The sequence below is a fragment of the Nipponia nippon genome, unplaced genomic scaffold (genome assembly GCF_047370975.1).
Source record: "Nipponia nippon isolate SJK-2023a ecotype South Korea unplaced genomic scaffold, ASM4737097v1 scaffold_34, whole genome shotgun sequence".
In the NCBI taxonomy this organism is placed as follows: domain Eukaryota; kingdom Metazoa; phylum Chordata; class Aves; order Pelecaniformes; family Threskiornithidae; genus Nipponia; species Nipponia nippon.
In genome coordinates, this window is record NW_028262352.1 from 2,143,952 (window position 1) to 2,216,040 (window position 72,089).

Here is a 72,089-nt window from a genome sequence, read left to right on the forward strand (position 1 = left end):
TTTGTTGTTGCCTGAGACCCTGTTCTTTGTCCCTGAAAACACAGGGAATTACCACATCTGTAGCATTAGAAAAATCTTGATAGTTTATGCTTTTATTAGCCTAGTTTAGTTTCATATCTGCAACCTTTTCAGTTCTCTGAAAGTGTATTCCATATTTCAGGTCCAAATGTTGCAATTTTTTATGAAAAATAGTTTGGAAAAACATGTTGAATTATGTTTCAGTCTGACTACAGGGTCAGTTTGGTAAGAAGAGAGGCTGAATGCTGCCCTCATTAAAAAGAAATACACCAAAAATACAAAATACAGTAGCATATTCTGAAAAATACAAATATTTTTATTCAGTATTTAAAATTTTGAAAACACTCATCCTCTGGAAACCTCCATTAATATTGACAGGTTCCCATATACTCTCCCTTTCCAGATTTAACTAAACTAACTAACTTCTCAAAATGAGAGCAACAAATATACAGGACACAAGGGACATGAAGAGATAAAGGTCATTCTGCAGCCATTATCACCTGCAGCTTGCTGTCTCCTGCAGCCATCATCTGCATTCTTGCATAGTAACTGTCTGGCAGTTTCTTCAGAATCCACTAACTTTTGGAAATGGTATAGACCCTACTTCCAACCTGGAAGGTATAAATATGTCAGCTTACCCAAAAAGGTTTTGAAGTGGATCCAACAGCAGCTGGACTGCTGAGGCTTTTGTGCTTCTCGGTGTGATACAGGGGACACCCACATCATGATAGAGGAAGAAGAATGAGTGCTCCCGCCATTGGCTAGTGTGTTGGATTTCCGCAGCAAGGCTTTTGGTAGTGGGGGAGCTGCAGGGGTGGCTTCTGTAAGAAGACACCAGAAGCTGCCTCCGTGTTGGACAGAGCCAGTTCCAGCCGGCTCCAAGACAGACTTGCTGCTGCCCAAAGCTAAGCCAATCAGCGATGTTGTTAGCGCCTCTGAGATAACATATTTAAGAAAGGGTAAAAGCAGCTGGAAGAGAGAAATGAGAAAATGAGAGAAACAAGAGAAAATGTGAGATAAAATGTTATGAACTGACTGCAACCTCCATTCCCCACCTCCCTGTGCTGCTCAGGGGGAGGAGGTAGAGAAGTCAGGAGTGAAGTTGAGCCTGGGAAGAAGGGTAGGGGGAAGGTGTTTTCAGATTTGTTCTTATTTCTCATTATCCTACTCTGTTTAATTGGCAATAAATTAAATTTCCCCAAGTTGAGTCTGTTTTGCCCGTGACTGTGATTGCTGAGTGATCTCCTTGTCCTTATCTCGATCCAGGAGCCTTTCTTTGTATTCTCTCCCCCTGTCCTGTTGAGGAGGGAGAGTGACAGAGCAGCTTGGTGGGCACCTGGTGGCTAGCCAAGGTCAACTCACCACAGCTAGGTGATTATTTTGCTCATAGGCGTGTGAGTTACAAGTTGGGAATTGGAGAACTTGAGTTAGAGAATTCATGAATTAATGAAGTAATGAATTAGTTAATTCATGTGTTAGACTAGCCTGTACGAAGGGAATTGAGCCCTTTTTTTGACATTTCAGGATTTTTTTTTAATGAGCTCATAAAACAAAGTTTCATTTACAGAGCACATTGTGCTGTAAATTTGAGAGCCAAACAAACCGTGACACACGCTACACCTGGAAGGAAAAGGCCACATTTATGTTATAATGTACATTATAATTTACATTATAATGTATTTACGTTAACAAGGATTCCATGAAGACCAAAGGGTAATGAGACCCCATAAGCTTTTGATTTCTAACCCCTATTCATTCACTTCCCTGTAAACTTGACCTTTCCCACTGTTTTAACCAAGCTTAAGAGAATACAAGGTAATCTATTCAAAACGAGTGTTTGGTAAATTAAATTGGATTGACTTCTTCAATTTTGAGATATCTATTGAGAAAATTCCAAGTCTGAAATTAGCACTACCTAAATAATTGTTCTAATAGTTAAATAAATAATAGTATTTTGCATGTGGTTGTATAGGAACTTTTGTCTTTTTGAGGAATGCTGGTTGAGCCAATTGAAAAGAATTTTTCAGTATTTGCTTGTTTTGTAACTGGATGAATAGTGGTGTTTCCCTCACTTTGCTTCCAATCAAATGATTCAGTTATGTACCTGCCAAACTAAGTAATTGAGGCATTTTGTTGGACTCAGCAAGGGAGTTAGCTGCCTCAGGTTAATTATATGCTTAAATTCTTTACTGGCTTGCAGGCTATAGCCGAAAGCACTCCACAGCTGTTAAATGTTTAACTGTTAGGCTGACTTACTCCTGCAATTCCTTCTCCCCACAGTAGGCAATTTTCTTACAACAACATTTATGTCCCATGTAATGACCTTTATGAATGTTGCTCATATGCAGCTGTGTGGCCAACTATATTTCTAATAGGAATATGCTTATGACAGTTGTTCATCCACTAAAAATAGATATGAGTTACTCTAGATTATGACCATCTTGGTGCAAATTCCATAGCATTGTTGGCATTATTGTCAAAACCATGTACTGGGATTAGAGGAAGTAAAATTTAATGCAGACTCTAAGTCCCACTTTATTTTAGCTATAATTTTCCTGTTGGTGTCATGCTTCTATAATGTTAACTAGCATAAAATGGTTATGAATTTCAGTATATTCCTTGGGGGAGTTGGCCCCTGTAAATTTCAGTGGGTATGAAGTAGCAGACAGGACTTTTACTGTAGTAAAGTGATAGCAGCTGTTTATGACTGAACTAGTCATACAGTTCTTAGAAGTCTTCTTGCTATTTAGGTGAAGAGACTGCATTTTACAGCAGTGGTATTGCTTGGTGATTATTAACTCAACATCAACACAAAGCTGTACCCCAATTTTCAGTTTCTGTTGTGCTGTTTTATTATGATTGGGGAAAGGTATGCTAATAAGGACTATAACCTAATACAATGAATATAATTATACTAGTTTTCTTGCTCTTGAATAGTTCTATTTATTTATCAGGGCTGGTGGACTGGGTCTCAGTTTTGTTGGTGCCAATGTTGTTATACTGTTTGATCTAACATGGAATCCAGCAAATGATCTTCAAGCAGTTGACAGGTATACTCTCAAAATACAGAACTTGGTCCACATTGTGTTCTTTTGTTTTGACCCTATAATCTAATTGTCCAATTAAACTTTTCCTAAGGGAAGAAGATACTTTTTAACATAATCTGACTTGTCCACAAGACAGTAAATGTCCAGCTGTGGTGGTTTAACCTTGGCTGACTGCCATATTCCCACCCAGTCACTCTCTCACTCACCCTTTCTCAACGGGGGGGGGGGGGGGGGGGGAGAGAGAAAATAAGATGAAAAAGCTCGAGGAGTGAGATAAAGACAGGGAGATCACTTACCAGTTACCATCATAGGCGAAACAGACTCGATGTGAGGAAAATTAATTTAATTTATTGCAAATTAAAAATAGAGTAGGATGGTGAGAAACAAAGATGAAAACTAAAACACCTCCTGCCTTCTTCCCAGACTCAACTTCACTCCTTCATTCCTGACTCTTCTACCTCCTCCCCCAAACATTCAGCAGCACAGGGAGGGTGGGTGTCATGGTTTAACCCTGATAGGCAGCTAAGCACCACACAGCCACTTGCTCACTCCCCCACCCAGTGCAGCTTCCTTCAGGACATATCCACCTGCTCCCCATGGTCTCCTCCAAAGGTTGCAGGCGAATCTCTGCTCTGGAGCACCACCTCCTTCTCTGACCTTGGTGTCTGCAGGATTGTTTCTCACACATTTTTTTTCTTCTCTCACTTCTCTCTCTCACATGCTGCTGCGCAGCGTTTTTACACTTTCTTAAATATGTTTTTACAGAGGCGCCACCCAGCTTCACTGATTGGCTCAGCTTTGGCCTGCAGTGGGTCCGTTATACAGTGGGCTCTATGCGACATGGGGGCAGCCCCTAATCTCTGCTCACAGAGGCCACCCCTGCAGCCCCCCCTGCTACCAAAATCTTACAATGTAAACCCAATGCATGGGGTTAAAAAAATGCCATCATTACTGCAAATTTTCATGATCTCTAAAACAAGCGTGTGCGTAGAGCCAGAGGGCATTTTTCCTTTTTGTCAGCACAAAGTATATTGTCACTGACCCTAGTTCAGAAGAGATGTTTTGAATTCCAGAATCCCTAAAGTAAAACATTTATGTCTTTTCCACCTCACCTTTGTGGAGACTAGTTGCTTTTCAGCATTCGCTTCCATGCCTGATATTATGCCATTGGAGTATTTTCAGGAGTCTTGATTTTTCTTTTGAGGCTTTTTGACCATAGCATGTTGTTTCCCTAGTAGTTCAGAACAGGCTTTTGAATATCTAAAGTAAAGAAGATGATTGGTATCTTTTAAAATTCAGTAGTTTTATATATTTTAATGAGCAAAAGTAAACTTGGTTTTATTGTCCAGTTGTTGTGGGTTTACCTTGGTAGGCAGCTAAGCACCACAGAGTTGCTCGCTCACTTCCCCCCCACCCCCAGTGGGATGGGGAAAGAGAAAAGGAAGAGTAAAAGCAAGAAAACTTGTGGGTCAAGATAAAAATAATTTAATAAGAGAAGAAGTGGAATAAGAGAGAAAGATAACAAAACAAGTGATGCAAAGGCAATCGCTTACCATCTCCCACAGGGAGACTGATGCCCAGCCAGTTCTCAAGCAAAAGATGGCTAACCTACCTAAACCCCCCTCCTCTCCCTGAGCATGACATTATATGGCATGAGCTCTCTCTTTGGTTAGTTCAGGTCATCTACCTGTTTGTGTCCCCTCTCAACCTCTTGTACACAAAATCTATGACACCAGATATGGTGTCCAAATACTTGATCTCACAATCTTATTCTTATTTGGCATTTACTTAAATCTGTATGAGGGTAATGACAATCTCTCTATTACTGCATTTCCCACTCATTCATCCTCCAACCCCCTTCAACATGTGACAAACCTGGCCACAAAAGGGTGGCTGTCACTGCAGACCCAATACCATATTTTTCATGTTTATGGTTGATCATTCAAATTATTAGGTTAACTCATCAGTTTCATAAAGCTTTCTTTAAAATAGGGTATAATTTTCCCATTGAGTTAACCTACTCTCTAAATAAAATAGGTATCTCCTCAGTATAAGCTGATGAATGTATATCCTATAAGCCCTGCAAAGACAGTGCTGTATTGAAAAACATAATCTTTATTAGTAAAAATAGAGACAGCTCTTCGGGGCAATAAAAAAAAAAATCACTTCCAACAAAACAGAAGTACTCTAAATCATTTATGCATTAAAAATATTCTGCTTTACCAAATTTTCTCAGTATTCCATTCCCTTTTCTTTTATCCTTAATTTTGTATTTTTCTTCCCAGCCCTGTCCAGCTGAAAAAGCTTTCATATCTCTTGGTATCACAAGGCCTGTCTCCCATCTCTCATGAAAACACATATTCCATTCTTTTTTTTTTCTTTTTCTCCCCCCCTCAACCTCCCTCCATCTGCACCTGGTCTTGCATGAGATATGTTCCTATTTGCATTATATTTTAGTTAGACCATGGGTTATTTGGGGAAATCTGTGCCTTCTTAACTTTATAAAACACTGTGCAAGTTAACATCATAAAAACAGGTAATGAACAGGCAGTAGACTATTTAAATTGCTAACTCTGAAACTCGTAGATTATTTTCAGGAAACTCAAAGGGGCTGAACAGATTATAGAAATATGATCTCACAAAGGTTTTATAAAGATGGTCCCTTTCAACAATACACATTTCTGCTAGACTTATTTCAGTAGAACAGGTCCGTATAAACACATCTTAAAAATCAGGAAGATCCTTAAAATGCAATTGCATAGTTGGATGGGTATACTGGTTTTGGCTGGGATGGAATCAATTTTCTTCATAGCAGCTTGTATGGTGTTGTGCTTTAGATTTGTGACCAAAACAATGCTGATAACGTTATGGATTCTCCCAAAAGATTGGACTAGTTGCAAAACCAAATTGCTTTCACAAGTAATCATGCATTATTAAATCAATACTACTAGTGCTATCTTTAATTTCTCCATGTTCAAGTTCACACTACTATAATCAGTATTCTCTAAATGCTTTCTCATTCAACATAACAATTCCTGATGACCATCAATTTTTCCTGGAAATCTTCAACCTCAGTTCCCCTGTGGGCTCCAAAGTCCACTGTTTCTGCTCAGGAAGTGGTGCCTTCTTCACTCTCGTATACTGAATCCAAGAATCCACTCCTTCTACCTTTACTGCGGTGTAAGTAAGTTCTTAACAACACAGTATATGGTCCTTTCCACTTTTCCTTTAATGGTTCGTCCTTCCCAGTCCTTATGTAGACTAAGTCTCCCGGTTGAAAGGAATGAACAGGGGTATCTAATGGTAGCGGTGTCCTCTGGTTCAAGTATCTATGTAAAGAAGATAAAACCTGCGACAGAGGGATTACTCTTTGATTGTCTCTTGTCCTTTAATATGCATCTGATCCCCCCTTATCGTAATGGTATTAGCAGGATATGGTTTTCCATACAGTATCTCAAAGGGACTTACTTTTTCTTTAAGTCTTGGAGTTATCCTGATCCTCAATAGGGCTAGAGGCAGGACCTCTACCCATTTAAGATGGGCTTCCTGACATAATTTTGAAATTTGTCTTTTGAGAGTCTGATTCATTCGTTCTACTTTCCCACTGGACTGAGGCCTCCATGGAGTGTGGAGATCCCATTTTATCTTTAGAAATTTAGATACTCCCTGTACTACTTCCACTATGAAATGAGGTCAATTATCCGAAGATATTCCTTCTGGAATACCGAATCTCGGAATAATTTCTTTTAGCATTACCTTAACCACCTCTCTACCTTTATTGGTGCGGCAGGGGAAAGCTTCAGGCCAACCAGAGAAAGTATCTACTAAAACTAGCAGATATTTATATTGATTACACCTAGGTAACTCTGAGAAATCTATTTGCCAATACTCTCCAGGCACTATTCCTTATTTTACATTTCCTCCTGGTGTCTTCTTTTCAATTTTTGGATTATTGGTACAGCATACTGGGCATTTCTTTACCACTATATCTGCAAGGCTCTGCATTTTTGGTCCTATGACATATTTCTTTGCAACGAGAACCAATGCATCAGAGCTCATGTGTGTTTCCTGGTGTAATTTCTTCAATACAAATTCCATTGTTCGCTCAGGAATTAAGAGTTGCTTTAAAGGCGTCATCCACCATCCTTGTTCGATTTTGGTACAGTCTAGTTGTTCAGCTAGTTGATCTTCTCTTTCTGTATATCGTGGAGGGGTCAGGCTTAGGAAATGTTCTGGAACTAGAGCTCCTTCTATTTTTAGGTTTTTTAGGGCCACCTCTTTGGCGGCTGCATCTGCCCTCCGATTTCCTCTGGTTACTTCATTGTTTCCCTTCTGGTGTGCTTTACAATGGATTATTGCAACTTTTCATGGCTGTAAAACAACTTGTAACAATTTCATAATTTCAGCACCATATTTAACAGGAGTTCCTTGTGAATTTAGGAGGCCCCTTTCTCTCCAAATTGCCCCATGTGCATGGACTACTCCAAAGGCATATTTTGAGTCAGTGTATATATTAACTTTCTTTCCAGTACTTATTTCTAAAGCTCAAATCAGAGCAATCAGTTCAGCTTTCTGGGCTGAATTATTATGAGATAGAGATTCAGCTTCCAAAATACAGTCTCTGGTTACTACTGCATATCCAGCTTTCCTGCAGACATATAACTGCTCCCTTCTGTATATAATTCTTAATCAAATCTGAAAGATCTTGCAAATCCGGTCTGCTAGAATAAACTTGCTCAATTGTTGTCAAGCAGTCATGCTGTAATTCATCTTGTTCTGAAATTGGCAGTAAAGTCACAGGATTTAAGGTAGTAGCTATTGAAAAGGTGACATTGTCCTGCTCCAGCAAGGCAGCCTGGTATTTACCCAGTCTGCTAGGAGAAATCCAATGGGGTCCTTTATTCTCTAGGAGAGAGATCACAGCATGGGGTACAAATACAGTTATACGTTGTCCCAAAGTCACTTTCCTGGCCTCTTCAATCAAAATCACTGCTGCAGCAACAGCTCTCAGGCAAGCAGGCCATCCTTTACTGACCTCATCCAACTGTTTAGAAAAATACCCCACAGGTCTCTTCCAACTTCCCAACATTTGGGTTAGGACTCCTAGGGCTCCTTGCTGCCTCTCATGTACATATAGCTGAAAGGGTTTCTCCAAATTAGGAAGACCTAATGCAGGAGCCTCCATTAGTCTTTTCTTGATTTCATCAAACCCTTTTCGGCATTTGGCAGTCCACTCCAGCAGCCCTTCTGGCCCTTTAATAGCAGCATATAATGGTTTAGCAATCAGTCCAAAATTAGTGTTCCACAGCTGGCACCATCCGGCCATACCCAGGAATCCTCTTAATTGTTTCTTTGAAGTGGGTACCGCAATTCTGCAAATTGCTTCTTTTCGTTCTGCACTTAACTCCCTCTGTCCCTGCATGATGTCAAATCCCAGGTATCGAACTCTGTCTTTTACTATTTGTGCCTTTTTCTTGGAAACACGATATCCTGCAAGTCCTAAGAAATTCAATAAACTAATTGTAGCTTCAAGGCACTCGCTGTAATCATTTGAGCCAATTAATAAATCATCAACATACTGTAACAAAGTTATATGTTCATTATCACCTTGCCATTGTTCCAGTTGTTTTGCCAATACGTTACCAAATAACGTGGGACTATTCTTGAATCCTTGTGGCAATACAGTCCAACATAACTGGGTTTTCCTTCCAGTAGTCGGGTTTTCCCATTTGAAAGCAAAAATGAGCTGACTCTGTTCATCCACCAGGATGCAAAAGAAAGCATCTTTCAAGTCTAGAAATGTAAAATACATGTTATTCTCAGGAACAGAAGCAGGCAGCGTCAATGAGCTAAGTTAATCTTTACCAATATCAGGAGCACCTCTTCCCCCTCCTTCTCACTGATCTTGGTGTCTGCAGGGTTGTTTCTCACACTTTTTTTCCTCACTCCTCACTGCCGGGCAGTGTTTTGCTCTTTCTTAAATATGTTTTCATAGATGAGCCACCTCCTTTTCTTGAGACATGAGCAAATGCCAAACGTAGGAATATAAAGGCCCATACTGTTAGGTTATGTGATAAAGCTCCTCTGCACACCCACAAAGGAGCTCAGAGAGACAACAGCAGGAGGGGGAGCCCAAATAACATCCTGCCTGGCTAGTCCCAGGCCCATCACAGGGGCCATCGGCCCATCACAGGGGCCATCAGCCCATCAAAAGCCCATCTCCACAAGCCCATAGGAGCACAGGGGCACACAATGGCAGGCAGGAACCTGAATCAAGGACTTTCAAAGAACAATCACCTTGTCCAGGCCCCTCTTGGGGCTGTCTCAGCAGAGCCATCATCCCCATTGTCCAGGTGTGAAACCCATCTCAGCGAGTCATTGGGAGCAGCTCTCCAGATCACCTTTCAGACTAAGTGGATTGTTGCCTAGGGGTGGGACATATTACGGGATGCAGGGGAAAAGCAGTTTGGGATCACACAGAACTTATGGGATGTTTAGGGGAGGAAACAAAGGCAGGATAAAGGAGGGGTTTAGATGATTTTGGGAGAAACAAGTGTGGGAAAATAAAAGGGACGCTTCCATATAAATAGTTCGCTGGGCAGTACGCTTGTCTGGCTATACCCTGTGCCTGATCAGCGCAGTCTGTCCTATCTTCTAACGCTTTCCTGAGTGAGGGCTCTCTATTATGTGTGCATGTGTGTGTATGGGGGTGTGAGTGCAGCAAATGAGGTCAAACCTGGAATACTGTGTACAGTTCTGTTCCTTGTTATACAAAAAAGATGTGGACAGGCTGGAGGGGGTCCAGAGAAGGGCCACCAAGATGATCAAGGGTCTGGGAAGCCTGCCATATGAGGATAGGCTGAGAGAACTGGGCTTGTTCAGCCTTGAGAAAAGGAGGCTTAGAGGTGCTCTCATCACCATGTACCAGTACTTAAAGGGGAGCTACAAAGAAGATGGAGACTCCCTTTTTACAAGGAGCCACATGGCGAGGACAAGGGGTAACTAACAGGTACAAGTTACTCCCAGGGAGATTCCAATTGGACACAAGAGGTAAATTTTTCACAATGATGAGAACATTCAATCATTGGAATAATCTCCCCAGGGAAGTGGTTGACTCCGCTACACTGAACACATTTAAGACTCAGCTGGACAGGGTGCTGGGCCATCTCGTCTAGACTGTGCTCTTGCCTAGAAAGGTTGGACCAGATGATCCTTGAGGTCCCTTCCAACCTGGTATTCTATGATTCTATGATTCTATGAATAATTATCTGCAGTTTTCAAAAAAATATTCACTAGCAGCTTCAACTTCAGTTATACTATGCCCCCATGGGGAATTAAAAAACAACAACAAATCTTTACACTGTACACTAGTGTCATGGGTTAACCCCAGTAGGCAGCTAAGCACCACACAGCCACTCGCTCACTTACCCCCAGTGGGATAGGGATGAGAATTGGAAGGGTAAAAGTGTGAAAAATCATTGGTTGAGATAAAGACAGTTTAACAGGTAAAACAAAAGCTTCATGCACAAGCAAACAAGATAAGGAGTTCATTCTCTACTTTCCATCAGCAGGCAGGTGTTTAGCTATCTCCAGGAAAGTAACGGTTACTTGGGAAGACAAAACGCCATCATTCCAAATGTCCCCCCCTCCTTCTTCTCCCAGCTTTTATTGCTGTGCGTGACATCATATGGTATGGAATATCCCTTGGGTCAGCTGTCCCAGCTATGTCCCCTCCCAATTCCTTGAGCACCCCCAGCCTACTCGCTGTCGGGGCAGTGTGAGAAACAGAGAAGGCCTTGACACTGTATAAGCACTGCTCAGCAATAACTAAAACACTGGTGTGTTATCAACACTGTTTTCAGCACAAATCCAAAACATAGCCCCATACAACCTACTATGAAGAAATATAAATTTATCACAGCCAAAACCAGCACATTCTGCACCCCTTATTCCATACCATTTATGTCATGCTCAGGTTCCACACTATCCAATACATCCTCAATAACCACCCCTTCTCTTTCTGTCCTTTGATATATATGCAGATATAATTCCCTTAGTCTATGGGCCATCCCCTCTAAAATGTCCATGAAAAGACCATTGAGTTCATTTGGTCTATGACTTTGGGCTCCATCTGTGATGGTGGTCACCCAGGACAGGAGAGGTGGTGTGTTGCGTGGAGTTATTGGGCACCAAAGCCAGATCAGGTTGGGTCACTGCTGCACTTGCATTGCTTCTTGTGAGGCTCGTCCTCTATTGGTTCATTTGGTTCCTGCTATAGTAATTCCTATAACATGCAACTCAAATAATAAGATACAAAAATTTAAAGGTATATCCATTTCAATCTCCACCCTTGGTTCCTTTGGACCAGGTTATAGGGTTTAACATTTCAATGAACTCTTCCCCTTGCACCTAGCCTGGCTAGCAGAAAGGAGTTCCTGCTATAATACCTTTGACATATGGCATCCACAGCAGAGGCAACATGCAGCATCATATAACACTTGTATCATACAGAAATGTCATCATACAACTCAAATCACAGGTTATTTTCACCCAAAATTACATCTCCTTGAGGCACACATCGGACTTCCCCATCCTTCCACATTACCCACCAAGTACACACAGGTCCTTGAGCAAAAGCAATCCTATGAATGGGTTTGCATTTTCCTGAGGAAGGAATAACCCAGACTGTCTTTCCCAGTCAGTTCCTTATGTGTACTACGAGGACCTTACCTCCTTCCACAGTAAGTAGGGATTTCAGTTGGGTAGGGCCAGGTTGATTGACAGATCCTCTAGTGTTAACTAGCCAAGTGGCTTCAGCTAAATTTGTATCCCAGTGCTTGAATATCCCAGCAACCATTGCTCTCAGTGTAGTTTTTAACAGTCCATTGTATCATTCGGTTTTCCCGAAGGCTGGTGCATGATAGGGGATGTGATATACCCAGTCAATGCTATGTTCTGTGGCCCAGGTGTAGAATGGAATGGAATGGAATGGAATGGAATGGAATGGAATGGAATGGAATGGAAAAAAAGAAAAGAAAAGAAAAGAAAAGAAAAGAAAAGAAAAGAAAAGAAAAGAAAAGAAAAGAAAAGAAAAGAAAAGAAAAGAAAAGAAAAGAAAAGAAAAGAAAAGAAAAGAAAAGAAAAGAAAAGCTAAGCTCCAGTTGGAAGGGACCTACAACAATCATCTACTCCAACGGCCTGACCTCTTCAGGGCTAAACAAAGTTAAAGCATATTATTAAGGGCATTGTCCAAATGCCTCTTAAACACTGACAGGCATGGAGCATCGACCACCTCTCTAGGAAGCCTGTTCCAGTGTTTGACTACCCTCTCGGTAAAGAAATGTTTCCTAATGTCCAGTCTGATCGAGAGGGGTCCTGCCATTACATCCTCTAGCTCCTTCATTACTCTGGGATGAATCCCATCAGGCCCCATGGACTTATGAACATTCAGCTGATACAACCAGTGCCTTACAATTTCAGCGTCCGCAAATGGAAAGTCACTGTTCCTGCAGTTGTGGCCCTCCAACCTAGAGGACCAAGCAGCCCAAGGTCTATGAGTATTATTAAAGACTGAGGCAAAAAAAGCATTGAATGCCTCCGCTTTTTCTTCATCCCTATTTGTCAGGTGACCATCTTCAACAAGTATCAGTCCAATGTTTTCCTTAGACGGCCTCTTGCTATTAGCATACTTTAAAAAGTCTTCTTTGTTGTTGTAGTGAATTGCTAGTGCAAAACAACAAGATGTCTCAAACGGCCTTGGTGCTAAAACCACAATGCAGAGTGACGGTTGCTAGGACCCAGGACCGGACAGTACCCTGGAGTAGGGGTGAGGGAGGGAGTCCTGCGGAGACAGGATGGCCTTGCCTCGGCCCCATCCACAACGGTCTGTGAAGCATCTTATTCCCCCCCACATATACTGCCTGGGGGAGGGTCCTGGTATCACTTCCCTTGGTTTGACTGGTTGCCCCTCTTAACTCAACTGGTATCTCTACCATTCCTGGAACCGGGATGAGAGAAGATTCCAGAATTCCAGAGACTGAAATCTATAAATAGGGACTCTCACTCTCTCTTGCTCTCTTTCCCCACCAAATACCCTCGTCGGCAGGTCCAATGCTGGATCCAGGACTGGTGATTCCCCTCTTCTTTCCTCTCTCTCTCTCTCTCTCCCCTCCTCTCTCCCTTTCACTTCTCCCAAGGTTATTAAGTTCTTAAAGTTGTTAAATTGTAGTTAAGTACTGCACGGCCTACCTTGATTTCCCATAAAGCCACATAGCTTAGCCACATAGCAGGGGTAGATACAATCATGAGAGGGCTGGCGGGTATCAAATATTTGTACTCAATATTTGTTTCTATAGAAGCTTTCCATTAAAGCTGGTGTTTGTGTATGGACCTTGAGTGTTGGCTCACCTTAATCCACACTGAGAGGATTTGCGAATCTTAGTCACTCCCCCCCCCCCCCCCCCATCCCCCAGGTGGGACGTTCTTTCCAGGGCCCTGAAATCTCTTTTGATTGACCTTGGACTTCTTGTTGCAACGTCACTAGTACCCACATGAAACAGCTGGAGTGGGTAATAGTTCAAAGGCTATACTAAGCTCATCAGTCATCTGGTGACATCCCTAATTTGGGCCCCAGGGAGGCAGCAAACTTCCCTGAAAAGAGTGTCCGGTCTGCAGATGAGTGCCTCCGTTCCGCTCAGGAGGGAGTCACCTATGACCATAACTCGCCATTGTTTCTTCTCAGCGCTGGTCTTAATGCTGCTTGTGATGTGAGGGGTTGGTTGATCTGACCTTGGTGAAAGGAATTGCACAGATTCCTCCTCTTCTATCTCATCATGTCCTTTGTCTACCATACCCAGAGCCTCGTACCTATTCTGTAAAGGTAACTGAGAGGGCAAGGAGGGGTTCCTCTTACAGCTCCATGCAATAACTAACTTCTACTCCTCTCTATCCCTCGTATCACTGCCTTCATCCTGGTGCAAAACAGATACTGGACCTACCTCCATAGTGGCCATGCTGAGTTGGCTTGTGTACAAGAGATGGCAGAGGCCAGCTCCATTGGTCTATCTCCTTCTCAGACTCTCAGATGCTTCTCAGTCTGTCCACCTCGTCCTGAAGCTCGGCAGCCAGGCAGAGCAGTTCATGTACCTGGGCATACCTCCCACAGGTGTGCTTGCTACTGCCCTCCATCTCCAAGAGTAGCCCCAGGAACACCCTGCAGCTTGAAACCTGGGTGGTCTCATGCTCTGACGGGAGCTCTGTCTGTGTGGCTGCATTGGTTCTACCAGGTGCTAGAAGCTCAGGAGAAGCAGTGGACGTGACTTTTTGCTGGGTGATCACCATGCTGCCACACGCCTGCCTGCTGCCACACACTTGCCCACTGGGATATCCTGAAAAGGGAACACCCCCTGTTCAGCCACAGTCTCTCCCTGTCCTCATGTATCCCTCGTGTGTCCCTCGCTTTTGCTTGCTGCCGCCACTGCTGCTGCTCCTCCTTTAGAGTGCATGATATATCATACTCTGGATATATCAAACTGGCTGGTTGGCCGGGCCCAAAGAGTTGTGGTTAATGGAGTCAAATCCAGTAGGGTACACTGTGCACTGGTGTCCACCAAAGCTTTAAGTTCCTGTGTATCCTATGTGCCAGGCCATCGAATCCACACAGTCCAGTAAACTCAGTCATCCCTTTCCTCTGCCTGGCTGGAGGCAGGGCCCCTCTATTGCTAGCTGATGTAGTCACTATCTGCCCCCTGCAGCGTCAGACCAGAAGTCCCTTCGCCAAAATCAAGAGGAGAGGCATTCTCAGTACTTCTTCTATGTCTGAGGGATAGCTTGTTGCCTTCTACTGTCCCAACAGCATCTGGACTGAGGGCCTTCTTGGATGGGCCCTTCTTAGCAGCTGTCTTCTCCCTTAGTTCATGTACATGAGCTTCTAGCTTTGAGGTAGGCTCACCATCCCACTTCCTCATGTCCTTCCACTGGTTGTGCAGTAAGAATCAGAGGGTGCCATGCGTGCGCCTGGGGCTTCCGTTCCTGGTGAGGCTGGCATTGTGGGGCATCCCTGACAGCTGAGACACTGGCCTGCGGTGACAAGGAGGAAGACAGATTGTCTTCAAAACATCAGAGCCGGTGGGACAGTCTCTCCACTGTTAGTATCTTGAGGTCTGGCCAGTCCATCATTGTGAGGGTGTTGGAATACAGCACCGGTGCATTTCAGACCAATCTCTTCCACATGGCCCATGGGCACTAGACATCATCCGGATCTTTGGAGACCTGGTTGTCATCCAGACAGCTTCCATCACCGCTAATTCATTAAGATATTGGATTCCTTCTTCTGCGGTAGTCCACTTCCCTTGGCAACTTATGAGATCATGCTTGAGGGGATACCTTGCCTTTACACTCAACAGGAGCCACCTCCAGAGGCTGTGGATTGTCGCCTCTCTTCCAATGTCATTGTCAATTCCCTGGTCCCTAGGAAGGGATCCCAGCTGCTGGGCTTCCTTACGTTCTAATTCCTGACTGTTGGCTCCACTATCCCAGCATCAGAGCAACCAGGGAGCAATCCACTTGCCTGGATGGCGGCCGTAATCTTTCTGCATATCTCCAAGTTCGCTCAGAGTTAGGGACTGGGTAGTTTCCAGCTCTTGGGTGATTTCTCTCACTTCTTTCTCATGTTTCCTTGCTGAAGGACTAGCTTCCTGATCAGACCCTTCCTCCTCCTGCTCCCTTACTAAGCAACAGTATGGACCCATTGACCTCCACATTCAGTATTTCTTTTTCACTACTAGGGCATTTACTGTAGTTGGGAGTTCCGTCCCTATCTCAATCATGTCATCCTCAGAGGTGGTTTGGATCCTTGTCTCCACCATGCTCCTCTGATGGTGATGAAGAGCAGCTTGATATGCACAGGCCAAGCCCCAATACAGCACTAGGAGCTTCTGGGTCTCATTGGGGTAGTCAAGGCATCCTTCTGTCAGGTGGCAGGCCAAGTCATGCACGCATATATGCTGGAGGCTGCACAGCTGGAAAGCAGCTTGGCAGAAAAGGCCCTGGGGGTCCTGATGGACACCAAGTTGAACATGAGCCAGCAATGTGCCCTTGCCGCAAAGAAGGTGAATGGTATCCTGGGCTGCATCAGGCAAAGTATTGCCGGCAGGTCGAGGGAGGTGATCCTTCCCCTCTACTCAGCATTGATGAGGTCACACCTGGAGTACAGTGTCCTGTTCTGGGGTCCCCAGTATGAGAGACACGGACATATTGGAAAGAGTCCAGCAAAGGGCCACGAAGATGATTAAGGTACTGGAGCATCTCTCCTATGAGGAAAGGCTGAGGGAGCTGGGACTGTTTAGCCTGGAGAAAAGGCGGCTCAGGGGGGATCAATGTGTACAAATACCTGAAGGGAGGGTGCAAAAAAGACGGAGCCAGGCTCTTTTCAGAGGTGCCCAGTGACAGGACCAGAGGCAATGGGCACAAATGGAAACACAGAAGGTTCCCTCTGAACATAAGGGAACACTTTTTTCCTGTGACAGTGACTGAGCACTGGAACAGGTTGCCCAGGGAGGCTGTGGAGTCTCCCTCCTTGGAGATACTTAAAAGCCGTCTGGACACAGTCCTAGGCAACATGCTCTAGGTGGCCCCGCTTGAGCAGGGGGTTTGGACCAGATGACCTGCAGAGGTCCCTTCCAACCTCAGCCATTCTATGATTCCATGATTCTAACAACAGGAAATGTATTGAATTTTAAGCTTTGTTCAATTTTAAGCTAGAATAATGATTACATCAAGACAGATTGCACAGAATAATCTATCCAAGTAGTTCCAAATACAGAGGCTTCTAACTAATGACAGGCAGCTTGGAGAATGGGAACCAGGCCTCCATGACTAATGCACGGAATCATGTGCTAGGCAATAACCTTCTCGGAGTGTGGAAAGATCCTTTGTTTCCTATTATTTATAATTTTTCTATGAATTAAAACCTACTTTTTCCTTACGTATGAGATATCTTGTCAAAGCTTTAGTAAAGTTCTAGTAAATTATTTCAAATGGGTCAATTTCATCTGCTTGATTTGCCTTTTTTCTGTATTTATTAACTATTTAAGAACTCTCACAGCCATTATGAACTAACTACCCCTCATGGGTACCATGCAAGTCTGATCCTATCTTGTTACATTTGTTCAAATGTCGCACTATTTTCTCTTTAATTATTCTCTGCCTATAGTCCAATTGCTTTTTAATAGTAATAATAGAAATGTATCACTTTATCTGTAATTATAATTATAGTTTTTAGGAATTCAGTAGGTTGTTGAAGTGAAATTTCTGTTGATATAATATCCCACTGTATTTAGCATTGGCGCAGCCTCACATTGAGTATTGTGTGCAGTTCTGGGCCCCACAATTTAAAAAGGATGCTAAGGTCCTTGAATGCATCCAGAGGAGGGCAACAAAACCGGTGAAAGGGCTGGAAGGCAGCCCAACTTTTACCTTGCGGTAGTGCATTTATGGATCAATTTTTTTTTTTAAGATAATGCTGTCATTTGAAATCAAGATTTGCACTACATGTTGGCAGCTAACGCCTGATGGTCCCAGTACTTTCTTTCAGACAATCCCATTACAAAAAGCAGCAGTTATAATCAGCTTTGTAGTAACAAACAACTATTCCTGCATGATGAAGGGAAGAAACCGCAAGAAGACAGTTTTAAGATAATTCATAGTCAGAATGTACTGTTAAGGGGAAGAAAATTTTAACAGTTCTGAAAAAATATTTTTCCAGAATTCAGAGATAGATATCCTTAGAGAGAATGAGGGAAGGAAGGAAGGAACCATAATGCATACAACAGCAGGGAAGTTTTTAAACCTTTGAGGAGAAAAGAAACTGATGGTGGAAGTTATGATTTAGTAGATATCCTTGTTGTCACGTGCTTCTGTGCTTCATCTGTCGGAGAGCAAATAAGGGTCTCAAACTCCAGAAAGTTTACCTACTGCGTCCAACTCTGGAGTCCTCAGCACAGGAAGGACATGGACCTGTTGGAGCAGGTCCAGACGAGGGCCACAAAAATGATCAGAGGGATGAAACACCTCTCCTATGAGGAAAGGCTGAGAGAGCTGGGACTGTTCAGCCTGGAGAAGAGAAGGCTGCGGGGAGACCTTATTGCAGCCTCTCAATACTTAAAGGGGTCTACAAGAAAGATGAGGATGGATAGTCTTTTTAGCAAGGCCTGCTGCGACAGGACAAGGAGTAATAGTTTTGAACTAAAGGAGAGTAGATTTAGACTGAACACAAGGAAAAAATTTTTCATGATGAGGGTGGTGAAACACTGGAACGGGTTGCCCAGAGAGGTGGTAGATATGCCCCATCCTTGGAAACATTCAAGGACAGGGTAGATGGGGCTCTGAGCAACCTGATCTAGTTGAAGATGCCCCTGCCCATTGCAGGGGGGTTGGACTAGATGATTTTTAAAGGTCCCTTCCATCCCAAAGCATTCTATGATTCTATGATTCGATGATTCTACCTCAAAAGCCACATAACTCAGAAGGCTGTTTAAAGAAAAAAAAATTACTGTACTTCAGTTTAAATCTCTCAAGGACAAAAAGCTTCTCTAAATAAAAAAATAGAATTACCTTCAAAGCTATTTAATGAGCAGTTGTCTACCTAGGTTCTTATTCAGCCTCTATCCTGTTGTATTTGAAGGCTTCAGAAAGGGCAGTGTATGTTATCCTCAGACTATCCCTTTACATTATAGAAGTATGACTTCCATTTTACAGATGGAGAAACTGAGTGAGAGAGACCAGGACTAAAAGGTATTTAGTTACTTAGCTCATTGGAATCAATGTGAAATCAAAGAGAATTAAGTTCCTGACTATTTTTGAAGATGAGGGCCCAAGACACAGCTACTGAGAGATGAACCCTTGTTTCCCAGCTCTGACCCAGTTGTAATAATTGTTAGAGTGTTTTCCTTTCTACCTGTTAAAAGATTAGCATCAGAAGATAGAAGAAGGAAATAATGCATTGAAGTTGAGCTGTATAAACCATACTAAATGTGTCTCCTCTGGAATCTGAAAAGGTAGGTGTTTGAACAGATCTGTCTTTCCCAAGGCTCAGCCTCTCTGTAGAATGCAAAGATGTGTTTCATAGGTTTGCTTCTAATCATATGACTAGTTTTCCAGCTTCCTGATGCAATGACAGGTTTAGCTTTCAGGGAAAACAATCCATTGATACCCCTCCACCAATAATTAGAGTTATTACCAAAGCATAGAACTATAACGATCCAATCCCTGAGAAATGAGGAACCACAGGGTTGGTAATGTAACAGACCAGTCAGGCACAAAGATGGATTCCCTCTAACTCTTCTAACTCTTCTAACTCTTCTCACCTGCACCACTTCTCACCTGCACCACTAAATACAACTAGATAGTACGTGATATTTAAAAATCAAGTGAAAATTACTTCTTTTGAGAGGGAGACACTCTCCCAGTATGTTTGAGAGTCTCAGTCAATTACAGACAGGGAAAATAAAAAGATGTGTTCCAGTGAACACACCTCTAATGAAAAATACAGTGTAGAGTAGCCACAATGAAATATGTGCCTCTCCAAATAGAGCAAAATAACTTTCAGAAAAAGCATCAATGAATGGTTTTGTATGTATCTTTAATAGAATCTGAGCCACCATAGCTGATTCCTAGGTATAGTTCAAGGTCAGATTATATCTAATTGTTGTGGTTTAACCCCAGCTAAGCACCACACAGCCACTCGCTCCCCTTCCCCCTCCCGGTGGGATGGGGGAGAGAATTAGAAGGGCAAAAGTAAGAAAACTCGTGGGTTGAGATAAGAACAGTTTAATAATTGAAATAAAATAAAATAAAAAAAATACTTTAAAAAATTGTAGTGAAAAGGAAAACAACAACAAAAAAAGAGAGGAACAAAACCCAGGAAAAACAAGTGATGCAACCATTCGCCACCCGCCAACCGATGCCAAGCCAGTCCCTGAGCAGCGATCGCTTGCCCCCCGGCCAACTCCCCCCAGTTTATATACTGAGCATGACGTCATATGGTATGAAGTGCCCTTTGGTCAGTCTGGGTCAGCTGTCCTGGCTGTGCTCCCTCCCAGCTTCTTGTGCACCTGGCAGAGCAGGGGAAGCTGAAAAGTTCTTGACTAGTGTAAGCACTACTTAGCAACAACTAAAACATCAGTGTGTTATCAACATTATTCTCATCCTAAATCCAAAACACAGCACTATACCAGCTACTAGGAAGAAAATATCTCTATCCCAGCTGAAACCAGGACACTAATTTAGAGTCTTGTTGAGTTCATGCTCTTGAACTGAATCACAGAGGAGACACCAACAATAACAACAACAAAGGGGGAAAGTCAAACCAAATTGCATCTGGACAGTAACATGGATCTGTCCCGGCAGTTTAGTAATAATCGGTCATTGCATGTTCCTTTCATGGTTCTTACGAAGGACTGGGAGCATGGAAGAAGCAAAACACAGCCCCCCTTATCCACAGAGAGAAAGGAATAAGTCTTCCTGATGAAAACATGGAGTGATATTCAGTGATTCAAACATGCTCTATGCAGCTCTCTTTTTAGAAAAGGTACGTTAGTAAGTGAGGTCTTGAGAAAGGTACACTATGGCTAGGTAGCCAAAAAAAGCAGAGGGTGAGGGAAAAGCTATCCAGAATTGTCTAACACCCTTCAGCGAATGCAGTGGGAATGTGTGGTTACATTGACACAATTTAAACTAAGTACTGTATACATTTACAGAATTGGAATAGTTGCACTATTTCAATTTTCCTTAATTTAGATAAGCCCTTAGTGAGAGAAGTCATATACGTCAAAAATACAAACTAACTCTGGAATAGTAAAATCTCTCAAGGAAAAAAGTCGTTTCTCATTTGCTTGTGAGGAATACCATGATATAATCCATATTGTCTGGGGTAGGAACTGACAGCATTAGTTTTCCACAAAACAAGAAGGCGGCAGAAGAAACTTAGCCTTTACTACTTGTATGTATGTCAACAATAGTATTCTTGTTTTCTTTTTCATCAACTGTGTGTAGACTTTCATTTTTCCAGAATATGTATAAAGAAAAAGACCAGGAAAAATATCTTTCTTTCAGGCTGTGTGCATCCAGTCCCTGCTACTGTAATCCACAAATTAGAGAGGGTACACTCACTTGATTGTGGACTCAGAAAATCAGATATTTCAAAGATCCTTTAAACATGTGGTACATTTGCCCATTAGGGAATGGTTGTTAGCTACAAGCTGTGGCAAATACTGGCATCTTTGACAGAGTGCATCTTTATATTCAAACTATCCTGTGAAATGGTATGAAGAAAGAGTCAATTTTGGATCAGACATTAATAAAACCCACAAAAGAATCCAACTTTGATAAATAAAACCCTAGCTAACAAGCTAGGAAAAAACTAGGCTTTTTCAGAAGTTTGATGCATTAAAATTAGATTATCACATCATTAAAATGGATTATTATCAGGATACTTTTCATAAATTATTTTCCAGAAAACATGTTCTTCCTTTAAATGTGTGTGGCCCCACCAGTGGATTCAGAGCTAGTAAAATATGAAAGATGAATAATATTGACTGGAGGCTTCGGCAAAGCTCCCTATCCATTTCTGGTAACTTTCTCCAGATACCTTCCCAAGTACTCCTCTGGGTCTGGCCCTTCAATGCACTTAACTATACACTGGTCTCTCCATTATATTTGCAAATTCCAAGATACTTATCTAGATGTTGGCATTTATGGAGTCCTATAAAAAAAACCAAAAAACCAACAGTCTTGTAGGGGCACTGTTAATACAAGAATTTTACCCAAACAGTCTTTCAGAGGAGCTTTTTAACTGTTCTGGAAGTTGTTAGATTCAGCGTTCCTAGGCACTCTCATTTCTGGCTTCTCAGTGCTGCCTTTATCCTGAAGGCTTAGCATCAGATACTAGATGTATCTGTGGAATCCTAATTTGTTTACTGGAAGGTCAATTCTGACAAAAAAAAAAAAAAGTGGACTAGGGACACTTTGTTTTGGCTCAGGAAGAACATGTCCTCATATACATAGACGTATCAACATTCTGCTAATTTGCATGTGTAAGAAATGAAACACTGGACAATAAATTTAACTCAAATATAGAGAAACTTTATTAACAGGGTATGAGGGGTGCTGGTCACCAGTCAGGTTTCTCCAGGCTTTTTCCTTTTTTTCCTTGAACACCCTTGTCACTTCTATGCCCATTCTGTTAAAAGACATTTACTATGGTTCTGGGGAGATGGGAAGCTTTGGGGGTGTAAATCACCTTTTTGAAGCTGCTAAAAGGAGAATACTGATCTGAACAGAAGCCAAATGGCAACTCTGGCTTGCATCTTACACAAGGCAGCAAGAAAGCACTTTAAAATAAAAAATGTGATTGTGGCAGAGGTGGATGCACAATGGCAAGCAGTCTCGGTGGATATGAGACAGTTTTCCAAACATAATGATGGTCTTAAGTACATCTTAACGGCGATAGACATATTATCCAAGTATGCCTGGGCCATCAATCTAAAAGGCAAAAAAGGTTCTGAAATAGGGCTTTAAAAACAATTTTTAGCAGGGGATGCAAGCCTCAGAAATCACAGACTGACCAGGGAAAACACTTTTTGAAGCAGCCTTTAAAAAAGCTGTTTAAGCAGTGTAATGTTCACCATTTTGTTACTAGTAATGAGGTAAAAGCCTCTGTCAGAGAGCTTTTTAAAAGGATGCTCAAAACCAAGATGTGAAGATATTTACAGCACACTACACTGGGCTCTGACTGGTGGTAATAAAGGATGAGATGATTACAGTGACTTATGATAAGCTTCACTATGTGCCAGTAAACCACCAGCACATTGATATGATCAGCTTTGAAATGAAGACTGACCAGAACAAGCACATCTCATTTTGCTTTAGGAACATGATTGTGAAGCTACATCTTCAGCTCTAGAAGCCTCTGATCTTTTAAGAAACCACACCAAAATGGGGGTGGTAAAGAATTATGGGGACACATTCTTGTACATGAACTATTACAGAGCCCAGGCCAGCAACGGTCTCCCTGGTTTTCATAGTGTTCCTATGATATATGGGGCAGGCACCGGAGGGATATTCCACAGCCCATTTAGAAAGATTGTTCAGCTTTTGAAAAGGGGCCTGGAAATTAAGCCACACGTTAAAAGCACGCCTCAAAACATTGCAAAAATGGGATCAGACACATTTCCCAAGCTTTCCTGGACAAGGTTGAAACACTGTTAAATCAGGAGGGATCAGGGCTTGTGTATATTCAGAGAAAAAGCTTTTAAAAGAAAGCAAGACGCATCACGCCCTTGGAGGGAAAGCCTTCCCCAACCCTTTAGAAGAAAAAGGATGGGGGGCACCAGGTAGCAGTTCAGCCAGGACAAGAAGGCGGCAAAGAACAACAAACCATGCTGAACAGTGCAAAAAATGGAAAACCCAGAGAAAGAAGGGTCCATTTTACCACTAGAAAAGGAGATATTTTAACAGGGACAACTTTCATTCACAGCTGCTCAGAAGAATGTACCAAATCTGAGCTGAATTGTTTGCAGTGTCCCCGATGCAGACCAGCATTGAGAAAAAGCTGTTTATTGAGATGCCTCCACTTTCTGCTATTGCAGAGTCTGTACCTCTGAACGTTTTCATATCTGGGAATGGGAAAGATGACATAGATAAAAACAACACTCTGCTGTACCTTTGCTCAGGATTGTAAAAGCTGACAGGTCCAACCTCAGTGCCAGTAAGGCCCCAGGCCTTGCATCGGGGCCTCTATTTTCAGCAAGCTGGTGGTTACTTTTGGGGTAACCAACTGATAAGCCAGAGCAACAACTACTACCCCTACCACTCCTTCATTGAGTTGCTTCTTACTTATAGCCATAACACACTGTCCATGCACTTCTCCACAGGGCTGTTCTACAGAGACACAGCGGGGCAGCAGGAAGTGGTCACACTGGATGGTGTTGTTGATCACGGGTTTTGGCAATACTTGGTTCTGACGGCCCAGAGCAGGAGGACTGAACTGCTGGGACCCCTCCACAGCGATCTGTTATTTCAAGACAAGCTTTTGTTGAATGGCATGAACATAAAACTTAAGCTGGCGTGCAGCAAAGACAGCTTTTGTTTGATGAATGCCCCAGCAGCAGGAGCCTGCAAGCTAGTTATTATTTATGCCTTGTTGTTTGTGAAGAAAGTGCAAGTGACACCCAGGGTGCATCTGGGACATGCTGAGGCATTACTTATGGCCAACACTAAATACCCAGTGGACTGGATGGGCATGAAAATATTCAGCATACCAGCTGGCAGTTGTGTCAGCAACCAGGAAAATTTGTTTCTGGGACAGCTACCAAAGCTTGTTGTTATTGGCTTTGTAGATAATGATGCTTTTAGTGGCAATTAAGGGAAAGGGGAAAGGGGGAAAGGGGAAAAAGGGAAAGGGGTAAAACCAGGCTTACTAGAGATAAGCCTGGGGGTGGCACACCAACATTTGAGGGACGGTGTGCTAGCGAGGTCCTTTGGTCTGCTGTCTCAGTGGAGGTAGGGGATGGAGAGCCATGCAGCAGTAAAGACCCAAGGGCTATGGATGTGTTAGAAACCAGGGAAGCCCCTGAGAATGTTCACGTAGGAACTAGGGTTTCTCCCTCCAAAAAGGCGGCAGGAGCAATAGCCCAACTGAAGTGCATCTACGCTGATGCACGCAGTGTGGGCAACAAACAGGAGGCGTTGGAAGCCGTCGTGCAGCAGGAAAACTATGACATGGTTGCCATCGTGGAAACATGGTGGGATGACTCGCACAACTGGAGTGCTGCAATGATGAATGGCTTCAGAAGGGACAGGCAAGGAAGGAGAGGCAGTGGGGTAGCCCTGTATGTTAGGGACTGTTTTCATTGTCTAGAGCTTAACGATGGTGACGATGGTGTTGAGTGTTTATGGGTAAGAATCAGGGGAAGGCCAACAAGGCAGATATCATGGTGGGAGTCTGTTATAGACCACCCAACCAGGATGAAGAGGCAGACAAAGTATTCTATAAGCAGCTGGGAGAAGTCTCACGATCTCTAGCCCTTGTTCCCGTGGGGGATTCAACTTACCAGATGCCTGCTGGAAATACAATACAGCAGAGAGGAAACAGTCTAGGAGGTTCCTGGAGTGTGTGGAAGATGATAACTTCCTGACAGAGCTGGTGAGGGAGCCAACTAGGGAAGGATCCCTGCTGGACCTGTTGTTTTCAGACAGAGAAGGCCTGGTGGGTGATGTGACGGTTGGAGGCCATCTTGGGCATAGCAATCATGAAATGATAGAGTTTTCGATTCTTGGAGAAGTAGGGAGGGGGGTCAGCAGAACTGCTACCTTGGACTTCTGGAGGGCAGACCTGTTGGCCTGTTTAGGAGCCTGGTTGACAGAGTCCCTTGGGAGGCAGTCCTGAAGGGCAAAGGAGTCCAGGAAGGCTGGACATTCTTCAAGAAGGAAATCTTAAAGGTGCAGGATCAGGCCGTCCCCATGTGACAAAAGACGAGCCGGCGGGGGAGAAGACCAGCTACTAGGAAGAACTTGAACTACTGCTGTGGTTTGAATTTGTATGTGCAGGCATTGTAATGCGCCATGGTGTTTTATCATAAGAATGTGCCTTAAAATGTTGAGTTTGATAAGCTGGAGGTTTGGGAAGTGAGTATGCCAATTTAGATTAGTACTAAGGTGTTTCAGGAACAGGTTCAGCTAACCATCCAGAATTAGTATCTGAACATTGAGAGTGGTGTAAACAATACCAGCAGTTTGATTCATTACCTATTTGCAAGATGATTATCATGAACTGAATGTCACGATTATTGTTCCAGTCACGAAATAAGGAAAAACATGGTACAAATAAGGATAAATACAATACAATGGGTGCTGTGATCATCATTTTCCTGTAGTTGGAATTTCCACGAAGGTGAAGTGATGATTCCTCAGGTGCATTCCAAGTTTATTCAGGCCAAAGAATTCATCCAGGTATGGTTCATTACCTGAAAGAATAAGAAAATCGTCTGGTCTTGGAAATTATCCAAGCTGCAGTGATAATTAAATGGAGTCATCATTTAGAAACAGTTTTCCATATGTCCTTTTCTTGGGGAGTTAGTAAAGTGACAGATATTTTACCCATTGAAGGGTGGTCAATAAGAACAGTGTCACCCTGAGAAAGATGACAGGTTGACAATGGGGGTTTCAAAGGTTTTGTGGGTTGGAGAGCAGGAAAATGAGCTTGTTCCATCAGGCATCCAGTGAGAGTGAGTGTCTGCCAGTTATTTGTATCAAACAGCTTCAGGTAGGGTTTTACCCCATTTTCCTGTATATAAATTTTGCCCTAGGACTTGTTTTAGTAAACCGTTCCATCTCTCAACCATGCCATTGCTTTGGGGTCTGTAGGGCAGATGGAACACCCACGCGACTCTGTTATGTTCACGCCATTCTTGTATGATTTTATTTTTGAAATGAGAGACATCATCAGACTGCACAGCAGAAGGCATGGGAGTATTAGCAAACCATCGATTAAGTCCTGCCACAGTGGAAAGACCATCAGTTCTCCTGCAAGGAAAAACTTTCCCTAAGCCTGATATTGTTTCAACTTCAGTAAGGATATAAAGCCACTCCTCAGGTGTTCGAGGGAGAGGTCCAATGTAATCAGTTTGCCAGGGGACTTTACTGTCTCCGAGATTAGCAAAGGTTTGTCCTTCCTTGCAGTGTTTTCGGATTTCTGCACACATCTCACAGCTGGAAATGAAATCACGTGCTTGTTGAGTTGTTAGTGGTCACTCCCTCACATGTGCTTGTTTAAGTAAATCATCTGTGCCAGTATGCCCTAACAAAGTATGCAGCCAGTGGGCTAATTGGTTCCATTTAGTATAACCAGGATCTATAGCAATATTAATTCGAGCTAGCCGGTCAGCTTTAGCATTGAGCTGAGATTCCTTAGTGTTAGCGTTTTGGTGGGCGGATACATGCCCTATTTGAAGGGGACGGAACAGAGCTAATTGGTATATTTTTTCCCAATATGTGCGTCCCCAAACTTCTCTTTTCCCTACTTGCCAGTTGTGTCGTTGCCAATTTCCAAGCCATTGGGTAGCTCCAGCCCATACAGCATAGGAATCAGTATAGACTGTGTTAGCTCTGGCTTCAAAAGTTTGTGTAACAGCTAGTAACTCAGCTAATTGGGTGGAACCTTTTATTTCCTCAGTTAACTCTGCTTTCCCATCTGCTAAAATAGCTGCAGCTTTACCAAACCAAATCCCATTTTTCAAATGGGCACTTCCATCTGTAAACCATACTCCTAAAGTATTACTGGGATCAAAAGGGGGAGCATCTTGTATAGGAGTGGATGGTGCATCCCTCTCATATTCCTGAGGCAGTCCTATTCGAGTTATGGTTTCAATGAGGGTCCTTCCTGAACGATCATTTCCTGGGAGGACAGCACGATAATGGATATGAAGTGTCCACTGTTGAACGGTAGACTTCTGGGCCACCCCGAAGGGTAATTCTCATCCTTCAATAATAACTTTAAGAATAGGAAGAGGGGTATGTAAAGTGACTGTATGATTTATAGTAAGGTTTTCTTTTTCCGTAAGAGCAGTATAAGCTGCCATAAGCACCTTTTCATATGAGGTATAATTATGTTGGGAACCTTGCCAACTCTGTGACCCAAATTTAATAGGGTCTGAGCACCACCTTCTTGCCATAGGCCATATCCGCAACCATGTTCTCCCACTGTCAGATGCAAATGAAATGGAGCGGTAGGATGAATAGGACCTAATGATTGGTATATCTGAACTTCCTCCACTAGAGCGCGCAGTGCGGCTTCGTGACTGGGAGTCCGTTCCCAGATTTGATTTTTCTTAAGTAAATTATACAGTGGTACAATGTGCTGGTTTTGGCTGGAGTAGAGTTAATTTTCTTCATAGTAGCTTGTATGGGGCTATATGTTTTGGATTTGTGCTGGAAACAGTGTTGATAACACAGGGATGTTTTAGTGCTGAGCAGTGCTTACACAGAGTCAAGGCCTTTTCTGCTTCTCTCACCACCCCACCAGTGAGTAGGCTGGGGGTGCACAAGAAGTTGGGAGGGGACACAGAAGGGACAGCTGACCCCAACTGGCCAAAGGGCTATTCCATACCATATGTCATGCTCAGCATATAAAGCTGGGGGAAGAAGAAGGAAGGGGGGGGACGTTTGGAGTTATGCTGTTTTTCTTCCCAAGTAGCCGTTACGCATGATGGAGCCCTGCTTTCCTGGAGATGGCTGAACACCTGCCTGCTGATGGGAAGTAGTGAATGAATTCCTTGTTTTGCTTTGTTTGCATGCACGGTTTTTGCTTTACCTATTAAACTGTCTTTATCTCAACCCAAAGTTTTCTGAGTTTTCTCACTTTTACTCTTCCGATTCTCTTCCCCATCCCATTGTGGGGGGGAGTAAGCGAGCGGCTGTGTGGTGCTTAGTTGCCAGCTGGGGTTAAACCACAATGTGGAGCTATTTGCGCAAACGATGGAATCTAATCCCTCCAAAACCCTAGTGAGCCTAAACACTCTCGTAAAGATTTCTTGTCTTTGAGGGAAGACATATTTAGTAAGGTATCAAGTGTTGAGGTTGGAACTGACTTCCTATCCCCTATCCATCTGGTCCCCAAAAAGGTGATCTCCTGACTGGGGCCCTGGCATTTTTTGGGTGGTATTTCCAGTCCTAATCGAGTTAGGCGTTCCCAAACTTTTGTAGCAGATTCATGGACTGTTTCTTCAGTAGGGTCTTCTATTAAAATATCATTGATATACTGCAATAAAGTTATATCAGGGGGTAGTGGGCAGTTGCATAATTCTTTAGGTGGGGTGGAATGAGCTATAGTGGGGGAGTGTTTAAATCACTGAGGGAGCCGAGTAAAAGTATATTGCAAATCCTTCCAAGTAAAGGCAAAACATTCCTTATCCTCAGGTTGGATGGGTACCATAAAAAACATGTCTTTAACATCTAAAGTAGCCATCCAGAGAAAAGCATTGTTTTCTAATTCTTGAACTATATCCAGGGTTGAAGGTACCGCAGCAGTTAATGGCCCAGTGTGGCTATTCAAGCCATGATAATCTATTGTGAGTTGCCACTTCCCATTAGGTTTCTTAACAGGCCGTACTGGAGAATTAAAAGGCAAGTGTGTTTCTTCTATGATACCACGTTTGAGAAGATCTTGAATTAAAGCAGTTACAGGTTTGTGTGCCTCAGAGGGTATGGAATACTGTTTAGTGTGAGTAATGGTAGAGGGTGGTAAAGCTGGAACAGTTTGTAAAAGATTTATTGCTGTGGGCTTTGGCAATGTTTCTTCATCAATTGTTCCGATAGCCCATTTAGTGTTACACTGCACCCAGCTTTTGCCTTGCAGAATATCCACGCCTAGTATATTTAGGTTTCCTAATAGTATCTGATATTTTCCAGGAGGACCAAAAGGAAATTCCAATTTTACTTTAACAATGGGATAAGGAACCATCACTCCATTCACCACAGTAACTAATATTTTCTGATGTTTCAGAGGAATGGCTCCAGGACATGATTCTGCTTTAAGCATGGATAGTTGTGTTCCAATACCTATGAGCAAGTCAGTTTTTAATTTATCATTTACTATGGCCCACAGTCCTCAGGTAGCGGAAGGTAGGGCCACTTGTACCTTCGCCAGTCTGAGACCCTTGTCTAGTTTCCCTGATACTGTTTTCTGATAGGAGACAAGTCAGAAAATTTTTGTGGTTGAAAGGGATTTCCCTGTATAGGAGGAGCACTAGGCAAAAATGTAGATAACTTTTCCTCTTTCTTTCACTAGCCTTTTTAGTTTTTCAGTAGGGAAACCATGGGGCAATTCGCGACTGCACCCTAGATTTATGCAGGCACGCCACCACTTGTTTTGCTCAGATTGCTTGCTTTCAGTTTGTTTAAGACCTTGTCCTGGTTTCAGCTGGGATAGAGTTAATTTTCTTCCTAGTAGCTGGTATAGTGCTGTGTTTTGGATTTAGGATGAGAATAATGTTGATAACACACTGATGGTTTAGTTGTTGCTAAGCAGTGCTTACACTAGTCAAGGACTTTTCAGCTTCCCATGCTCTACCAGATGCACAAGAAGCTGGGAGGGGGCACAGCCAGGACAGCTGACCCAGATTGGCCAAAGGGCTATTCCATACCACATGACGTCATGCTCAGTATATAAAGCTGGGGGGAGTTGGCCGGGGGGCAGCGATCGCTGCTCGGGGACATGCTGGGCATCGGTCGGTGGGTGGTGAGCAATTGTATCATGTATCACTTGCTTTGTATATTAATATTGTATTATTATTATTATATTATTATTATTACTATTACTACTATTCTATTTTATTTTACTTCAGTTATTAAACTGTTCTTATCTCAACCCACAAGTTTTCTCACTTTCACCCTTCCAATTCTCTCCCCCATCCCACCGGGGCGGGTGGGGAGTGAGCGAGCAGCTGTGTGGTGCTTAGTTGCTGGCTGGGGTTAAACCACAACAGTCCTTTTTGGCGCCCAACATGGAGCACGAAGGGTTTGAGATAATAACAGATTAACCAGAGTGTATTAAGGAATTTGTATCTGTTAACAGTTGCCGGTCATAATATTGATTCATCTGTTCTCGGTATTAGTCTACCTGATCTGCACCATGCTCTTGTTTTTGCAGTACGTGTTAAAGATTGGTGTTGGGTTTTGCAGTTTGATGTGCTCTGCAGTGATTAGTGATGTTTTGCCTGGGAGATTTGTTATTAAAACATTGACCTTGAGCATTATCTGGTATTTGGGTTCTGTAGTGAAGTCATTACTGTACTTTGGGTACCACCTCATGGAGACAATTAGCAATTATATCTCTTTTTTTATGGAGGAAATACAGAATGGCACCTTCACTGCCTTCTTCTATGGTGTTTCATCCTTCATTACAACTTTGCAGTATCTTGAACATCCTTGGGTAGTTAAGATACATCTATTGGTAGTTCTTGGGAATACTGTTTTGGTTTTGTCTAAGGTTAATAAGCAGTTTAAGAATATCATCCAGAGATCTGCCCCAAGGCTGGATAGTTATGAGTGGCAGGGTGTGTGGGAGAGCATGGGCAAATGCCTAGGACAGTGGGCCCCTCCAGTATTTTGGAACTTCACCCCTGAACAAGTGCAGAATCCTGAAAAACTAGTAAAGTATTTGGAAAATGTACGTTGTCACCCTGGCAACTCCAGAGAGACACAAATCACTGCAACATGCTGGGGCCTGGCCCATGCCTACCGAGCCCTATTCAACACTATTCAGAACCCTCAAGGGGAAGAGAAGATCTCTGGATCTGACGACAAAACGACAGGCGCTGCAGCTATGCCAGAGAACCAATCCGTGCCAGTATCAGTCGCCCCTATACAAAAGAAAAAATACACAAGAAAATCAACTCATTTAGTAAGGGCTGATGATGAGCCAGGGCCATCACGAGAACAGGAGGAGGAAGAGGCAGGACCCACAAATGAGATGGTAACCACCCGATCCCTGTCCCTGAGTGAGCTGTGAGATATGTGAAAAGATTTCAGCCGTCGTCCAGGCGAGCACATCATCACCTGGCTGCTCCGATGCTGGGATAACGGGGCCAGTAGCCTGGAATTAGAGGGTAGGGAAGCCAAGCAGCTGGGATCCCTTTCTAGGGAAGGGGGCATTGACAAAGCGATTGCAAAAGGGGCAAAAGCCCTCAGCCTCTGGAGGCGACTCCTGTCAGGCGTGAAGGAAAGGCATCCCTTCAAGGAAGATGTTATATGTCACCCAGGCAAGTGGACCACCATGGAGAGAGGTATCCAGTACCTGAGGGAATTAGCTGTGCTGGAGGTGATTTATAATGACCTGGACAATGAGCAGTTATCCAAAGATCCAGATGAAGTCCAGTGCACACGACCCACGTGGTGGAAGTTTGTACGGAGCGCACCATCATCGCACGCAAATTCATTGGCAATAATGACCTGGAAAGATGAAGAGGGACCAACGGTGGATGAAATGGCTGACCAATTCCAACAATACAAAGAAAGTCTCTCTTCCTCCCTATGGGCCTGTGTCTCGGCTGTGGAGAAACTGTCCCAGAAGGTCCAGCAACTCGAAGAGGATATGTCCTACTTGTCACGTCCCACCTGGGGAGGAGGGGGAAGGAGTGACTAAGATTCACAAATCCTCTCGGTGTGGATTAAGGTAGGCCAACACTCAAGGTCCGTACACAAACACCAGCTTTAATAGAAAGGTTCTACAGAGACAAATATTGAGTATAAATATTCGATACCCACCAACCCTCCAAGGTTGTTTGAGACATCTTGTTGTTTTGCACTAGCAGTTCTCTACACCACCCCGTGGCTCAAACAGCGGTGCGATCCAAGTTCCATATTTTACATCTTCATCTTCGGTGGTGATTTGAATATAGTGTATAGAGGGAGAAAGAGAGGACAGGAGCTTAGAAATCATACATCTAACTACTGCAAGGCCTATTATCACTGACAGAAATATCGTTAAAATCACAATACCAATATCTACAAGCCATTTTCCCCACCCTGTGAGTCCAAGAGACTTCAGGAGAGAGTTGAACCAGGATCTGGGGCTCCAGCCGTTAAACCGGTCCTTTGGTTGCATTGCCCAGAAAAGCTCTCCAGTCTGCTTGAATACCTCTCTCATCTTCTTTCGCGCTTCTTCTATGGTGGTAGTTGCATTGTGAATGGTGAGACAACATTCTCCATTGGTGAGATTTAACGTTCCACATACTCCCTGCTCTTTTCGCAGTTCTGGGATATACCATGTTTCTATGGGGTCCCACGTTAGTGATCCACAACTAACTGTTCGTGAACACTTCATTAGAGGGGTATCCTCATAGGGTAGGGGATTTATTTCTCGTGCATCAATTGTACTATCTGGGTTGGACAAAAAAAATGCTTAAGGGACCAAGCATATTCATAATGAGAGCAGCTATGGTGAGCATAGCCACCCCGTTTGTTAGGAATTCGAATACACCAACCCAGGGAAAACGGGACATTATATTCGTGTTGCAGGGGTTCACCGTGAGAGGGAGGGTCCCACCAACGTACTAGATTGCAAGGGATCTCCACCTCCCGTGGACACGATGTCCAATTTTTTTGGGCTGCAAGGGTGGCACCTGTAGTTCCCCTGAAGAGCTGTTGCTTCCAACAGGTGGCATTCTACATGTCTCTCCAGGTTACATTAACCAGAAATTGATAGGCCACTGGTATGTACCAAGGTGCCCTGCTATACTCTTGGAATGGGAGTGAGTCAGTTCCCCACAAACATTTTCCTTTCCAGTGTGTATTTTGAATACATTTTTGGTTTAATGTTTCTAGCTTTGAATTTAGAATTCATGAGAAATTTAGCCAAATGATGGCAAATTTAAAGCCCACCGACGCGGACATGGGGAGGTCTACACAAAGACCTCGGTCTATTCAATTCCAGATCCAGATAAAACCCGTAATTAGTTCCCATGCCAAATTGTGTTGGTTATCCAAATTCCCAGTTGACTGAGACAGGATTATACATGCACAAAGTAAGAATATAAACTTCCCCCATGCCATTTATCCCTAGTAAAGAACAAAAATATGCTTAATAAAATCAGACCAACAACACAAAAAATGACCCATTCAACAACAGAAAACATAAGTCCCGCAGTGGGCTTCTGACAACCTGTAAAACATATACATAAAGATGAACAATGATTAATAGGATGGGACAATCCATCGGGTATGAATTCGGTGATTCTTCCCACAGGCATCGGTAGCTTCCCAGGAATACACTCCAAGAGGTTTCATTAAAACCAGTGGAACAGTTCCCACAGTGGGAAGCTCCACCAGCACAGGTTGTCCTGGGTAATGACATGGGTGAATGGGGTCTTTGGTTTATCTTCTTCCTGGGAGCATGGTGGGAGGTTGGGGACAGAAAGCAGTGAGTCATGGACATCCATTTATCCCCCAGCGACTGTTCACTTTATAAACTGCATCGGGCAGTCTCTCTGCCCACCTAGGATCGTGAGGCCTCAGGGCACGTTTCAAAAGCCCATTTGTGCGTTCAACAATTCTATTGAGGGTGATAAGGGGTGTGGAAGATCCACTGAATCCCTTCTCTCTGCACCCACTCCTTAACTACTCCTGCAGTAAAATGACTTCCGTTATCTGATTGGATTGATCGGGGCTTGGGTAGGTAACTGAACCAGAGTTTTAAACCTTTTACCGTGCTTTCCCCAGTAGCTCGCTGCACTGCCTCTGCTTGTGTCAGCCCTGATACCACTTCTATCCCTACTAATACATACCTTTTCCCATTGGAAAGTCAAAAGGGAACGATATAATCTACTTGCCATGTCTCCCACAGCCCCTTCTTATCTTGCAAGTGTAAGGGTGGGTCTTTCAGAGGATCATGTTCTAATCGTATATGGCATTGACTACAAGCAGAAATGACCCTGTTACACAGCTCTCGGGTTACAGGCCAGCCCCTGCTGCCGGCTTCTTTGAAAAGGTCTTTAACCCCTGAATGGCCACGTTTCACATGTAACCACTCTAACAGATGTTCCCATTTCTCCCCTTCGCTTTCTATGGCTATATTTGCTAGGTGGGTCAGCGAGTCTACTTGGTTGTTCAAAAGGTGAGCTGGATTGTCTCCTGCTTGATGTGCAGCGACCCATCCTACCAGAAAGGATTTTCGTTTGGAAATATTCAGAATTTCCTCCCACTTTTCCCACTGCCATATTGGTATTCGGTTTACCTCCCATCCGTTTTGTTCCCAAAAAGGGAGCCACTCTGTACATCCCTTGAACACAGCATACGAGTCTGTATAAATATACACTGGTTCTCTGGTCTCAGCTTCCCCGGTGACCACGCTCCACACAGCAACTAATTCGCCCACTTGGGCACTCCCCTCACCCTCCATTACAATTTGGTCCCCAGAGTCAACATGTAGTGCTACCACTCGGTACTTCCACACCTTTCCCTCCCTCCTAGAGGATGCATCAGTGAACCACACGTTTTTCAGATGGGGCTCAAATGGAGGAGCAGGTTTTATGCATGAGGGAGGGGGTTCTGTGTCTGGGTGACTGGTGGGTGGATCTTGTATTTGGAGTATTTTGGGCATTCCTTCCTCTGTTCTCCGTGTGTGGCAATAGTGATCCAACTGCGCATAACACTTCCTTACTGTTTCTTGCTGTGTCACCCCAATGGGAGGTGGGGTTCCGGACAACACTGGCTTCAAAACCTTAAAGGGCCCTCTTAAGATGATTGGTTGCTGCCGTATGATCCTTTCGGCTTCCTGCAAAGCTAAACTAACCACAAAAAGGCCCTTCTCCCAAACTGAGTAACGTTTTTCTGCATCTTTAAAACTGCGTGAGTAGAATCCTATGGGACAGGCTGGACGTTCAGGCCCACGTTGTGTGTGGGCCTGTATATGTATGGATAGCCCGTGAACTGCAAAACCCCATTCAATATGGAGTGGATCTGTTGGGTGTATTGGCCCTAAAGCCTGATATGTGCCTGCTTCAAAAAATCAACAACTTTAAGGCTTCTTCATGGATGGGGGTCCAGTCCCAGATGACTCTTTTGCGTGTTAGATCATATAAGGGACGGGCTATGATAGAGAAATCCAGAATGTGTTTTCTCCAAAATACCAGCAGACCTAGGGCATGTTGCAGTTCTTTTTTATTACCATGCATTTTTACTTGTTCAAGAGTAGTTAGAGTTTTGGGGGGAATGCATGCCATTCCTCCCCTCCACCAAATGCCTAGGAGTTTTACCTCAGAAGAGGGAAGCTGTACCTTTTCTGCTGGGATTTGGAGCCCTAAATTCTCTAGGTGATTGATTATCTCCGTCTGGGTCTGTCCTACTGCAGCAGCATTGGGGCCGCCTATCAACACATCATCAGTGTATTGATATACCTTGACACCCTCTCCAGGAGTGACTTGAGCAAGCTCTTGTGCTAGTGCATAGTGAGCAATGGTTGGTGAATGACGGTATCCCTGGGGGAGACGTGTGAAAGTGAATTGCACACCCTCCCATGTGAAGGCAAAGCAGTCTCTGTCGGCTTCCTGTAAGGGAACCATAAAAAACATATCCTTCACGTCAATGGTTGCTAAAATCTGATGCGCTTGCTCCTGTATGGTCGCAAGCAATTCGGCTATGTTAGGCACTGCAGCTGTCAAGGGGCCTGTGTTGGCATTTAGGCGCCGATAGTCAATTGTTAGTCGCCATTTTCCATTTGGTTTGCGGACTGGCCATACCGGGGAGTTGTAAGGTGAGTGAGTTGGGATAATTATCCCTTGCTCTTGCAACTCCGTTATCACAGGGGTTATACCCTCCCGAGCCCCTAAGGGAAGAGGGTACAGTTTGACATTAATGATTTTGGAAGGAGGGAGCACGGGTGCTGGTTGTAAAAATCTTATAGAAACCATGGGGAGTCCGAATTTCCACTCCCTTCCTTTTGAGTCTGTCCATGCTCTCCCCTTCAATAAATCAAGTCCTAAAATGTTCATATGCAAAATACCCAATATCATCGTGACCTCAACAGGAGATGTGTCTCCCGGTAACCAGCATCTGACTCGAGCCGTTGGCTGTGGCTTAGAGTTTCCAAAAGCATCTGTGACCCTGTCATGGTTTAACCCCAGCCAGCAACTAAGCACCACGCAGCCACTCGCTCGCTCCCCACCAGTGGGATGGGGGAGAGAATCAGAAGGGTAAAAGGGAGAAAACTTGTGGGTTGAGATAAAGACAGTTTAATAATTGAAGTAAAATAAATTAGAACAGTTAAATAAGCAAAGCAAAAACCGTGCACGCAAACAAAGCAAAACAAAGAATTCATTCACTACTTCCCATGGGCAGGCAGGTGTTCAGCCATCTCCAGGAAAGCAGGGCTCCATCACGCATAACAGTTACTTGGGAAGACAAACGCCATCTTACCCAATATCCCCCCCCTTCCTTCTTCTTCCCCCAGCTTATATACTGAGCATGACGTCACATGGTCTGGAATAACTCTTTGGCCAGTCTGGGTCAGGACACCCCCCACCCCACCCCCCCCGGCTGTGCCCCCTCCCAGCTTCTTGTGCACCCAGCAGAGCAGGGGAAGCTGAAAAGTCTTTGACCAGTGTGAGCACCACTTAGCACCTATTTAGCAACAGCTTAGCACTACTTAGTAAGAACCAAAGCATCAGTGTATCATCGACATTGTTCTCATCCTAAACCCAAAACACAGCCCCATACCGGCTACTAAGACGAAAATTAACTCTATCCCAGCTGAAACCAGGACAGACCCAAATTTGGTTTTTATCAGCAACTATGCCATTGTGATTAGCGACATCCGCCCGAAGTGCTGACATCTGAGCACCCGTGTCAACTAAGAAAGTAATCGGGGTTTTAAAGGGACCAAGGGGAAAAGTAATTAACAAGTCCCCTTTATTATTTTCTGTGAGCCTTCTCAAATGGACCCACTGGCTGTCCCCCGGCTCATTTATTGGGGACGGCGCGTCCAGTTTCCCGTCCCAAGATCAATCATCGAATCCTTTTCAGGGGCATTAGGTACCTTGGAGGTAACTCCTGCAATGTTGTCAGATCGGAGCTCTGCCCTCATACTCTCTCGAGTGTGCTGGTCAATTTGGAGGGGTACTTTCTCTTTGTTTTTTCCACGCTCGAACGAGCTTCTCTAAGGCTATAGTAGGCATACCATCCATTAACTCCCAAGGAATCCCCTTTTCGATTCCCTCTACCCACAATAGGTTTCTCCTCACCCCTGAGGCCCCCCAGGGCCGATTTTCTTGCTGTTCCACTCTCCTTACAGCAGTTCTTGATTTTATAGCCCCCCCAGTGAGACTCATTCTCCTGCCATAATTTATCAGTTCCTGGGCTACCTCCCCCCAGGTCATGGCCCCTCCTCCTCGTTGGTTTCACCCCCCCCTGCCCTCGGAGCCAGGATATCCCTTAGATAGTCCTGCAGCTGTACCGCGTACAGCTTCAGTGAGTCCGGAAGACCCCGGATCAGGGGAGTCATTCTGTCAGGGTGTGCATTTAACAACATCGGGGAAGGCTGTCGAGGGACTAAACACCTGTCGTGCATCAACTGGAGGCAAGCAGTCTTTTGTAAACTTTCGGTTAAATGATTTATATCCGAGGTCTCAATAGATGCCAGGTCTCCACTTTCCAGGGGGTCTAAACCTTCTGCCCAATACGCGGCTCGTTGAGTTAACAACCACGGCTCTCTTTGATCATCAGTGGTTAAAAATACACCGGGCCCCCAGTATCCCTGCACCTCATCTTCTGACAGTAAAACTCGGTCTCCACCAGTCAATGACACCCTCCATACATATTCAGTCTCAGATTCTTGAGCCCATCTAGTATATTTTTCCTGGATTTTTGTTAGTTCGGTTGCCAAATACGGTACCGTCTGGGTGGTGACTTGCGGAGCTCCTCCATCTTGGCCTTCGGTGGTCTCCGTTTTGATTAATGGTCTCAGAATTGCCTGCTCCTTCTCGGTTTCGGGGTAAAAAATTTCTTGACTAATTTCCAATTCCTTGAGCGGGTATAGAGGTCTTGAACTGGATGCCGACTTTTCGGCTAACGTTGCCAAACTTGAAAATCCCATCTCGCTATCCGGAATTGAGTCATAATCTGTTTGATCGTAAAGCCCCCGCTCATTCTCTTCTAATTCAGACCGTAAGATTTTCTCTCGGTCCCATGCATCCGCTAGAGCCGCGCAAGCCCGCTGAGTGGCATTACACTCCACAGTTAGTTGCTTTTGTGAGCTCTCCAGCTGTTTTTGTAACCATTCCAGCTGTTTTTGTAAACTCTTGCTTTTCTCACGTTCTGCTGTTAATTGGTCCTGTAAAGACCTAATTGTTTCTCCTTCCACCTGCCTCACCAAATGCCTTTCCTTTTGTGCCGCCATCAGCACGGCTCCTAATATAGCACACACCAGAGCCTTTCCTTTACCCGCTTGCCACTTCTGCTCCTTCGCAAGGGTGACTATACGATTTATCACTGCCTCAGGGTCGTGCCAATTATCGTGAGCCCAAGCTATTCCAGGTGGCGTAGGGCACGCTTTGTACTCCTTCAACTTCTCAAAAATTGGGGAGCAGTCAAGCATCGACATTTCCCGGGTAGTCATGACTTGCCACTGCTCGAACCTCTCCCGGCCTATGGCTAAGAGGTCACTTCCCGATTCTCCCTGTCCACATTCGCCGGATGGAGAATCGGTATCCCCTTAGGACCTTCCAACACCGAGGGGATCCTGTCCGTGATGCCAATTTAAAAAATGCGATGTCCCACCTGGGGAGGAGGGGGAAGGAGTGACTAAGATTCGCAAATCCTCTCGGTGTGGATTAAGGTGGGCCAGCACTCAAGGTCCGTACACAAACACCAGCTTTAATAGAAAGCTTCTATAGAGACAAATATCAAGTACAAATATTCGATACCCGCCAACCCTCTCACGGTTATATCTACCCCAGCTATGCGGCTTTATGGAAAGTTAAGGTAGGCCATGTACTACTTGACTTCAATTTAACAACTCTAACAACTTAATCACCTTAGGAAAAGTGAAAGAGAGAGAGAGAGAAGGAAAAGAGAATCACCAGTCCTGGATCTGGCGTTGGTCCTGCCAACAAGGGTATTCGGTGAGGAAAGAAGGAGAAGAGTGAGGAGAAGTGAAGGTTCTTATAGAGATGTTGATTCTGCACAGGGTGCTTGGTGATAATAATTCCACAAATCACGCATGCACGAACATGAGCATGAACATAAACACGAGTACCGGCACACACATGAGCGCGCGCGCGCACACACACAAACTACAGCACATTTATCAGGCTACATGATTAGTATAAACCTGCCTAAATTTACACTTATTGGTTAGTGATTAACATTTCATACACTATTGGTTTACTGTATTTAAATTAGCCTCGCTTGCTATGTAAATTAGCACGCATGCTCCTTTCAGGTGGGGGGGGGCAAGTCTTTTCGGTCCTGAATTGAGTCGGTGGTCGTGATCTCCCCTCGCCACATTTACCTTTCACCTACTTTCTGCAGTTTTATCTTCTCTGGCCACTGTCCAGTCTTTGGTGCCAAGATGTTCCCTTTTATCGTCTTGTTAGCTCTTCTTCAGGGTTAGAGCCGTTAGTTTTCCACAGTTCATTATCTTTTAGCTCCCTCCCAAATTCCTTTCCCAAGGCACAAGTGGTTAGTAGTTTTGCTAATTGGAAAATTACATCAGCAACCAGTCAAACCAACAGAAGCAATACCAGGACTGTCCCCCAGGCAGCAGGTGTGTGTGGGGGGGAATAAGACGCTTCACAGACTGCAGGGAATGGGGCCAAGGCAAGGCCCCTCTGTCTCCACAGGGCTCCCTCCCTCCCTCACCCTCACTCCAGGGTACTGTCCGGTCCTGGGTCCTAGCGACCGTCGCTCTGCATTGTGGTTTTAGCGCCAAGGCTGTTTGAGACATCTTGTTGTTTTGCACTAGCAGTTCTCTACGGTACTCCTCACCTGTATGGACCAGTACCTCAGCCATTAGGAGTAAGTGTCCCTCTGCTCAAGAGAGAAGATATAGTGGATACACACCACGGGCCACCCTGTGGTTTTACCTGCGTGACCACAGAGAGGACATGAGGGATGGAAAATCTACCTCGACCCTACAGGCACGGGTACGTGAGTTGCAAGAAAAAACAACTACAAAAGGGGGTTCTCCCAGGAAAATTGCTGCTCCAGTTTCCAGTGGGCAGTTCCCCACACAGAGCAGAAGGGCTGATTTTGCTTCTGGTCTTAATAAAGGGAGTTTTGATTGGCATTTACAAGAAGTGAGTAATGAATGCTATGACCAGGACTAGAGGGGCCCTGCCTCCAGCCAGGTGGAGGAAAGGGACAACCGGGTGTACTGGACTGTGTGGATTCGATGGCCTGGCACATCAGACCCACAGGAGTATAAGGCTCTAGCGGACACCGGTGCACAGTGTACCCTAATGCCATCCATCAAGCTATAAAGGGGCAGAACCCATCTGTATTTCTGGAGTGACAGGGGGATCCCAACAGCTGACTGTATTGGAGGCTGAAGTGAGCCTAACCGGGAAGGAGTGGCAGAAGCACCCCATTGTGACTGGCCCAGAGGCTCCGTGCATCCTTGGCATAGACTACCTCAGGAGAGGGTATTTCAAGGACCCAAAAGGGTACCGGTGGGCTTTTGGTATAGCTGCCTTGGAGACGGAGGAAATTAAACAGCTGTCTACCCTGCCTGGTCTCTCAAAGGACCCTTCTATTGTGGGGTTGCTGAGGGTCAAAGAACAACAGGTGCCAATCGCTACCACAACAGTGCACTGGCGGCAATATCGCACCAACAGAGACGCTGTGATTCCCATCCATAAGTTGATTTGTTGACTGGAGAGCCAAGGAGTGATCAGCAAGACTCGCTCACCTTTTAACAGTCCCATATGGCCAGTGCGAAAGTCTAATGGAGAGCGGAAACTAACAGTAGACTACTGAGGCCTGAACGAAGTCACGCTGCCACTGAGCGCTGCTGTGCCAGACATGCTAGAACTTCAATACGAATTGGAGTCAAAGGCAGCCAAGTGGTATGCCACAACTGATATCGCTAATGTGTTTTTCTCAGTTCCTTTGGCGGCAGAGTGCAGGCCACAGTTTGCTTTCACTTGGAGGGGGGTCCAGTACACCTGGAATCGACTGCCCCAGGGGTGGAAACACAGCCCCACCATTTGCCATGGACTGATCCAGACTGCATTGGAACAGGGTGGGGCTCCGGAACACCTGCAGTACATTGATGACATCATCCTCTGGGGCAATACAGCAGAAGAGGTTTTTGAGAAAGGGAACAAAATAGTTCAAATCCTTCTGGAAGCCGGCTTTGCCATAAAACAAAGTAAGGTCAAGGGACCTGCACAGGAGATCCAGTTTTTAGGAATAAAATGGCAAGACGGACGTCGTCAGATCCCAATGGATATAATCAACAAAATAACAGCCATGTCTCCACCAACCAGCAAAAAGGAAACACAAGCTTTCTTGGGCGTTGTGGGTTTTTGGAGAATGCATATTCCAAATTACAGTCTGATCGTAAGCCCTCTCTATCAAGTGACCCAGAAGAAGAACGATTTCAAATGGGGCCCTGAGCAATGACAAGCCTTTGAACAAATTAAACAGGAGATAGTTCATGCACTAGCCCTTGGGCCAGCCTGGGCAGGACAAGATGTACAAAATGTGCTCTACACTGCAGCCGGGGAGAATGGCCCTACCTGGAGCCTCTGGCAGAAAGCACCAGGGGAGACTCGAGATCGACCCCTAGCGTTTTGGAGTCAGGGATACGGAGGATCCAAGGCCCACTATACTCCAACTGAAAAAGAGATATCGGCAGCATATGAAGGGGTTCGAGCCGCTTTGGAAGTGGTTGGTACTGAAGCACAGCTCCTCCTGGCACCCCGACTGCCGGTGCTGGGCTGGATGTTCAAAGGGAGGATCCCCTCTACACATCAGGCAACTGATGCTACATGGAGTAAGTGGGTCGCACTAATCACACAACGGGCTTGAACGGGAAACCCCAGTCACCCAGGAACCTTGGAAGTGATCATGGACTGGCCAGAAGGCAAAGATTTTGGAATCTCGCCAGAGGAGGAGGCCCCACTGTTTAATAAACTACCAGAAAGTGAGAAGCAATATGCCCTGTTCGCTGATGGGTCCTGTCATCTTGTGGGGAAGCATCGGAGGTGGAAAGCTGCTGTATGGAGTCCTGTACGACAAGTTGCAGAAACTGCTGAAGGAGAAGGTGAATCAAGTCAGTTTGCAGAGGTGAAAGCCATCCAGCTGGCTTTAGATATTGCTGAACAAGAAAAGTGGCCACTGGTCTATCTCTATACTGACTCATGGATGGTGGCAAATGCTCTGTGGGGGTGGTTACAGCAATGGAAGCAGAGCAACTGGCAGCGCAGAGGCAAACCCATCTGGGCTGCCGCATTGTGGCAAGATATTGCTGCCCGGATAGAGAACCTGGTTGTAAAAGTACGTCACGTAGATGCTCACGTACCCAAGAGTCAGGCCACTGAAGAACATCAAAATGACCAGCAGATGGATCAGGCTGCTAAGACTAACTGTTGACATTTTTCCATGGAGGTGTAATGTGGATCCATTTTTTGTAGGATCTCTTCTAGTTGCTTTTGCACTGCTGAAGAAAGCACACAGGCTCAACAGTGAGTTGGAAGAATTACTCTACATGGGGTAGCATACACATGGCATGTGCATTCTGATTTCAAAGGCTTGTCCATGTGACTATTCAGAGAACTATATTGCTCTATCTAGTATTTGTATCCTTTTATTTATTTTTTTATTAACTTCTAAGATCTTAATTTTACTTCGGAAATTTGACTGGCAGTACAGGTCAGTGAGCTGAGTCACAAATCCCTCATGCTAATGTCTCTTTTTCAGGTATCAAACACATGCCCTTTTAATGAACAGAGCCCTTCAGTATAGAAAAATAAACATTCGGATGAGATCCTTTTCCCACTGCTACCAAAACCCTGACTCACAGACAAATTAAAACCTTATGAAGGATATATGACAGGATCTATTCCTCTCCCCCTTAGTGACCTCAATCCATCATGAATGCAACTGGCCTTTATCATGGCAAGCAACTCAGACAACTGTCAGTGTTGTCAATAAATCTCTGTAGTCCTGAAGTTATGAACTCCCCACAAAGATTGCTATAAATCTTGATGTTCAAGTAGTCACATGCCTTAGGGTTGCAAAAGTTTTAAACTAGGTTTGTTCATGTTGGTATTATTATACTCATTAGATCAAAAAGAAAAAGTAGGTCACGTAGATGCTCATGTAACCAAGAGTCGGGCCACTGAAGAACATCAAAACAATCAGCAGGTGGATCAGGCTGCTAAGATTGAAGTGGCTCAAGTGGACCTGGACTGGCAACATAAGGGTGAATTATTTCTAGCTCAGTGGGCCCATGACACCTCAGGCCATCAAGGAAGAGATGCAACATATAGATGGGCTCGTGATCGAGGGGTGGATCTGACCATGGACACTATTGCACAGGTTATCCATAAATGTGAAACGTGCTGCAATCAAGCAAGCTAAGCAGTTCAAGCCTCTCTGGTATGGAGGACGATGGCTGAAATATCAATATGGGGAGGCCTGGCAGATTGATTATATCACACTTCCACAAACCCGCCAAGGCAAGCGCCATGTGCTTACAATGGTGGAAGCAACCACCGGATGGCTGGAAACATATCCCGTGCCCCATGCCAACACCCAGAACACTATCCTGGGTCTTGAAAAGCAAGTCCTATGGCGACATGGCACCCCAGAAAGAATTGAGTCAGACAACGGGACTCATTTCCAAAACAACCTCATAGGCACCTGGGCCAAAGAGCATGGCATTGAGTGGGTATATCACATCCCCTATCATGTACCAGCTTCCGGGAAAATCGAACGATACAATGGACTGTTAAAGACTGCACTGAGAGCAATGGGTGGTGGGAAATTCAAACACTGGGATACACATTTAGCAAAGGCCACCTGGTTAGTCAACACTAGGGGATCTGCCAATCCAGCTGGCCCTGCCCAGTCAAGACTTTTACGTACTGTAGAGGGGGATAAAGTCCCTGTAGTGCACCTAAAAAATATGCTGGGGAAGACAGTCTGGGTTACTCCCACCTCAGGCAGAGGTAAACCCATTCGTGGGATTGCTTTTGCTCAAGGACCTGGGTACACTTCGTGGGTGATGCGGGAGGATGGGGAAGTCCGATGTGTACCTCAAGGGGATTTAATTTTGGATGAAAATAGCCAATGAACTGAGTTGTATGATGTGAATTGCTATATAATACTGGATGTCATCACTTCAATGATTACTATGTGCCATATCAACAGTAAGAATCACCCAAATTAATGAAGAACGAACTTTGAGGAAACTGAGCAAAGTGCAGAGGTGATGGAACCAGAACTGGCTTCAGCATGCAACAATCCAACACCACACACCATCTCTCCTGCCCTGAAAGACTGTTCTGACAGATGAAGCCCAAGTCATGGACTAAATGAACTCAACAAACGTTTTAGAGGGATAGCCCATAGACTAAGGAAATTATATCAATGTGTGTGTGTGTATATATATCTGTCTCAAAAGACTGGAAAAGTGGTGGTGATTAATTGGAATGTATTGGAAGGTGTAAGACCTGGGCATGATGTATATGGTATGGAATAAGGGGTGGATACTTTCCTGGTTTCAGCTGGGATAGAGTTAATTTTCTTCTTAGTAGCTGGTGCTGTGTTTTGGATTTAGGATGAGAATCATGTTGATAACACACTGATGTTTTAGTTGTTGCTAAGTAGTGCTTACACTAGTCAAGGACTTTTCAGCTTCCCATGCTCTGCCAGGTTCACAAGAAGCTGGGAGGGGGCACAGCCAGGACAGCTGACCCAGACTGGCCAAAGGACTATTCCATACCATATAACGTCATGCTCAGTATATAAACTGGGGAGAGTTGGCCAGGGGGCAGCGATCGCTACTCGGGGACGTGCTGGGCATCGGTCGGTGGGTGGTGAGCAATTGTATCATGTATCACTTGCTTTGTATATTATTATTGCATTATTATATTATTATTATTGCTATTACTACTATTCTATTTCATTTTACTTCAGTTATTAAACTGTTCTTATCTCAACCCACGAGTTTTCTCACTTTCACCCTTCCAATTCTCTCCCTCATTCCACTGGGGTGGGGGGAGTGAGCGAGCAGCTGTGTGGTGCTTAGTTGCTGGTTGGGGTTAAACCACGACAGTCCTTCAGTTAGTGTAGAATGTCTCCTAGTGGCATTAGACTGTTTATTTACATTGGCCTGAAGTGAAGTACTGGTTTGACCTTCAGGTAGGACTGAGGCAGTTAGAATCCAGTGTCGCTCCCTTTGCATGGGGGGCTCAGGACTTAGTTCCTGGATTTGCGTAGCAGCTTGTCGGAGCACTTGTGAAAAAGGAGTTTCTGCAGGCAAACCCTGGCATATTTGCATAAAGACTAATTTCCCTGATTCTTTAGCTCCTTTCCCAACAGGTTGTAAATCAGAGGATGTAGCAGGAATGTCCCAAGGACTAGGTTCATCACCTGTGGCTTTGGCTTGACGTAATAAGGTTACAGTAGCTGCTTGTAATAATGCTTCCTGCAATTCATCTAAACCCTGCCAAGGAATTATAGGTTCCTCGCCCTGACCTTGATAATGGACCCCTCATGCCCACTTAACAGCTAAGGTCCATAAGGTTGGGGTAACATTGCCTCTGATGGTGAGAAAAATTCCAGGACCTAAATCTAAGTCATCTGCTTTGCCAGGAAAAAAGAGGTATTCCTGCTGCTTTATTATGCCAGAGGCGGTACAACCATTTAACTATTGACTCTCCAGGTCATTTTTGGAATGTTATCTGAAGTTTTTGCAAATCATCCATACTAAAGTCTCGAACTTCACTAGTATCCCTCCTCTGAGGATTATCCCCTTGTGGGTCATCAGTAATGATATCTTGTTTAATCAAGGGTCCTATGGGTACAGAATTGATTACTTCCCCATCGGATTCATCTGGGCTGTCCCAAATGTCTCCATCCCAGTCACTATCATACGTAGCTACACAGACCTTTACAGTGTCTATATTGTTACCTTGTGTCAATTTTTCATGTTTATTTGCTTTTTCTGTAACTTCTGGCATTAATTGTTTTTCAAGATGCGCTCTTTTCCCAGACTCACTATCAGCCTTCAATTTAGTTATATTCATGTAGGCTGGCATCCAGTCACCAGTGGGGTTCCACAGGGCTCAATTTTAGGGCCAGTGCTCTTTAATGTTTTTATAAATATCTGGACACAGGAGTTGAATATACATTAAGTATGTTTGCCAAGGATACTAAACTAGGAGGAGCTGTGGACTCCCTCGAGGGTAGGGAGGCCTTACAGACAGATCTGGATAGACTAGAGAGCTGGGCAATCACCAACTGTATGAAATTTAACAAGAGCAAGTGCCAGATTCTCCACCTGGGACGGGGTAATCCTGCTTATACATACAAAGTGGGGGGCGAGAGGCTGGAGAGCAGCCCCACGGAAAGAGATCTGGGGATTTGGGTTGATAGCAAGTTGAATATGAGCCAACAGTGTGCCCTGGCAGCCAAAAAGGGCCAACCGTGTCCTGGGGTGCATCAAGCACAGCATAGCTAGCCAGTCGAGGGAGGCGACGTCCCACTCTACACTGCACTGGTGCAGCCCCACCTCGAGCACTGTGTGCAGTTTTGGGCGCCTCAATATAAGAAGGACATCAAACTATTAGAGTGTGTCCAGAGGAGGGCAACCAAGATGGTGAAAGGTCTCGAGGGCAAGACTTGTGAGAAGCGACTGAGGTGGTCACTTGTTTTGTTCAGCTTGGAGAAGAGAAGGCTGAGGGGTGACCTCATAGCAGTCTACAACTTCCTCAAGGGGGGCAGCGAAGGGGGAGGTAATGATCTCTCTCTGGTGACCAGTGATAGGACACGTGGAAATGGCATGAAGCTGCATCGGGGGAAGTTCAGATTGGACATTAGGAAAAGGTTCTTCACTGAGAGGGTGGTCAGTCACTGGAACAAGCTCCCCAGGGAAGTGGTCATGGCACCAAGCCTGTCAGAGTTCAAGGAGCATCTGGACGACGCTCTTAGTCATATGGTTTAGTTTTAGGTAGTCCTGTAAGGAGCAGGGAGTTGGACTCGATGATCCTTATGGGTCCCTTCCAACTTGAGATATTCTATGATTCTACTCAGCACTGGTGAGGCCACACCTGGAGTACAGTGTCCTGTTCTGGGGTCCCCAATACAAGAGAGATATAGAGCTATTGGAGAGAGTCCAGCAAAGGGCCACAAAGATGATTAAGGGACTGGAGCATCTCTCCTATGAGGAAAGGCTGAGGGAGCTGGGACTGTTTAGCCTGGAGAAAAGGCAGCTCAGGGGGGATCTCATCAATGTATATAAATACCTGAAGGGAGGGTGCAAAAAAGACGGAGCCAGGCTCTTTTCAGAGGTGCCCAGTGACAGGACCAGAGGCAATGGGCACAAATGGAAACACAGAAGGTTCCCTCTGAACATAAAGGAACACTTTTTCGCTGTGAGGGCTGAAACACTGAGCACTGGAACAGGTTGCCCAGGGAGGCTGTGGAGTCTCCCTCCTTGGAGATATTCAAAAGCTGTCTGGACACGGCCCTGGGCAACGTGCTCTAGGTGGCCCTGCTTGAGCAGGGGGTTTGGACCAGATGACCTGCAGAGGTCCCTTCCAACCTCAGCCATTCTATGATTCTAACAACAGGAAATTTACTGAATTCTAAACTTTGTTCAATTTTAAGCTAGAATAATGATTACATCAAGACAGATTGCACAGAATAATCTATCCATGTAGTTCCAAATACAGAGGCTTCTAACTAATATGACAGGCAGCTTGGAGAATGGGAACCAGGCCTCCATGACTAATGCACGGAATCATGTGCTAGGCAATAACCTTCTCGGAGTGTGGAAAGACCCATTCTTTGATTCTGTGACCCTGCTTGAGTCCTGGTTTTTTGATTTTGTGATCCCTTCCTGTCACATTACTCCATGCCCTTTGCTTATCAACCCTGTCTGACACTCCCTCACATGGCTGCTGGTAACTCTCTCCCTCCCCCATCATTCTTAGTTTAAAGCCCTCCTTACCAGGTCAGCCATCCTACTGGCAAAGATACCTTTGCCCCCGCTTAGTGAGGTGGATCCCATTTCTCCCAAGCAGACACTGATCTGCAAACTGGGTCCCATGGTCTTAGAAACTAAACCCCTGTTGCTGACACCAGTTCCAGAACCAATTGTTGACATGCATTATCAGTGCCCTCCTCCTCACACCCTTTCCCCTCACCAGCAGGATTGAGGAGAACACCACCTGGGCCCTCATGCCCTTAGCTGCCACCTCCAGAGCTCTGTAGTCACTTTTGATACTCTCCAGGTTGCCCTGGCAGTATCACTGGTGCCCACGTGGAAGAACAGCAAGAGGGTAGTAGTCAGAGGGCCAGACAAACTTAGGCAGTCCCTCCACAACATCCCACATCCAAGCCCCCAGCCAGCAGCAAACCTTTCTTGTTGATGGGTCAGGTAGGCAGATGGGTGCCTCTGTCCCCTGCAGCAGAGTCACCCACTACCTCTTCCTGGTGGTCTTGCATGATTTAGGGTGAGGTGACCCAGATCCTTTGCTTGAAAGCACATCTGGCTTCTCTTCACCTTTGAGGGCAGTGAACCTATTTTATAGCTGTAAGCCCTTAGGTGGGGCGGGAGCCTTCCTCTTGGTGCCACAAGTCCCCAGCTTCCATTCTTCCCCTTCTCCAGAGGTTGCACTTACCTTAGTACTAGGGGTGGACACTGCCTGTGTCTCTACTGCAGTTGGGGTCTGGGGCTCTTCAAGCTGTTGTGTCTCAGAGAAAATCCTGTCTCTCTCCCTTTCATCTTCTCTGATGCTGTGCAGCCTACTCACTTCCTCCCATAACTCCTCCGCTTGGTAACACAGCTCCTCCAAGACAGCACACCTCCTGCAGGACAGAGGGCCATCTCTCCTGGCCTCAGAGAGAGGCCTCAGGCACTCCCTGCAACCTGGAAATCGCAGGGCTGCATCCACTATCTGAAGGTCTACCTGCATCAAAGCCTCTACCATAGCAGGGGCAGCTGCTCCAAAGCCTGCCAGGGAAACTGCCCTGTGGTGTATCATCACCATAAGTGAAAAACACTTAGGCTAGTTTGATTTAAAAGGAGAACCCCTTCTTTGCAACTTTTTGTATAAGCTGCTGCACTGGGCATGGCTTTTATAGAGGCCTCTACCTGGCACTTGCTAAGCAGGTGCTTGACCCTCCCTAATCAGGGTGTAGCTGCAACAAAGGCTCCAGGCACCCTGGGTCAAGGGTAGCTGACCAAGCTTGTTAGAAGCTGCTAGAGCTTCCTCAAGTCCACACCCTTTTAGCTCCCCTTACCTTGTCCTTACTTGACAGCACCAGGAAACCTCAAGTTTATTAGAGGTTTCATAGGAGTTCCCTGATGATCCTATACCCTATCCCCAGAAGATCTAGAAGCTCCCAAAGAAAAATGCAGAGCTTGCTGCATAAACTGCTACACCTGTTTTCTGCTTCTGTTAGCTGTGTCTCCCCTTCCTCCTTCTTTTCCCTGACTGCTGAGAGTGATATCATATGGTATGGAATATCCCTTTGGTCAGTTTGGGGTCAGCTGTCCCCTCCCAACTTCTTGTGCACCCTCAGCTTACTCACTGGTGGGGCAGAGTGAGAAACAGAAAAGGCCTTGACACTGCAAGCACTGCTCAGCAGTAACTAAAACATCGGTGTGTTATCAACACTGTTTCCATCACAAATCCAAAACATAGCACCATTCAAGCTACTATGAAGAAAATTAACTCTACCCCAGCCAAAACAAGAACAATCTCTGCCCCTTATTCCATACCATTTACATCATGCTCAGGTCCCACTCTATCCGATACATCCTCGTTAACCATCACTCCATTCCCACCCACAGACATCATTCCCTTAGTCTATGGGCCACCCATATAAAAAGTCCATTGAGTTCATTTAGTCCAATGATTTGGACTCCATCTGTTATGGCGGTTGCTCAGGACAGGAGAGGCGGTGTGTTGTGTGGAGTTATTGGCCCACCTCAGGTTGCATTAGTTCGTGAAGGACAGTATCCCATGGGAGAGACCCCACGATAGAGCAGGGGAACAGTGTGAGGAGGAAGGAGCGGCAGAGGTAAACTGTTATGAACTGACTGCAATCCCCATTTCCCATTCCACTGCGCTACTCATGGGGCAGGGAGGAGGTAAAAGAGTTGGGAATGAAGGAGCGAAGTTGAGCCTGGGAAGAAGGGATGGGGTAGGGGGAATGTGTTTTTAGTTTTGTTTCTCATTATCCTATTCTATTTTTAATTGGCAATAAATTAAACTAATCTTCCCCAAGTTGAGTGTGTTTTGCCTGTGATGGTAATTGGTGAGCAAACTCCCTGTCCTTATCTTGACCCACAAGCTTTATCATCTTATTTTCTCCCCCTGTCCTGCTGAGGAGGGAGAGTGAGAGAGTGGCTTGGTGGGCACCTGGGGAAAATTAATTTAATTTATTGCCAATTAAAATAATAGAGCAGGATGGTGAGAAACAAAGACAAAACCTAAAACACCTTCCCCCCACCCCTTGTTCCCAGGCTCAACTTCGCTCTTCCATTCCCAACTCCTCTATCTCCCTCGTGCCCGGATTGGTGCAGTGGAGATGGGGAATGAGGGGTTGTGGTCAGTACATAACAGTTCCTCTCTGCCGCTCCTACCTCCTCACACTTTTCTCCTGCTCCAGTGTGGGTCCTCTCTACAGGCTACAGTTCCTGTCAGGAGAACCTGCTCCTGTATGGGCTCTTCATGGGCCACAGTTCCTTCAGGAAATATCCACCTGCTCCAGCATGGGGTGCCAGAGGTTGGTGACCCTGGGGTTATCCAGGTATCCAAGACTTCTTGCTATCTTTAGGAAAGAAATGTGCAGCTCAAGCTTGCGACCTCTGTACTCAGGATCCCCAACATATCTGGATGAACAGACAACTGGCTGAATGGCCCGGCCCAGAGGGTGATCAGCGGTGCAAAGTCTAGTTGGAGGACAGTGACTAGCAGTGTACTCCAGGGGTCAATATTGGGTCCAGTCATAATCAAGACCTTCATTAATGAGCTGGATGATGGGGAAGTGTACCCTCAGCAAGTTTGCAGACAGCGCCAAAACTAGGAAGAGTGGCTGATATGCCAGAGGGTCGTGCTGCCGTCCAGAGGGACCTTGACAGGCTGGAGAAATGGGCTGACAGGAACCTCATGCAGTTCAACAAGGGTAAGTGCCAAGTCCTGCCCCTGGGGAGGAACAATGCCATGCACCGATATATGCTGGTGGCCACTGTCGTGGTTTAACCCCAGCTGGCAACGAAGCACCACACAGCCGCTCGCTCACTCCCCCCACCCCAGTGGGATGGGGGAGAGAACTGGAAGGGTGAAAGTCAGAAAACTTGTGGGTTGAGATAAGAACAGTTTAATAATTGAAGTAAAATGAAACAGAATAGTAGTAGTAGTAATAATAATAATATAACAAAATAATAATATACAAAGCAAGTGATAATGATACAATTGCTCACCACCCGCTGACCGATGCCCAGCCCGTTCCTGAGCAGCGACTCCTGCCCCCCGGCCAACTCCCCCCAGTTTATATACTGAGCATGATGTCATATGGTATGGAATAGTCCTTTGGCCAGTCTGGGTCAGCTGTCCTGGCTGTGCCCCCTCCCAGCTTCTTGTACACCAGGCCGAGCATGGGAAGCTGAAAAGTCCTTGACTGGTGTAAGCACTACTTAGCAACAACTAAAACATCAGTGTGTTATCAACATTATTCTCATCCTAAATGGACACGGCCCTGGGCAACGTGCTCTAGGTGGCCCTGCTTGAGCAGGGGGTTTGGACCAAATGACCTGCAGAGGTCCCTTCCAACCTCAGCCATTCTATGATTCCAACAACAGGAAATTTATTGAATTTTAAGCTTTGTTCAATTTTAAGCTAGAATAATCATAGAATCATAGAATCGTCATGGTTGGAAAAGACCCTTAAGATCATCGAGTCCAACCGTTAACCTAACACTGCCAAGTCCATCTATACCATGTCCTCGAGCACCACATCTATCCGTTCTTTAAATACCTCCAGGGATGGAGACTCAACCACTTCCCTGGGCAGCCTGTTCCAATGCTTGACCACCCTTTCGGTGAAGAAGTTTTTCCTAATGTCTAACCTAAACCTCCCCTGGCGCAGCTTGAGGCCGTTTCCTCTCGTCCTATCACTCATTACCAGGGAGAAGAGACCGACCCCCACCTCGCTACAACCTCCTTTCAGGTAGTTGTAGAGAGCAATAAGGTCTCCCCTCAGCCTCCTTTTATCCAGGCTAAACAACCCCAGCTCCCTCAGCCGCTCCTCATAAGACTTGTTCTCTAGACCCTTCACCAACTTCATTGCCCTCTTCTGGACACGCTCCAGCATCTCGATGTCCTTCTTGTAGTGAGGGGCCCAAAAGTGAACACAGTACTCGAGGTGCGGCCTCACCAGTGCCGAGTACAGGGGCACTATCACCTCCCTGCTCCTGCTGGCCACACTATTCCTGATACAAGCCAGGATGCCATTGGCCCTCTTGGCCACCTGAGCACACTGCTGGCTCATGTTCAGGCGGCTGTCAACCAACACCCCTAGGTCTTTTTTAGCCAGGCAGCTCTCCAGCCACTCCTCCCCCAGCCTGTAGCCTTGCATGGGGTTGTTGTGACCCAAGTGCAGGACTCGGCACTTAGCCTTGTTGAACCTCATACAGTTGGCCCCGGCCCAACGATCCAGCCTGATTACATCAAGACAGATTGCACAGAATAATCTATCCATGTAGTTCCAAATACAGAGGCTTCTAACTAATATGACAGGCAGCTTGGAGAATGGGAACCAGGCCTCCATGACTAATGCACGGAATCATGCGCTAGGCAATAACCTTCTCGGAGTGTGGAAAGACCCATTCTTTGATTCTTTGATTCCCCATCCTGCTGTGAGGAGAGTGAGCAAGCAGCTGGTGGGTGTTTAGTTGCTGGCCAGGGTCAACCCACTGCAGACATATAGAAAGCTTCAAAGAAATAAATATGAAGTTCAGTAGGACTTTTTTCCTCCTAAAAACGCTATTAATTAATTCATTTCCAGATGTTAAGACTCTCAAAAATTACTGCTTGACTTTAACACAAACCCAATACATATCTTGACATATAGAATTCAAGCAGCCCTTCCACAACTTAAAAAACCTAATGACAGCTAATGACTACTAGACAGTGCTACATGTCAAAAAAGAGAGACTTATAAAGCATCATAAGCCAAGAACAAACCACAGTGTGGGACCTGCAGTGTGATTTAGAAGTCACTTTCAGCAACAGCAGTGCTACCACACACGCAGACACACACCCCCACGCACATTAGCAAAATAGAGGCACGACACAACTTATCTGTTTTCTTCTCTAGAGGTGCCTGAAAACACTCTTCTCAACACAAAACTGGAAGAGCAGAAAAGGCAATGAGGAGGAAAAAAGGACAGATAAAGAGGTAGCAGCAGCCTGCACATAGAGGAGGGAGTGTCTTACCCTGGCTGGCCAATGGGGATAACCTTTCATCTTAGCAAAGATCAAGTCTCCGGGTTTGAAATCTCGGCTCATGTTTTCACAGCGATGTGATGCCTGTTGCTACGAGACGAATAAGGTCGGGGGAGGGATCTGCACCTCCTTTTCCCACCACCGAGGTGCTTCCAGACGCTCAAGGTCGCACTGCCAGAGATAAAAACACCAGGGGATAGGAAGAGGATGCCAACAGAGCGCTCCACCAAGGGTAGCCCCCACCCCATGTCATTACCCTCCCCGCCCACCTTCTGGCTAGAAGAGGGATACTGAAACCAAGCTGCCAAGTACATCTACATCTGCGCACACTCCCTCCTAGCGCAGACACCACCCAACCTCATCTCTGACCCCCAGAGACTCCTCTCCGCCCATGCGCAGCACCCCCCAACCTCGTCCCAACCCGCTTACATTCGCATATGTGACTTCCCCCCTCTGCTCGTGCTCTCTCACTCCCCTTCCCCACGCAATCAACACCACACACATGCATATGATACGTGCTTTGTATAATATACATACATAAATACGAGATATGTGTATATATACACACCCCTCCACTAAAGGTTCCCCGAGGCCAACAGTGCTCCCGCCGGACCGTCTGCCCCCACCCCGCACGTATGCGCACGCGCCAGACCGGGAAGAGGGGCGGAGGAACAAAATTTTGTTTGCCCTTCCCCCATAGCTTCAACCGTTGCAGTCTAGTCTTTACCACATTCATGTCCGATCCCACAGTTCACTTCAGCCTGCGGTAGAAAATACCACTATGCTTCCTCTCTCCCTTTAGAAAGCTTGTTGATACTAACCGGAGCGAAAAACAAAACGAAAAAAACAAACAAAAACAAAAACAAACAAAAAAAAAAGAGAAAGAAAAATAAGCAAGCCCTGCTGAAAGGAGCTTAATCCCTTCCCGTGTGGGCGTGTAAAAGGCTAAAGGGGAAAAGAAAGAAGTGATATTGTCTTCCTGCGTTAGAAAAGGAAAAGAGACCCTAATTTGTGTTCTCCCCCTATAAAGCAGATGAAATAGTTCATTCCTTCTTTCGCGGCTGCTGCTTGGGGAGGGGGGGAGGAGGGGATGTGCTATCTGTCACAGTTGGGAATAGGGGAAAGAGAAGCACTTCCGTAGAGGAGGCAGTGGCGGCTGTGTTCAGGCAAGGCGGAGGGAAGAGACGGTCAGCATGTACTAAGTACTGCAATGTTCGTCTAGTAACTTCTCCGTTCCAGACAGTGGTTGTGACGTACCGGTCTTAGCAAGTTTGACCTGCTTGTGCAGGCAGTTACCTGGGAGGGAGCTGCTCCCGGACAGAAGCCCGCAGGCAGCTCCTGGTGACAACTGTGCAGAAACAGAGAGAAAAGTCTGCTGAGAAGCACTGATCCTGGACTGCCGGGGGCGGGGAAAGGTTTGTTCTGGCTGAGGCGGCTTCATCTTGGCTTCAGGAGTCTGCGTCATATCTTCCCTTAGGTACGCAAAGCTGTGTTCCCTGTTTGCCACCTCCGAAGGGCAATGGTTATTGCTAGTGATAGTTCAGGTTGGCAATTCACCTCTACTTTCCAAGTACGCTTTTGGGGCACTGAGGAAAAAAAGTAACAGATGGTTCTGGGGCCGTTTGTAAGAGACCTCCTCCTCAAAGCAGGGTATAATCAGAACACCAACATGAAACTGCATTGCAAGCTTTCCAAAGAATGAAAAGCAAGAGAGTGTTAAGGACCAACTGTAGTTAAGCAATTACTTTCCAGCCAAACATTTTATTTTGGCGATGGCTCACATGCAGTATAGAATACCATTTTTTTCAGAACTGTGTGCGACTAATTCTGCTAGTATTACGTTCATTAGCTGCAGTCTGGTAATTAGAGAGTTTTCATGACTTAGGTCTTCAACCCTTTTCATCAACTTTTTACTTGTGCGTGTTTCAGGATGTTATGATATTTTTGTACCTTAGATCTTAAAGTGTGTGGCTAGAAAGTTACTCAAAAGGTTGCACATAGTTTGTCCAGAAATGTGGAATGCCTATGTTTGTTCCGCTATCTCTCAAAAGTAAGATGTACTTGCTCAGGAATCACAGAGCATGACGTTGTTATAGATAATCTGAAATACTGTTCTTTACTGTTCTTTATAATCAGTGAGAGAGAAAACTGAAATACGTGTACTTTAAATATGTGAAGATAGACTCGAGATGTGATATTCAATCCTGACTCTGGAATTTCTCAAATCTTGTTGGTGCTTAGCTCCTGTGATGTTCTCATAATGATATTTAGCTAAAACTAATGGCATGGTCAAGTTTAGGCTTATTTTTGCGGAGGCAGAAAAACCCCTCCTATCCCTAGCACAAATACCAAGTTCCTAAAGGAAGCACAAGAGCTTATCAAAAAATGAAACATCAGTAACACATTTGACAGGGACAAAAAAACCCCTGTATTTTCCTCACCTCCTACACACAAATGCCTGACCATTTGGGACCCTATGGTGCTGTGTTTGGGATTTGTGATCAAAACAGCGTTGATAACGCACCAGTGTTTTGGCTATTGCTGAACAGTGCTTGCACAGTGTCAAGGCCTTCTCTGTATCACACTCTGCCCTCCCCAGCGAATAGGCTGGAGATGCACAAGAAGTTAGGAGGGGACACAGCTGGGACAGCTGACCTGAACTTACCAAAGGGATACTCCGTACCTTATGACGTCGTGTTCAGCAATAAAAGCTCGGGGAAAGAAGGAGGAAGGGGAGACATTCATGGTTATGGTGTTTGTCTTCCCAAGTAACCATTACACGTGCTGAGGCCCTGCTTTCCAGGAAGTGGCTGGACATCTGCCTGCCAATGGGAAGTAGCGAATGAATTCCTCTTTTTGCTTTCCTTGCGCATGCAGCTTTTGTTTCACCTATTAAACTGTCTTTATTTCAACCTATGAGTCTTCTCACCTTCCTTCTGTTTTCCCCCCTGTCCTGGGGGAGAGGGTAGTGAGCAAGCAGTTGTGTGGGTGCTTGGTTATGGCTGTAGTCAACTCGCCACAATTTCTGTTTAACCCTACAGTTATATTTGTCTTCCACATCTTATTAAATAAGTTTATATTTTAGTTTTAAAGTGATGCTTTTGAAATCTCTTGAGGACATGGTCATTTTTTCAGTCTTTTGAAGCTGACTTTTTGAAAATTAATGTTTCTCAGGAATTAGAAGCCTTGCACCTTGTGCAAGCTTCAAATGAAAATATTTTCTTTAAGGAAAGAACTGATTAAAGTATGCTTGCTTCCAGAAAACAAAAAGAAAGTGTATTAAATACAATTTAAGAGAGGCAAAACAGACTCAGCTTGGGGAAAAATATTTTCATTTATTGCCAATTAAAAATAGAGTAGGATGGTGAGAAAAAAAGACAAAGCTAAGAAACACCTTCCCCCCACCCTTCCCCACTTCTTCCCAGGCTCAATTTAACTCCTCCATTCCCAACTCCTCTACCTCCACCACTGCAGAGCAGTGCAGGGGGGATGGGGGGTTGCAGTCAGTTCATAACAGCTCATCTCTGCCACTACTTCTTCCTGACATTTTTCCCTGCTCCAGTGTGGGTCCCCCACGGGTCACAGTTCCTGCCGGAAAACCTTCTCCTGCATGGGCTCCTCTCCACAGGCTGCAGCTTCCTTCAGGGCATATCTACCTGCTCTGTTGTGGGGTCCTCCATGGGCTGCAGTGTGGATATCTGCTCCACCATGGTCCTCTCCATGGGCTGCAGGGGAATCTCTGCTCTGGCACCCGGAACACTTCTTCCCACTCCTTCTTCACTGACCTTGGTGTTTGCAGGGTTGTTTCTCACACTTTTTTTCCTCACTCCTCTCTCACAACTGCTGTGCAGTGTTTTACTCTTTCTTAAATATCCTTTCGCATAGGCACTACCAACATCACTGATTGGCTCAGCTTTGGTCAACAGAGGGTCTGTTGTGGAGCTGGCTGGAACTGGCTCCGTCTGGCATGGGGGCAGCCCCTGTTCTCTTCTCACAGAGGCCACCCCTGCAGCCCCCGCTACCAAAACCTTGCCACATAAACCCAATAGAGAGCTATTACCTGACACTAGTCCACTAATAAGCAGTAAATTGTTGTTGCCACACCTGTTTCACAGAGCCTATATGAACTTAGAACCACTTCCTCCCCACAAGCAGTTGGTTAGCTGGATCTTGTGTGTTTAAAACAGTAGTTCCAACTGATTTCCTGCAGGTGTGGGTTACATTACCTTGCAGAGAGGCGAGTTGATATCCTGTCTGAATATGAAACAGTTGCTCCTTACTCTTCCTGAGGTCAGAACCATACTGAAATATTGTATTTTCGCTCCTATTCTCCTGAATTTCAAGCACTGCACATTATAAATAAATCTCTGTACAGAATCTTTTTCACAAAAATAAGTTAATGTTAAATTCAATTAATATTATGGTTTTGATTTCTTTCTACCTTGCTAAAATATTATGTCTTTATTTAGACTGAAATATTTCTTGGCTTTACAGTAATATGTAAGACCTTTTATACATCGTATGTTTGGGGTTTTTTTTTTTAATATGGGAGGAAGGAAATGGTTTTGTTTGTCTGTCTTGCTATAGTAATACAGCTGTACTAGCCTAAACAAGTGCAGCAACACTATTTTGTCTGAAGTAACTTTTGTCAATTAGTGAATGTGTACTACTGTGCTTTGTTGGTTTTTTTAAAAGATATACACAGTATTTTAGGCAGGTATATTAGTCTGCTAGTAGGGTCAAATGCTTGGTAAATTATTATAATGCTAAACCCTACTGGAATTTGGGAATGTGGTATTTAAATCTTTATGAGTCCTTCCACGCCATCCCATAATTTGTCTGGTTTCCTAGAGCCAATACCATTTTCCAACTGATTCAGTTTCAAACTAATTTTCAGACTGCAGACAGGCAACAGAGAAAGGAAGCCCTGTTCAGTACTGGGTTTTTGATCATCAAGAAAGTACTGTTTTATTTTTCAGAGCCGCATCACAATGTCTTTCAACTGCATGCACCTGGACAAAGTCAAACAAGATTATTTATTTGGCATATAATGAATGAATTTTAAAAATACTATATGATTCAGAAATAGCAAAAATACAGATAAAAGACATTTGTGCGGATCAGATCACAAACTGAGGATAAAGAACTGTGTTGCTTTGGAGGGTGTGAAAAGTTGAGGGAGCTATTTGCCCCTTCATTTACGTTTTCAGTCTGTATCCTGAAGGACATTGCTATCAGGCTGTCTCTGACCCCACAGCTTAGAAAATTTCAACCCAAACACTAACATTTTGGTAAAGCTAAAAGCAACAGGAATTAATCTTGAAATAAAAAGTGCCAAGGGACCTTACCTGATATAGCAATATTTTGTAATTATGATGTCATGCTTTTGCCTAAAACCAATTCAGAATCTGAAGCAACCAGTTGTACTTTAAATATGGTATTAGGTATCATGTTTTCCTGAGTGAGAACTACTATCCCTAAAACATGCCTGGTATTTGGCAGACAGAAATATATGCATGTGTGTGTATATATTCCAGCAGTTCTGGGAAATAATGGATTTACCTCGTACATTGTACAGGCTCCCTGTACGTGTTCAGTAAATGAGTTCTTCCGGGGATGCTTTGGGTTTGATACACGTGCTCTGTTAATACATCTGTCCAGTGTTTCCAGAAAAGTCTGTGCTGCACGGTCACATGCCCTTCTTGCACAGCTGATTGGTATGCAGGAGGAGTGATATGGCTAGTGTTTCCAGATATGGTTGCAACTAACAGGTCTGGTGATGTTTTTTCGTATATCCAGAAATCTTGGATAACCATAAGAAATCCTCAAACTGTACTAGACAAAACTTCTGGGTGGAAAAAAGAGAGCACATCAGGCTTATGGTAACCTGAGCCATTCTCCCACTGTTTTAAGTTGTCCTGCTTAGTGATTTACATCTGCACAGGGAAAACAAAATCACACAGCTTTTTGCCTGCAGGGATATAGCATCACTGTTTGCTGAAGAGCTTGACTGCAAAAAGGAGCACCTGAAATTGTCTAAAGCACTTTTCTTTCCAAAAAAGGTTGGGGTATTAACTGAAACTGGACACAGCCTACAAGAGAAGCAGCCCCTGACCTACCTGACTGAGATAAGGCAACAGTGGCGCTTCCTCCATGCATACCTTCTTTAGGTATGATTTAGACGTCACTTTCAGCAACAGCAGTGTTTCTTGAATGAGTGCATCTCTTGAATGGCCCTCTGTTCTGTTCAGAACTGGGAGAAGTTCAGTTCTGAGCTTATTCTGAAACAGGTCACATCACTGCAATACAAAGTCTGAACGTACTGTTTTTCTAAGCATTTCAAGTAGGGCATGAGGGTATCCACAGATCCAGATGGTGACAAATTTGGAAGGACTTGTGTTCCAGTAATCTTTGCCTAGTTTGCTTCAGTCTTTTGTCTCCTCACATCCCTCCCTTATCTTCATCTACTTGCCTAATCATTGCCTTTATACTGTGGCCTAGATGGATGAGCCAAAGAAGTGGGGACAGTTTTGTATGCAAGTAATTTCCTTCTGTCCACAACTTTGGAGCACTCTTCCTCTGAGTGTGGTGTGGTCATGCCTTCAGTCACATGGATGTATCTAGTTGGTGTCGTCCCCCCCCCTTGTTGGTTCTTAAGATAGGCAAATATCCACATAGCACTCGTTGTTTGGGACTAGCCCTCTGTTACTGACTAGACCTCCAGGAAAACAAATTAAGGGACAGGAAAATTTTTCTTGGCATTCAGACTCAGCTTTCTTGGCCATATGCAGGTGTCTGTTTGGCTATTTGCTCGTGATTTCCATTTCTTTTTTCTCTCCATAGAAAGAGGCTTCTTTTTGCCTGTTTTCTCTCTCCTGATTTGGAGAGATGATGGCTGTAAACTCTTCAGAAGGGACAGGCAAGGAAGGAGAGGCGGTGGGGTAGCCCTGTATGTTAGGGACTGTTTTCATTGTCTAGAGCTTAACGATGGTGACGATGGTGTTGAGTGTTTATGGGTAAGAATCAGGGGAAGGCCAACAAGGCAGATATCATGGTGGGAGTCTGTTATAGACCACCCAACCAGGATGAAGAGGCAGACAAAGTATTCTATAAGCAGCTGGGAGAAGTCTCACGATCTCTAGCCCTTGTTCCCGTGGGGGATTCAACTTACCAGATGCCTGCTGGAAATACAATACAGCAGAGAGGAAACAGTCTAGGAGGTTCCTGGAGTGTGTGGAAGATGATAACTTCCTGACAGAGCTGGTGAGGGAGCCAACTAGGGAAGGCTCCCTGCTGGACCTGTTGTTTTCAGACAGAGAAGGCCTGGTGGGTGATGTGATGGTTGGAGGCCGTCTTGGGCATAGTGATCATGAAATGACAGAGTTTTTGATTCTTGGAGAAGTAAGGAGCGGGGTCAGCAGAACTGCTACCTTGGACTTTTGGAGAACAGACTTTGGCCAGTTCAGGAGCCTGGTTGACAGAGTCCCTTGGGAGGCAGTCCTGAAGGGCAAAGGAGTCCAGGAAGGCTGGACACTCTTCAAGAAGGAAATCTTAAAGGCACAGGATCAGGCCGTCCCCATGTGCCGAAAGATGAGCCGGCAGGAGAGAAGACCGGCCTGGCTGAACAGAGAACTTTGACTAGAACTCAGGGAAAAAAAGAGAGTTTATGACCTTTGGAAGAAGGGGCAGGCCACTCAGGAGGACTACAAGGATGTCGTGAGGCTATGCAGGGAGAAAATTAGAAGGACCAAAGCCCAGCTGGAACTTAATCTGGCTACTGCCATAAAAGACAACAAAAAATGTTTCTATAAATACATTAGCAGCAAAAGGAGGGCTAATGAGAATCATAGAATCATAGAATGTCCTGAGTTGGAAGGGACCCACAAGGATCATCAAGTCCAACTCCTGTCCCTGCAAAGAACAACCCCAAAATTCACACCATATGTCTGAGGGCGTTGTCCAAATGCTTCTTGAATATTGTCAGGCTTGGTGCCGTGACTACCTCCCGGGGGAGCCTGTTCCAGTGCTCCACCACCCTCTGGGTGAAGAACCTTTTCCTAATATCCAACCTAAACCTCCCCTGGCATATCTTCCTGCCGTTCCCTCGGGTTCTATCATTGGTCGCCAGGGAGAAGAGATCAGCACCTGCCCCTCCTCTTCCCCTTGTGAGGAAGCTGTAGACCACGATGAGGTCTCCCCTCAGTCTCCTCTTCTCCAGGCTGAACAGACCAAGTGACTTCAGCCGCTCCGCATACGGCTTCCCCTCTAAACCCTTCACCATCTTTGTGGCTCTCCTCTGGACACTCTCTAGTAGCTTCGTATCCTTTTTGTACTGTGGCGCCCAAAACTGCACACAGTACTCAAGATGAGGCCGCACCAGTGCAGAGTAGAGCGGGACAATCGCCTCCCTCGACCGGCTAGCAATACAGTGCTTGATGCACCCCAGGACACGGTTGGCCCCCCTGGCTGCCAGGGCACACTGTTGGCTCATGTTCAACTTGCCGTCGACCAGAACCCCCAGATCCCTCTCCGTGGGGCTGCTCTCCAGCCTCTCGTTCACCAGTCTGTGTGTACATCCAGGGCTTCCGTGTCCCAGGTGCAAAATCCGGCACTTGCCCTTGTTGAACTTCATACGGTTGATGATTGCCCAGCTCTCTAATTTGTCCAGATCTCTCTGCAGGGCCTCTCTGCCCTCGAGAGTGTCAACGGCTCCTCCCAATTTTGTGTCGTTGGCAAACTTAGATAGCAAACCTTCAAGTCCTGCATCCAAGTCATTTATGAAGATATGGAAGAGCACTGGCCCTAAGATGGATCCCTGCGGAACCCCGCTAGTGACTGGTCGCCAGCCCGATGTATCCCCATTTACTATAACCCTTTGAGCCCGACCCGTCAGCCAATTGCTCACCCATTGCATTATGTGTTTATCCAGCTGTATGCTGGACATTTTGTCCAGGAGGATACTGGGAGAGACAGTATCGAAGGCTTTACTGAAGTCCAAAAAGATTACATCGACTGGCTTCCCTTGGTCAACTAGGTGGGTAACCTTGTCATAGACAGAAATTAAGTTTGTCAAGCAGGACTTTCCCCTCATGAATCTGTGCTGGCTGGGGCCAATGACTGCGTTGTCTTTCAGGTGTTTTCCAATAACTCCCAGAATAATCTTCTCCATGATTTTGCCAGGCACAGAGGTGAGACTGACAGGCCTGTAGTTACCGGGGTCATCCCTGTTGCCCTTCTTGAAGATTGGGACAACATTTGCCAGCTTCCAGTCAGCTGGGACCTCCCCAGATTCCCAAGAGCATTGGAAAATCATTGAGAGAGGTCTCGCTATGACATCAGCCAGCTCTTTAAGTACCCTTGGATGAATCCCATCGGGCCCCATTGACTTGTAGGGATCCAGCTGGAGCAGCAAATCCCACACAAGTTCAGGGTTGGCTTGGAGGTTGTCATTCTCGCAATCATGGTTCTCTGGCCCAGGGCTCTGGGGGTCCCAGAGTACATCATTGGTGTTGAAGACCGAGGTGAAGAAAACATTAAACGTCTCTGCTTTGTCTGTATCCCTGTTTGTGGGGTGACCATGTTCGTCAATTAATGGGCCAATGTTATTTCTTGCCTCCGTTTTGCAATTTATAAATTTTAAAAAGCCCTTTTATTGTCCTTCACAGTACTGGCCAGCTTCAGCTCTAGTTGAGCTTTGGCCGTGTGAATTTCCTCCCTACAGTGGCGAACAGCCTCTCTGTAGTCCTCCCGTGTCACCTGGACCTTGCTTCCGCTGGTCATATACATTTTTTTTTTGTCTTAGTTCTAGCATAAGATCCCTACTCAGCCAAGCCGGCCTTCTACCTCGCCTGCTTGACTTCCGACATTTTGGAATTGCCTGCTCCTGTGCGCTTAGGAGGTGGTACTTAAAAAGTGACCAGCACTGATGGACCCCAGCACCTTCAAAAGCTTTTTCCCAGGGGACCTTACTAAGTAGTTCCCTGAGCAGCCTGAAGTCAGCTCTCCTCATATCCAGAGTTGAGGTCCTGCTGGCAGTTTTCCTCCTGTTACCATAGATTTTAAACTTGACTGCTTCGTGGTCGCTGTGGCCAAGGCAGCCACCAATCGCCACGTCACCCACGAGACCCTCTCTGTTAGTAAGCAGCAAGTCGAGGAAGGCACCTTTCCTGGTCAGTTCCCTTAGTACCTGTACCAAGAAGTTATCATCCAGATAGTTTAGGAATCTTCTGGACCTGCTTGTACCGGCTGTGTGGTATTCCCAGTTGACATCTGGCAAGTTGAAGTCCCCCATAAGGACAAGGGCAGATGACTTGGAAGCATCCCTTAGTTCCTTAAAGAATAACTCATCCGTGTCGTCATCCTGGCTGGGTGGCCTATAGTAGACTCCCACAACGACATCCGCTTTATTTGTCTGTCCCTTAATCCTTACCCAGAGGCTCTCAACTGGGCCATCGCCGACTGCTAGCTCCATGCATTCCAGCCCCTCCACTACATACAATGCCAACCCCCGCCTCGCCTGCCCTGCCTATCCCTCCTGAAGAGCCTGTAACCCATCCATCATGGCACACCAGTCACAGGACTCATCCCACCAGGTTTCACTTATGCCTATGATGTCGTATCTCTGGGACTGGGCCAAGGCATCTATCTCCTCTTGCTTGTTCCTCAGGGCTGCGCGCATTTGTGTAGAAACACTTCAAGTGCGGTTCATTGTGCCCGTTGCCTCGTGGAGCAGCCTGAGGAATCTCACTAGCACGCAGCTCCTCGAACTTTGGCGTGCCATCCCGTTGCTCGTCGCTGACTAGCCGGGTATTGTCCCTTTCCCCTTCCAATGTAGTTTAAAGCTCTATCAATCAGCCCTGCTAGCTCCTGAGCAAAAACCCTTTTCCCCTTCTGGAGAAAGGTGCATCCCATTGGATGTCAGTAGACGTGGGGATGAGTAGACCACCCCATGATCGAAAACCCAAAGCTCCGCCGATGACACCAGCCTCGGGAGCCACGTGTTGATCAGCTGGGTAATCTGAATCTCCATCCTTTATTGGATGCGGGGGAAACATAGTGACAAAGGATGAGGAAAAGGCTGAGGTACTTAATGCCTTCTTTGCCTCAGTCTTTAATAGTCAGACCAGTTGTTCTCGGGGCACCCAGCCCCCTGAGCTGGAAGACAGGGACAGGGAGCAGAATGAAGCCCCCATAATCCAAGGAGGAAACGGTTAGCGACCTGCTACACCACGTAGACACACACAAGTCTATGGGGCCGGATGGGATCCACCCAAGGGCGCTGAGGGAGCTGGCGGAAGTGCTCACCGAGCCGCTTTCCGTCATCTATCAGCAGTCCTGGCTAACCTGGGAGATCCCAGTTGACTGGAGGCTAGCAAATGTGACTCCCATCTACAAGAAGGGCCGGAAGGAGTGATCCAGGAAACTGCAGGCCTGTCAGCCTGACCTCGATGCCGGGGAAGGTTATGGAGCAGATCATCTTGAGTGCCATCACGCGGCACGTATGGGACAATCAGGGGATCAGGCCCAGTCAGCATGGGTTTCTGAAAGGCAGGTCCTGCTTGACTCACCTGATCTCCTTCTATGACAAGGTGACCCGCTTAGTGGATGAGGGGAAGGCTGTGGATGTTGTCTACCTGGACTTTAGTAAGGCCTTTGACACGGTTTCCCACAGCATTCTCCTGGAGAAACTGGCTGCTCATGGCCTGGACTGGCATACTCTTTGCTGGGTAAAAACTGGCTGGATGGCCGGGCCCAGAGAGCTGTGGTGAATGGAGTTAAATCCAGTTGGCGGCCGGTCACGAGTGGTGTTCCCCAGGGCTCATTTCTGGGGCCAGTTCTGTTTAATATCTTTATCAATGATCTGGACGAGGGGGATCGAGCGCGCCCTCAGTAAGATTGCCGACGACACCAACTTGGGCGGGAGCGTTGATCTGCTGGAGGGTAGGAAGGCTCTACAGAGGGATCTGGACAGGCTGGATCGATGGGCCGAGGCCAATTGTATGAGATTCAACAAGGCTCAGTGCTGGGTCCTGCACTTGGGTCACAACAACCCCATGCAACGCTACAGGCTTGGGAAGGAGTGGCTGGAAAGCTGCCCGGCGGAAAAGGACCTGGGAGTGTTGGATGACAGCTGGATGAATATGAGTTGGCAGTGTGCCCAGGTGGTCAAGAAGGCCAATAGCATCCTGGCTTGTGTCAGAAATAGTGTGGCCAGCAGGACTAGGGAAGTGATCGTCCCCCTGTACTCGGCCCTGGTGAGGCCGCACCTCGAGTACTGTGTTCATTTTTGGGCCCCTCACTCCAAGAAGGACATTGAGGTGATGGAGCGTGTCCAAAGAAGGACAACGAGGCTGGTGAAGGGTCTAGAGAACAAGTCTTATGAGGAGCGGCTGAGGGAACTGGGGTTGTTTAGCCTGGATAAAAGGAGGCTGAGGGGAGACCTTATCGCTCTCCACAACTACCTGACAGGAGGTTGTAGCGAGGTGGGGGTCGGTCTCTTCTCCCAAGTAACAAGCGATAGGACGAGAGGAAACAGCCTCAAGTTGCGCCAGGGGAGGTTTAGATTGGATATTAGGAAAAATTTCTTCACCGAAAGGGTTGTCAAGCATTGGAACAGGCCGCCCAGGGAAGTGGTTGAGTCTCCATCCCTGGAGGTATTTAAAAGACGGGTAGATGTGGTGCTTAGGGACATGGTTTAGTGGTGGACTTGGCAGTGCTAGGTTAACGGTTGGACTTGATGATCTTAAAGGTCTTTTCCAACCTATTCTATTTCCAATCTATTCTATGATTCTATGATTTCAGACAGCCCTCAGAAACCTTACACTTTGACAGATAACCCATCCCATATACCAGTCACTTGCATAATTCTTAAATACATGTGACTATTTATTGTTCTAATACATAGTAAAATAGCCATAGATATATACATAAACCATACATCCACAATTGCATCCATAAAACTCTAGCCCATATCACCTCTTGCAGGAATTAGTCAATGTCATTTCTGGTATGGCAGAATAGCATAATCGGAGTATAGCATATGAGTAAATGGCAGGAGAAGCCATTTACTCATATGCTATTGGGAAGAACAAATTATTTTTATGGAAATGAAAATACAAACCAGGCCGGAAAATTTTGACCATATGATTACAGCATAAAGATAATAGCCATATTCTGAGCAGCAGGGAGGTGTGTGTACATTCTATGTATTTGTGCATGGCTAGAAAACAGTTTGAAAGTCCTGAATTTATTTGAATACACTACAAAATGCAGTCTATCCAATTAAATTATAGTAAAGCATGTTTAAATATGTATTCCAGGACATTCAAAACCAAGTTGTTCCATGAACAAGAGACTAATGAAGCCTGATTTCCTATGAGTACGTGTTCCTGATCTCTTAACCTCTTTTCAGTGCAGAATTCCCAGTTACCTCCCATGTTCCTTGGGGCCCTCCAAGCTGACACAAGTATGAACATGCTGTGGCTAGTCTGGAGTTATGTGGGTGCTCTTTGGTCAACAAGGGCATGCATGCAGCTGCCAAGCAGAGTATCTCACGCCTGAGTTCTCTGGCCTTTCCTCAGTTGAGACACATTCGCATCTCTGTCCTCTGCCCAGCTGTTGATTCTTCTCCAAACTTGTATAACTTTGCATGTTAGAAATTAGAAATAACTGCAAAGGTTGAAGCTAAGTTCAAATGCATTATTTTTTGGGGAGTGTGAGAAGGAGAGAGACAGACTGGCAGCACAGGCTCAAGCCAGAAAAGCAGGTTAAAAAAAAGCACCTTTAAAACTCTGTGAGTGTAACGCTTAACCCTTTCTTGAGAATCTTTGTAAACAACTGGTTGTTAGATTCTCATCTGTGAACTGGTGAAAACAAAGGATATATGTGTGTTGAAAATGTGCACTGATACTGATGAGATGAGGTAGTAAATTGTGAGCTCTTTGAATTGAGTTCATGTTCTGCACAGCTTGCTTCATTCATATTGGGGAAAGGGAAAAAGAAAAATTGTTTCAAGTTGGGCAAAATCACCGAACAGAATTTCAGAAACAAAAGTGCAAGTTTTGTAACAAGGCTGTTTGGGTTCTATTACTCTGCTAAATAAGAGGGGGAAGGGGAGAAAAGGTGTTAACATGTTACCCATTACATCTGCAGTAGACAGAACAAGAAAAAAAAATCCACCTTTTGATTCACTACTCTAGGCATTATAATAAAAATAGAGGGGGAAATGTCTTGAAGTCGCTAATAAACAATATATCAACTAAGCACTGTCAGGCTTTGTAGAATGCTCCACAGCACAATTTATTTAATTAATTGTACCCACGTGAACTTCATGCTCCTAAGTCCGAAATTGCAATCACATTCTAAAGTTGATTTAAGAATATGCTTTGGCCAAGACCAAAGTGCAGCCTACTATAATTAATATAATATTTATTACATACTCCTTTTCTTTGTTTCTCTGGTGTCCCAGTTAGAATGCCTCATTCAGAAGCAGTCACATACAATTAGATTTCCAGGTAATAGAGAATCCCTTCATCGTTTTTCTCATCTACTTCTTTGTTGTTGTTCTTATTTTTACATTACTTTTCTTCATATTCTCTGTTCTCTTCCCTCCCCTTTATCCCCCCGCTGTGGTGGGTTGACCTTGGCTGGCCGCCAGGTGCCCACTCAAGCCGCCTCTATCACTCCCCTCCTCCCTCAGCTGGACAGGGGGAGAAAAATGCACGATGACGAAAGGCTCGCTGTGGGTCAGAGATAAGGACAGGGAGATCACTCAGCCAAATTACCTGGTCACGGGCAAAAACAGACTTGACTTGGGGGAAACTTAATTTAATTTTATTGCCAATCAAAGCAGAGTAGGATAATGAAAAAATAGGAACAAATCTAAAACCACCTTCCCCCCCCACCCCTCCCTTCTTCCCCAGGCTCAGCTTCACTCCCCTGAATTCTCTATCTCCTCCCCTGAGCAGCACAAGGGGACAGGGAATGGGGCAAGTACTGCGGTCAGTCTCATCACACGCTTGTCTCTGCCGCTCCTTCCCTCCTCACGCTCTTCCCCTGCTCCAGCGTGGGGTCCCACTCACGGGAGACAGTATTTCACAAACTGCTCTCAGCATGGGTCCTTTCCACAGGGTGCAGTCCTTCAGTGAACAGACTGCTCCAGCGTGGGTCCCCCACGGGGTCACAGGTCCTGCCAGAAGACCTGCTCCAGCGTGGGCTCCTCTCTCCACAGGGCCACAGGTCCTGCCAGGAGCCTGCTCCACTGTGGGCTTCCCACGGGGTCGCAGCTCTCCTTCAGGCACATCCACTTGCTCCGGCAGCTGGGGTCCTCCACAGGCTGCAGGTATGGCCATCTGCTCCACCATGGACCTCCATGGGCTGCAGGGGGACAACTCCTGCCTCACCACATGGTCTTCACCACGGGCTGCAGGGGGAAGACATTCTGCCTCCAGTGCCTGGAGCACCTCGTCCTCCCCCTCTTTATTCCCTGACCTTGGTGTCTGCAGGGCTGTTTCTCTCACATATTCTCACTCCTTCTCTCCCAGCTGTGCTGCTGTGCAACAGTTTTCCCCCCTTCTTAGATATCACAGAGGCGCTTACCACCATCGTGCTGATTGGCTTCCAGCTTTGGCCAGCGGCGGGTCCATCTTGGAGCCGTCTGGAACTGGCTCTCCATCGGACGTGGGGGAAGCTTCTGGCATCTTCTCACAGAAGCCACCGCTGTAGCCCCCCCGCTACCAAAACCTTGCCACGTAAACCCAATACACCTGCTTGTAATTCTAGGTGGTGGATTGACCCCAGCCAGAAGCTAAGCTCCCACACAGTTGCTCGCTCACTTCCCGCCCCCCAGTGGGATGGGGGGAGAGAGAATAGGAAGAGCAAAAGCAAGAAAGCTCAGGGGTCAAGATAAAAATAGTTCAAGGTGAAGGTAAGAGGAAAACCAAGTGATGTAAAGGCAGATCACTACCTCCCACCAGCAGACTGATGCCCAACCAGTCCCGGAGCAACAAGCTGCACTTTGGGAAGACTACTCCCCCAGTTTTATTGCTGAGCGAGACATTATATGGCATATGTGGTGGGTTGACCTTCGCTGGCTGCCAGGTGCCCTGCCAAGCCACTCTCTCACTCCCCCTACTCAGCAGGACAGGGGGAGAAAATAAGATGAAGAACTTGTGGGTGGAGATAAAAGCACTTTAATAAAGAAAAGCAAAGGCCACACGCAGAAGCAAAGAAAAGCAAAAAAGTTTCTGATCCTCTACTTCCCATCAGTAGGTGATGCTGCCCAGCTAGCCATTTCCTGGAAAGTAGGGCCTCAGTACACGTAAGCGGTTTAAGCTTCAGAAGACAGGCGCCTTAATAACGAATGCCTCCCCCCCCCCCCCCCCTTTCCCACAGCTTTTATTGCTGAGCATGATGTCATATGATATGGAATATCCCTTTGGTCAGTTTGGGTCAGCTGTCCTGGCTGTGTTCCCTCCCAACCTCTTGCCTCCACCCCTAGCATACTTTGTTGCGTGGGCAGAGTGGGAAAAGATAAGGCCTTGACGCTGTGTAAGCACTGTCTAGCAACAGCTTAAAACATTGGTGTGTTATCAACACTGTTTTAGTCACAAATCCAAAACACAGCACCATATGAGCTGCTATGAAGAAAGTTAACTCTATCCCAGCCAGACCCAGTACAATTTCCTAACTCTACTTCTCAGCTACTGTCCGGAGCAAGCGTTTGAATCACACACAGGTAAATTAAGTGTAGTCCTGACCCTTCCCTTTTGAGATCTATTGCATTGCTTTCACCAGTATGCTTATTGCAAAATTAGACACCTAAGTTCTCAAATGCAGCCACAGTAAAAGTATTGCAGTGCCTTAGATGAAAACATGCTAAACCTCTGGTGACACAGGGTGGGATGTAGAGACAAGACTAAACCATATTTGTGTCCTGTCTCCCACTCCCTCCCACAGAGCTTGTTAGAGCATACAGGAAATAGGGTAGTGATACTGCATAGTGGTTACCTGGGTTTGGCCCATAGCAATAAAGGGGACAAAAAGGGAGGGACAACCTGCTTCACCATGGTCTTCTCCATGGGCTGCAGGGGAATCTCTCTGCTCTGGCACCTGGAGCACCTCCTCCCCTCCTTCTTCCCTGACCTTGGTGTCTGCATCATTGTTTCTCTCACATTTTTTCTCACTCCTCTCTCCCTTAGCTGCTGCGCAGCAGGTTTTCTACTCCCTTTCTTAAATATGTTTTCACAGGGGCACTACCAACGTTGCTGACTGGCTCAGCTTTGGCCAGCAGTGGGTCTGTCTTGGAGCTGGCTGGAACTGGCTCTATCTGACATGGGGACAGCCCCTGTTCTCTTCTCACAGAGGCTCACTCCCTGTAGCCCCCGCCCCCGCTACTAAAATCCTTGCCACATAAAACTCCAGTACAGTACTCAGACGCATTAGTTCTTGAGTAGTTAAGTGACACTATCTTCTCCAAGGTCCCATACTCGCAATAACCCCTGTCCCAGCCTTTCTCCCCGTCTTTGGCCGTTATAGAATAGGGAACAGTTCCTAGTTGGAAGGGACCTACAACAAACCGTCTTCTCCAGTCCAACCGTGCCTGACCACTTCAGGGCTGACCAAAAGTTAAAGTTTATTATTAAGTGGGCATTGGCCAAATGCCTCTAAATACACCTCACAGGCATGGGGCATCGAATTCACCCCTCTAGGAAGCCTGTTCCAGTGTTTAACCACTCTTCTCTGATAAAGAAATGTTTCCTAACATTTCATGCCAGTGATGATTGGCCAAT

At 45.5% G+C, this 72,089-nt stretch overlaps 1 protein-coding gene, 1 long non-coding RNA gene and 1 pseudogene across 2 annotated transcripts; 1 reads left to right on the top strand and 2 right to left on the bottom strand.

Moving 5' to 3' along the window:
- Window positions 1-22,235: 22,235 nt before the first annotated feature.
- Window positions 22,236-37,011, bottom strand: LOC148054095 (uncharacterized). Its single transcript, XR_015707714.1, has 4 exons — window positions 32,385-37,011; window positions 31,915-32,069; window positions 31,360-31,480; window positions 22,236-26,086 (listed from the first exon to the last, which is right to left on the bottom strand). It is a non-coding gene; the product is annotated as an uncharacterized LOC148054095 (long non-coding RNA).
- Window positions 37,012-37,986: 975 nt separating this feature from the next.
- On the bottom strand, window positions 37,987-54,930 carry LOC148054096 (uncharacterized). Its single transcript, XM_087770884.1, has 3 exons — window positions 54,869-54,930; window positions 54,292-54,471; window positions 37,987-39,389 (listed from the first exon to the last, which is right to left on the bottom strand). The coding sequence occupies exon 3, from the start codon at window positions 39,226-39,228 to the stop codon at window positions 37,987-37,989; it is 1,242 nt and encodes a 413-aa protein (XP_087627010.1). The 5' UTR covers window positions 39,229-39,389; window positions 54,292-54,471; window positions 54,869-54,930.
- Window positions 54,931-63,760: 8,830 nt separating this feature from the next.
- Window positions 63,761-72,089, top strand: part of LOC104014791 (uncharacterized protein KIAA1958-like) — a 15,121-nt pseudogene continuing 6,792 nt past the window's right edge.

Bases quoted from the DNA above. Each gene is read 5' to 3' on its own strand.
- LOC148054096 (XM_087770884.1), bottom strand. From the start codon at position 39,228: ATGACTACCCGGGAAATGTCGATGCTTGACTGCTCCCCAATTTTTGAG.